The sequence below is a fragment of the Gossypium arboreum genome, chromosome 3 (assembly GCF_025698485.1).
Source record: "Gossypium arboreum isolate Shixiya-1 chromosome 3, ASM2569848v2, whole genome shotgun sequence".
Lineage (NCBI taxonomy): Eukaryota > Viridiplantae > Streptophyta > Magnoliopsida > Malvales > Malvaceae > Gossypium > Gossypium arboreum.
The window spans coordinates 96,540,687-96,612,775 of NC_069072.1; positions in this window are offsets into that span (position 1 = coordinate 96,540,687).

A 72,089-nucleotide genomic window follows, 5' to 3' on the forward strand; every position below is an offset into this window, starting at 1 on the left:
ACTTTATCCCCGTACGTAAGGATTTTTCAATGGACAAACTAGCCGAATTGTACGTTTCTCAGATTGTGAGATTACACGGGGTGCCTATTTCCATCGTGTCAGATAGAGATCCGAGATTTACCTCGCGATTTTGGAAGAAATTGCAAGAGGCTTTGGGTACCAAACTGCATTTTAGCACTGCTTTTCACCCCCAAACCGATAGTCAATCCGAACGGATAATTCAAATACTCGAGGATATGTTGAGATGTTGCATCCTTGAGTTTAGTGGTGCATGGGAACGGTATTTACCTTTGGTTGAATTCGCTTACAACAATAGCTTTCAATCAAGTATCAAGATGGCGCCTTACGAGGCTTTTTACGGTCGTAAATGCCGTACCCCATTATTCGGATGAACTTAGTGAAGGAAAAATCTTGAGGTTGATTTGGTTAAGGATGCCGAGCAAAAGTTCGAGTAATTCGTGAAAGTTTGAAAGTCGCCGGATCGCCAAAAGTCGTATGCGGACTTGAAAAGAAAAGATATTGAATATCAGGTTGGAGACAAGGTATTTCTCAAAGTCTCACCCTGGAAGAAAGTGCTTAGATTTGGCCGTAAGGGCAAATTGAGTCCGAGGTTCATCGGTCCGTATGAAGTATCTAAACGAGTTGGGCCGATGAGCGCATCGATTAATTTTACCCCGAGCTCGAAAAGATTCACAACGTTTTCCATGTTTCGATGCTTGACGATATAGGTCTGATCCATCGACGTAATCGCCTGCCCGAGATTGAGATTCAGCCTAATTTGAGCTATGAAGAGGAACCGGTTCGCATTATGATGCGTGAAGTAAAAGAGTTGCGCAATAAGAAAATCCCGTTAGTGAAGGTGTTGTGGCATAAACACGGAATTGAAGAAGCCACTTGGGAACTTGAGGACTCTATGAAAGAGCGATACCCGAGCCTATTTACCGGTAAGATTTTCGGGGACGAAAATTTCTTAAGTGGGGGAGAGTTGTGACAGCCCAAAATTGACCCTAGACGGGATGTGGTTTCGGGACCACAAAACCGAGGCATAAAAATAATTTAAAATTTATTGTGATGCCTATGATATGTGTTAAATTGTGTGTGACATTTTTGATGATTTGATTTAGTGTTATAAAGGTGAATTTCACTAGAAAGGATTTGTGTGAGAAAACTTAGAAATGAGATAGGCAAATGTTGAAGTGGCCTATTGATGCATACTAGGAAATGTTGTCCTTGCATGTCAAATTTCCCAAATTTGACTATAGTGGCCGGCCAAGGTGGGTGTTGATGGGCAAAGGAAACATGCTCCCAACATGTTTGGTTAGTGAGTGATGTATGAAACAATAAAATAATGTGCTAGCATTAAAGAAAATGTTGACAAAAAAAGGTGTGTGGATGCCCCATTGCCGTGACTAACCAAAGAAAGAAAAAAAAGGGAATTTGGTTATGCTTTGTTCTTCTTGCCGTGAACCAAAGGAAAGAAATGGGAGAGCTTTTCATTAAGCAAATTCGCAACCCTTCTTCTAGTTGGAGGTAAGCTTTGAGATGTTGGCTTTAACTTCTTGAGTTTGTTGAGCTAATTGTCATAATGCATTTTGGTAATGTCATGAAAATCAAACTTTCATGGGGATTTGAACATCAAGCCGTGTATCAAGAGGTTAGGAGAAGGGATTGTTTCATGTTGTATTGAACAAGTCGAGGTCGATATGAGGTTAAAATTTGTGAAAGTTTAGTTAGGAAATGTTTGGTACATTCGGCCATGAGGGTGAGGTTTTCGCTATGGTGATTAATAATGGTGATAGTTGTTGTTCATACTAAATCTAGATGAACAAGGGTAGTTGCTTACATCTTAATAATTATGAGGTTCTTTCTTGAATCTACCTTAAACCCATGAAGCATTCGCCATGGTTGATAGTGAAGAGGTTGATATATTTTCTTTATGTTAAATGAATAAGTGTGGATGGGTGAAGCTTGAATTAGTTAAATGTTCATATAGGTTGTTTGGATGCTAATGCCGTATATGAGGATGTTGAACTTGATTAAACAATATTCGCTAGCATGATAGGTATGAAATATTAAGTAAATGAAAATGCTAAATTGTGCTTATATATGTATTCGCCAAGGAAGTGTGGTATGAAGCTTCGTAAGTTTGAGAGATGAATGACCAAATGAGCTATGGGTCATGTATGATTAAATTTTATGCATATGTGTGTGTGGCATTAGTAGCTAATAGCATTCGCATTGTTTAACTAAAATTTGAAATGAATGCTTAAAAGTTAAATGGGTCGCCAAGTGACCGAATGTGTTAAAAACAATATATGGTTGCCGTATGTGTGTGTTTGATTGGGAAGTAAATTTGTTTGATTTAGCTCAAGAGCTCAAAGGATCAAGTTGGACAAGGAAAACAAAAGTAATTGAATAGCCGTTGAAGACGTGCGACAACGTCCGAGGTAAGTCATTAAGCACATATGTTTGATATTGCTTAAATGATTGTAAAATCTATGCAATTGTGTTTAATGGGATGCTATATATATAAATGAAATTGTATGTGTATGGAGTGATGACAATTGTTGAATGTAAAAGAAATAGTGAAATGTGTAGAAAGTTTGCTTTCGGCACTAAGTGTCTTGGGCAATACGTGTGTGCGGTGACGAGATTGGCACTAAGTGTGCGTGCTGGAAAAATATGGCACTAAGTGTGCATGCTGGAAATATATGGCACTAAGTGTGCGAGCTCGAAGGGCATGGCACTATGTGTGCGGGCTTAAATCGCATGGCACTAAGTGTGCGAAATCGAGTATTAAGCAATGTGTGTGCGTACTCTATATATATATATAAATATCTCCGATCGAACAATTATATGGAGGGTGTGTCTCCATCGAGTTGAGTGTGGACAGCGGATCGGGTAAGTACCTTGAGCTCATGACGAATAGGTAATATGTTCATGCTCGGGGTTGAGCTTGGTAAGCTTTAAATCTATGTGATGATTGCAATTGTATGATTGTGGTGAAAATGAGTTGGTGTGTAAAATGCCCCAAATATCTTATTGTATAGAATATGAAATGTGGATGTATGACTTGGTATGAGATTGAACCGAAGGTCCAAGGAACTATGATATAGTTCGATATGGATGGAGTACTTAGCCTCGTCCATTATTTCATGTTGTAATAATTTTGTTAATGGATGGTTGTGGAATGCTTATGACTTACTGAGTTGTAAACTCACTCGGTGTTTTCTTGTCACCCATTTTAGGTCTCTTGGACTCGTATTGTTGCGTGTTTCGAACCGTCGTTGAAGTCATCACACCGCTGAAACCTTGTGGTATTGTTTTGTTGTTGAAGAACATTTGGCATGTATAGGTTATTATATTTTGTCGAATTGTGGGTTGTAAACTTTAAGCCATGTGAAAATGGCCTATGTGGTCGCCGAGTGGGATGCTAGAACCTATAGCCACGAGTCTTAGAAACTCAAATTTTGATAAGGTGGCCATAATTTGTGTCATGTATGATGGATGATTAAGGCCAAGGAAAATTCATGAAATTGGCATAGTCTACTGCAGTAACTGTTGCGGACAGCAGCAGTGGGATGAGATTGAAAATCACTAAAAATAGTATAAGTAGAATTAAATAGTGAGTAAATTATGGAACTGAACCTTGATGAATCTATTTTATATGGACGAAACGGAACGACCATATGAGCTGTATACTGAGAAATATTAAAGTTCTCGTGAGACAGGGCCAGAACGGTTTCTGGGTCCCCTGTCGGGACTTTGAAAATTTACCATAAATTATCCAGAAAGAATTAGGAGTCATGCCTTATATGTACAGATTCCATTTTGAGTCTAGTTTCATTAGAAACAAACGGCACCAGTATTAAAGCCCTGTACAGAGAGATATTCAAGTTGTAACGCGCGAAGGTCAGAGCAGTAGATCCCTGTAACATGGGTGACTTTAACTAATAAACTGTACCAATTGGCCCAACCAAAAATTCTAAAAATAAATCCATGGATGGGTATATGAGTCTAAAAAAAAAAAAAAAAAAAAAAAAAAAAAAAAAAAAAAAAAAAAAAAAAAAAAAAAAAAAAAAAAAAAAAAAAAAAAAAAAAAAAAAAAAAAAAAAAAAAAAAAAAAAAAAAAAAAAAAAAAAAAAAAAAAAAAAAAAAAAAAAAAAAAAAAAAAAAAAAAAAAAAAAAAAAAAAAAAAAAAAAAAAAAAAAAAAAAAAAAAAAAAAAAAAAAAAAAAAAAAAAAAAAAAAAAAAAAAAAAAAAAAAAAAAAAAAAAAAAAAAAAAAAAAAAAAAAAAAAAAAAAAAAAAAAAAAAAAAAAAAAAAAAAAAAAAAAAAAAAAAAAAAAAAAAAAAAAAAAAAAAAAAAAAAAAAAAAAAAAAAAAAAAAAAAAAAAAAAAAAAAAAAAAAAAAAAAAAAAAAAAAAAAAAAAAAAAAAAAAAAAAAAAAAAAAAAAAAAAAAAAAAAAAAAAAAAAAAAAAAAAAAAAAAAAAAAAAAAAAAAAAAAAAAAAAAAAAAAAAAACCATGTGAAAATGGCCTATGTGGTCGCCGAGTGGGATGCTAGAACCTATAGCCACGAGTTTTAGAAACTCAAATTTTGATAAGGTGGCCATAATTTGTGTCATGTATGATGGATGATTAAGGCCAAGGGAAAATTCATGAAATTGGCATAGTCTACTGCAGTAACTGTTGCGGACAGCAGCAGTGGGATGAGATTGAAAAATCACTAAAAATAGTATAAGTAGAATTAAATAGTGAGTAAATTATGGAACTGAACCTTGATGAATCTATTTTTATATGGACGAAACAGAACGACCATATGAGCTGTATACTGAGAAATATTAAAGTTCTCGTGAGACAGGGCCAGAACGGTTTCTGGGTCCCCTGTCGGGACTTTGAAAATTTACCATAAATTATCCAGAAAGAATTAGGAGTCATGCCTTATATGTACAGATTCCATTTTGAGTCTAGTTTCATTAGAAACAAACGGCACCAGTATTAAAGCCCTGTACAGAGAGATATTCAAGTTGTAACGCGCGAAGGTCAGAGCAGTAGATCCCTGTAACATGGGTGACTTTAACTAATAAAATGTACCAATTGGCCCAACCAAAAATTCTAAAAATAAATCCATGGATGGGTATATGAGTCTAAATTCAGGGAAAATTTACGAAACCAGTTTCCGAGTTTTGAAACTCGAGATATGATTTTAAGGCGACGGTGACGCAGTTTTCCAGCCTGACTGGTAATGTCAAATTGGTTGGTATCTTGAGAGGATTTGGCGTTAACCCTCGTGTCCGACATCGGCGTCGGTCACGAGTTTGGGGTGTTACAATATAGTTACTTAATTAATAAATATCTTTTATAAATAGTAAATACCTATTAGTAATTAAATACAAGTATTACAAGTGTATGTATTTTTATTTACACACTTGTATCAAATCATCACCACACATTTGTCTTTATTTTATTTTTATTTATTTACTTTATTTAATTAATATAAAAGAATAATATAATAATAAAATAATATTTACTTAAATAATAAGTAAATACATACATGTATAACAAATGTATATACAATATTAATTACACATGTATTTTATTTTACCACATACTTGGCACTCATTTTGGCTTATTTGCTTATTTAGTCCCTTCAATTTTCTTTATTCTATAATTAAACTTTCACACTTTATTCAATTTAATACTTTTATCTAATTATCCTTAATTTAAGCTAATTCACTTTATTAAACTCTCATTAACCACCCACTTAACTTGGTAAATATTTTTAATAAATATTAACGAATCCATTTTTTAGGAACAGAGACCTGAAAATACACTTTTCCAATAATCGTAAAATTCGGGTCGTTACATGAACATCTATTCAAAAAATTTCTAAAGCATACCATAACTTGACAATGTTGAGGTCAATTCATCACCTATCATGTTGGCCACTTAAACATGCATTAACACATTATCGAAATAACACACATCAACAAGGCATCAAAAGTACCAAGTTTACATCAACCAAAATGACATATACATGCCAAACTCATCAATTACCATAAACCACAAGTCTACATACATGCCATTATAACCTTGATCAGGGCATCAAAATCTACCAATATAATCATTGGATAGTATGATAGATCTCTGATAATACTAGAAAGAACATACGTTTACTCCTTACTTATTGGTTAATTTTTACCCATTTAGTTATCTTTAGCAGATATTTTAGCATTTTTAGTTCAGTAAATTGCATTTTATAACTCAGTGGATCTTAGTCTAGTTATCCTTAATTTTTTCATGTTTTAGTACCAATGTAGCTACATGAGTATTTTGAATTTGCGCCCAAAATTTTTGTCACACCTGAAAGTTGTCCAGATAACAACAAAAAGGTGTGAGCTGTTCAGTCTGGTAAAACCAACTTGTACGTACAAAGGCAACATTATTGTAATGAAAAGACACGTGCTATTTGGATAACTACTAATATTGACGTAAAAAGGAGAGAGAAATGGGGTATTATCTTCTTCAATCTATCTTTTCAAGCTTTTCGACGATGGCAGCTTAAACCTCCTACAGGTGAACCAACGTGAAAAGGCTGCAGATTAGCTCTTGACGAGGAGTCCTGAGTGTGACACAAAGGGGAGCTAAGAGATCAAGTTGGGATTTTCTAAAAATAGTACTTTCCACTTGTTTCTTTTATATTTCTTTTCTAAATGATGGTGATTACTTTCTATCTCATGTCTGTACAGAAGTATACATGATTTCTGGGTTAAATGTTATTTTATTCAATCTTGCTTCTGCTGTTTAATCTTTGGGTTTGAATGTTTTTAACATGGAAGTGTTATTGCGGTCACTAACACTGGAAAGTGCAGCGACAGTTCAAGCTAACAAGCATGACAATGGAAGTTGCTTGAGGATTAGAGGAATTTAATCCACTTGTTCTTTATAGTGTTCCATTGCCATCATCGGAAGGTGTCGCTAATGTGCATGTATAAGTCTTAGATTAAATATAGAATTTAAGCTTGGTAAGATATTCATTCCAATTTAATGCATTGACAATCACTTATCCTTTTATACCTTGTGAGCACTTAGTATTCTGTTGAATATTCATGTTGGGGATCTTAGTTTATCATTATTATATATTATCTTATCATTTTCAAGATATTGCTTCGACAACTACTCTCACAATTTATCTTGTTTCTATCTATTTATTGCACTGACATTGATAGACAAAAGACAACCGTCCTCATGGGATCGATATCTGACAAACTCATATTTGTCTACTGTACTTGCATCGACAGTGTATGCTTGCACATTATTGGTATGACGTTAAACAGTCAATCAAATTTTGGTGCCGTTGTTGGGGATGGCATTTGTTTGATTTTTTTTTGTTTTGTTTTTATTTCATAATATTTAGTTGTTACTAACTTGTTTTCTTTTTGTCACGGTTTTCACATTTTATTTTCGAAGTTGTATGACCCAAAGCAATTCAGAGTTTATTGTTGATTTTGATCCAAAAATTGAAAGAACCGTTTAGAAGAGACTTCGAGAACAAAGGAATATGGCTTTACCAAAAAACTATGAAGTCATACCTCCGATGCTGAACCAAAATGCTAATGACCCACCATTTCCACAAGATGTTCAAATACAAAATAGGACTACACGAGATTTTGTAGTAACTGTCTTGGATGACTTACAATCAGGAGTTATTAGGGCAGCAATCCAAGCTGGAAATTTTGAACTGAAGTCAGTAATGTTTCAAATGTTGAATTCTAATGGGCAATATGTTGGACTGCCACATGAAGATACACGAGAACCATGAAGATACACGAGAACATCTTAAATTATTTTTATTGATTTGTGCTTCCATTAGTCAACAAGACACTATTGATGATGCTTTGAAGATGCAATTATTGCCTTATTCCTTACAACGAAGAGCTCGTACTTGGTTCCTGTGACAACCCGAATTAGGGCCTAATCAGAATAGTGGTTTCGTGACCACAAATTCGAGATAGAAATAATCGTTTTATAATTATTTTGGGGTTTATGATATGATGTTATGATTTCATGAAAATTTCGTGATGAAATTCTGTGCATTTCGCGCTTAAGTTGAGAATAGGGACTAAATCAAATAAATTGCAAAACTTGTGTTTTAGAAGTTTTTAGTATGAAATTGCTTTGGGATATTAATTAGGAGGTCTTAAATAGCAATTTGACCCATTCTTAAGTTATGGAAAAAAGTTGGACATGGAGGGAATTTTTTTGAAAGTTTAGTAGTAAGGGCATTTTGGTCATTTGTATATTAAATGAAATAAAATGGGAAACATAACACAAAATTGGTTATCATCCTCATTAGTTGCTGCCAAAAATTGCTCTCCTCCATAGCTAGGGTTTCTTCAACTTTCAAGCTTCATAGTAAGTGAATTCAAGCCCGCTTTTAATGTTCTTCATATTTTGAAATCCTCGTAGCTCGGTTTACTTATTTCTACCATTAGTTCGAGTTAGGGTTTATGTTTAAAATTTACCCATGAATGATAGGCATGTATTTTGTTGTTTTATGGTAGAATATGAATGTTTGAAGTTAGGGAACGATCTTTTCTAAGCGATTTTAACGAAAATGAACAAAAGCAGCATAATCAATAAAAATACCTATTGTTCATAACTATGTGTTAGAGTGAGAATTTGATGTTGCCATAGAAGAGAAAAATGATCAGAGGTCATTAAACATAAGAATAAGGGTTGAAATTAAATTTCGAGCCCAGGGTAAAATCGTAATTTTGTAAAAGTTAGGGGGCCAAAATGTAATTTTGTATAATGTGATTTTTGGATTAAAATAAATAGTTTGAGCGTTAAATAAGCTAAATATGTTGTTATAGATCAAGAAAGGCGTGGAATCGACCTCGAACTGGAAAAGGAGAAAGTTTTGGACTAAATTGCAAAATTCCCATATTTTGCACCGAGGTAAGTTTGTATGTAAATAATACATTAATTTCATTTACATTCTTATATTTCAGCCTATTATATGTATATACTAGCTGATGTTGAAGTATAAATCGACTATTGGAAGAATGGAAATAAATAATAGAGAGAGAGATCCCGGTTGAACATTCGGAAAAATAAAATAAAATAGAGGGAGCGTAGCTAGGTCACATGTATGATGCCGAGTGCACATCATGTGTACAAGAAAGCTACGAGATACTATGTAGTAGCTAGGTCACATGTGTGATACGGGATGTATCCCATGTATACAAGAGAGCTACGTGAGAGATAAATGTAGCTAGGTCGCATGCGTGATTCCAAGTGAAGGACACCATGTAGACAAGAGAGCTACGAGACAAATCGGCTAGGTCGCATGAGTGGTACTAAGTGTTCACCATGTGTACAAGAGAGCCAAATTAAATGAAATATGATGGTGGGGCTGTGTGCTGAAACCATCAAGTATCGATGATTAATCCGAATTGTTCAACGGGATGGTTTTGTGGAAACATTGTAGTCATGGACCTACACTTGTGATGTATGAAATGTGGTGAAAATGATTTGTGGTATATATATATATGTAAGTTAAAATGAGGTTAGTATAAAGAATGTGTGAAAGAATGAAATTAGCATTGAAACTGTTTTGGACAGTAGCAGTGACGTGATTTTGAAAATTCACCAAAAATAGAAGGAATTTAATTAGAGGATAAATAAGATGTAAAATTAAAGCTTAATGAGTCTATTTTCATATAAAATAAACAGAGCAAGCAAAGGAATTCTATATTTTGAGATATTTACAATTGTGTTAGACTTGCTCAGGATGACTATGTAATCCCCTGTTTCAACTTTGAAAAATCATACAAATTGTACAAAACAAATTAAGAAATATAGTTTATATACATAAATTCCTTATTGAGTCTAGTTTTAAATGAAACAGGTTTCATGGTTATTTGAATTTTATATTGAGAGAAAGTTAATTCGTAGTGAACAGGGGTTAGATCAGTTGAGCTGTAACAGGGAAACTTTAACTAATAAACTATACTAATTGGTTGAACTAAAATTCTAGAAAAAATTAGTAAGAATTTTATGAGTCTAGATTCAGGAAATTTTACGGATTTGAATTTTGAGTTTCAGTAACTCGAGTTATGATTTATTTAGTGATCATGATGCGGGAGGACAGACTTGATCAAATTGGAGTAAACAATTAAAATTAAAAATATGACATAATTGAGTTATGTTGTAAACATATTAGATTTCTTATTTGTTATTTATATACTTACTTACTAAGCTATAGGCTTACTTTCTTCTCTCTCATTTGTCTTATAGTGTCATTCAGCTAGCACAGGAGTCAGAGATCGTAGAAGATCCGCCCGCACTATCAATACTCTTGGTATCTGAACTCAACATTTAGAAATATGGCATGTATAGCAGACTTAGTTATTTGTTACGTGTGATAATTGTCTATGTTAAAATTACTACTTATAGTATCGACCTAATCATTTTATACGAAGCCTTTGAAGTTGATTTGTATTGTTAATGGCATATGTTATAATGATCAAATTGCATGCCATATTTTTGTTGGGTTTTATTTAATAGCATATACTATAATTTGTTAATACCTCGTACCCTATTTCGGGGACGGATACGGGTAAGGAGTGTTACATTTAGTGGTATCAGAGCCATGGTTTAGTAGGTTCTCGGACTAATAAAGTGTGTGTAAAAGTCTAGTTATACATGCCATAAAAATATTGTGATAGTGTGGTGACTTGATTATTCTAAAGCGTGTTTTGTTTTAATATAGTAATGGATCTGAAGGAACGGTGATGATGATGTTGCTAGTAATGCGCCGGCTCCCACAAGGGACCGCACCTGTGGAAAGTAGACCTAATACATTGAGACAGGGAGATGAGGCTCGGGATGCCTTTCTCCAAATGATGAACAATTGGTATACTGAATTTATTCGAGCAAATCTAAATGTTCAACCTCCTCCACCCCCTCCTATACCTCAGGCAATTCTTGTAGCTGTTCAAGGCATAGATTTAGTAAGAATGAACAAGCCTCCGGTTAACAAGATTTGAAAACAAAGGGCCGAAGAGTTTAGAGCAAAGGTCGATGATGATCCTGAGAAAGCGAAATTCTAGCTTGAAAATTCTACCCGTGTATTTGATGAGCTTTCATGTACACCCGAGGAGTGCTTAAAGTGTCAGATCACTTTTGAGGATTTACCTACCACTAGTGGAAGACTTTGGTAGCAGTGGTGCCAAAAGAAAGAGTTACTTGGGATTTCTTCCAGGAAGAATTTAGAAAGAAATACATAAGTCAGCGATTTAGTGATAAAAAACGGAAGGAGTTCCTTGAATTGAAGCAGGGCAAGATGTCTGTAGCAGAGTATGAACGCGAATTTGTAAGACTCAGCAAGTATGCCAGGAATGTGTGTCCACCGAGGCCATTATGTGTAGAAGGTTTGAAGATGGGCTAAATGAGGACATTAAAGTGCTTGTAGGAATTTTGGAGTTGAAAGAATTTGTAGTATTGGTTGATCGAGCTCTTAAAGCCAAAGAATTGAACAAAGAAAGAAGAAAAACTGCTATTGAGGCTCGAGATGTCAGAAAAAGGCCGATAAGCAAGCCATTTCAATCTCAATCAAAGAGGTCCAAAGAGACAAACCCTCAAATGACAGTTTCAATTGAGGATTCACACAGAGATCGTGGTAGAGCATATTCGGGGTCTAAAGCTCAAGCTACTTTGGTGGCAAGTGTGGGTAATATGAGACCTAGAAAGCCCGAGTTTCAGCAATGTGGCAGGCAACATTATGGTGAGTGTTGGGGAACCGAGCGAGCTTGTTTCAGGTGCGGTTATCGCGAGCATTTTATTAGAGATTGTTCGGAGAAAGTTAAAGAAGAAAGATTTCAGAGTGCTAGATGAATACCACCGCTAGTAGAGGTAGACCACCGAGAAATCTGGAGGTGGGACTAGCAAGAAAGCTGCGATGAAAGATTCAACGGCAGTATCAGAAGCTAGAGCACCTACTAGAGCTTATGCTATACGTGCTCGAGAAGATGCATCATCTCCCGATGTCATTACTGGTACATTTTCTCATTATGATACTATTTTTATTGCATTGATTGACCTCGGGTCCACTCATTCCTATATTTGCATGAATTTAGTATCTAATAAAAGTTGCTGTTGAGTTTATCGAGTTTACGATTAAAGTGTTGAACCCTTAGGCCAATATGTGCTAGTTGACAAGGTCTCGCAAGAATTGCCCATTAATGATTCAAGGTCACTGTTTTCCGCTAATTTGATGTGTTACCATTTGATGAGTTTGACGTTATCTTGGGAATGGAATGGTTGACATTGTATGATGCCAAGGTAGATTGTAAACAAAAACACTAGAGTTGAAATGTGAAAATGGAGAAATTCATGGGTTGAAACAGATGAATCAAATAAATTGCCTATGGTGATTTCGGACATGTTCGCATTGTAAATACATGAGAAAAGGGTGTGAAGCTTATCCGGCTTATGTAATGAATCTTGAGTTGCCTCAATGAAGTTTGAATCAAGCATCTGATAGTCTGTGAGTTTCGGATGTATTTCTAGAGGAATTGCTCGGGTTGCCTCAAGCAGAGAGATAGAGTTTGCCATTGACTTTTTGCCTGCATCGCACCGATCTCGATTGCTCCACATAGAATGGCTCCAACTGAATTAAAAGAATTGAAGGCTGGGCCAGTGAGTTAATGACAAGGGATTTGTGAGACCGAAGTTTCTCTCCCTGGGTGCTCTGTATTGTTCGTAAAGAAGAATGATGGTTCAATGAGACTTTGCATTGATTACCATCAGCTTAATAAGGTGACTATAAAGAACAAGTACCCATTGCCAAGGATTGATGATTTATTCGATCAGTTAAAGGGGGCCACAGTGTTTTCAAAGATTGATTTGAGGTCTGGTTACTACCAGCTGAGAGTTAAGGAGTCGGATGTGCCGAAAACCGCCTTTAGGACAAGGTATGGACATTATGAGTTTCTTGTGATGCCTTTCGCTTAACAAATGCTCCACTATATTTATTGACTTAATGAATCGATCTTCCGCCATATTTGGATAAGTTTGTAGTAGTGTTTATAGATGACATTCTAATTTATTCTCGGGATGAGTCTGAACATGCCGAACACTTGAGAACTATATTGCAGATCTTGAGAGAAAAGAAACTGTTTCCTAAGTTCAGTAAAAGTGAGTTCTGGCTTCGTGAAGTCATATTTTTGGGACATATAGTCTCAGGTGATAGTATTCAGGTGGATCCAAGCAAGATTTCTGCGATCGTTGATTGGAAACCGCCCAAGAATGTATCCGAGGTTAGAAGCTTTTTAGGCTTAGCCGGGTATTATAGACGTTTTGTTGAGGGATTTTCGATGATTGCTTCTCCTATGACTAAGTTGTTGCAAAAGAATGTTAAGTTTGAATGGACTGATAAATGTCAGCAGAGTTTTGAAAAGTTGAAAGCACGATTGACTGAAGCACCAATTTTAGTACAGCCCGAGCCAGGAAAGGAGTTCGTAATTTATAGTGATGCATCATTGACAGGCCTTGGATGTGTGTTGATGCAAGAGGGTAAAGTGGTAGCTTACGCTTCGAGATGGTTAAAACCGCATGAGAAGAACTATCCTACACATGATTTGGAATTGGCCGCTATTGTCTTTGCCTTGAAGATTTGGCGACATTATTTGTATGGTGAAAAATGCCGAATTTTTACTGATCACAAAAGTTTGAAGTATTTGATGAATCAAAAGGATTTGAATCATGATGAGGAGATGGCTTGAATTATTAAAGGATTATGATCTAGTGATTGATTATCATCCGGGAAAAGCAAATGTGGTTGCTGACGCCTTGAGTAGGAAATTTCTTTTTACTTTGAGAGCCATGAATACGGGGTTAGCATTGTCTGATGATGGGTCAATCTTAGCAGAGATGAGGGCTAAACCGTTATTTCTCCAGTTGATTTGTGATGCTCAAAAGAACGATAGTGAGTTGTGAACCAAGAGAACTCAATGTGAATCAGGTTACGACTCAGATTTTCGAGTTAGACCAGATGACTGTTTGATGTTTCGAGACAGGATTTGTGTACCGAAAAACGATGAATTGATTCAGAAAATATTACATGAGGCGCATAGTGGTTGTTTATCAGTTCACCCTGGTAGCACAAAAATGTATAATGATTTAAAGAAGTTGTATTGGTGGCCAGGTATGAAAAGGGACATTTCTAAATTTGTAACCAAGTGTTTGATCTGTCAACAAGTAAAAGCTGAACATCAAGTGCCTTCAGGATTACTTCAACCGGTAATGGTGCTTGAGTGGAAATGAGACAAGATTACCATGGATTTTGTAACCGGTTTGCCTTTAACTCCTAAAAAGAAGGATGTCATTCGGGTAGTGGTTGATAGATTAACAAAGTCAGCCCACTTTATACCAAGACGCACTCGATTCCTCACTTGATAAATTAGCCGAATTATATATTGCTGAAATTGTGAGGTTGCACGGAGTACCTATGTCTATAATATCAGATAGAGATCCGAGATTTACCTCGAGATTTTTGAAAAAGTTACAAGAAGCTTTGGGTACAAAATTGAACTTTAGTACCGCGTTTCATCCACAAACAGATGGTCAGTCGGAAAGAGTAATCCAGGTACTCGAGGATATGCTTAGATGCTGTGTCTTAGAATTTGGAGGTAGTTGGGAAAAATATTTATCTTTGATTGAATTTGCCTACAATAACAGTTATCAGTCAAGTATACAAATGGCACCGTACGAAGCCTTGTATGGTCGTAAGTGTCGGACTCCTTTATATTGGACCAAACTTAGTGAGAAACAGATTCACGGAGTTGATCTAGTTAAAGAAACCGAAGAGAAAATAAAAGTAATCCGGGATTGCTTGAAAGCTGCTTCAGATCAACAAAAGTCATATGCAGATTTAAAAAGAAAAGAGATTGAATTTCAGGTGGGTGATAAAGTGTTCTTGAAGGTGTCACCATGGAAAAAGATTCTGAGATTTAGCCGAAAAGGCAAGTTGAGTCCTAGTTTTATTGGGCCGTAGAGATTATTGAGAGGATTGGACCAGTGGCATATCAGTTGGCCTTACCGGCAAAGTTAGAAAGAATTCATAATGTGTTTCATGTATCAATGTTGCGACGTTATCGTTCTGATCCTTCACATGTGATTTCTCCAATGAAATTGAGATTCAACGGATATGACCTATGAGGAGGAACCAATAAAGATTTTGGCTCGAGAAATTAAACAGTTAAGAAATAAAAGTATAGCCTTAGTGAAAGTATTATGGCACGGACATGGGATAGAAGAGGCTACGTGGGAACTCGAGGAAGCTATGAGGAAACAAGACGAACCTCTTTATTTGTAAGATTTTCGGGACGAAAATCTCTAAAGGCGAGAATTGTGACAACCCGAATTAGGGCCTAATCAGAATAGTGGTTTCGTGACCACAAATCCGAGATAGAAATAATTGTTTTATAATTATTTTGGGGTTTATGATATGATTTTATGATTTCATGAAAATTTCGTGATGAAATTCTGTGCATTTCGCGCTTAAGTTGAGAATAGGGACTAAATCGAATAAATTGTAAAACTTGTGTTTTAGAAGTTTTTAGAATGAAATTGCTTTGGGATATTAATTAGGAGGTCTTAAATAGCAATTTGACCCATTCTTAAGTTATGGACAAAAGTTGGACATGGAGGGAATTTTTTTGAAAGTTTAGTAGTAAGGGCATTTTGGTCGTTTGTATATTAAATGAAATAAAATGGGAAAAATAGCACAAAATTGGTTATCATCCTCATTAGTTGCTGCCGAAAATTTCTCTCCTCCATAGCTAGGGTTTCTTCAACTTTCAAGCCCCATAGTAAGTGAATTCAAGCCCGCTTTTAATGTTCTTCATATTTTGAAATCCTCGTAGCTTCGGTTTACTTATTTCTACCATTAGTTCGAGTTAGGGTTTATGTTTAAAATTTACCCATGAATGATAGGCATGTATTTTTTGTTTGATGGTAGAATATGAATGTTTGAAGTTAGGGAACGATATTTTCTAAGCGATTTTTAACGAAAACGAACAAAAGCAAGCATAATCGATAAAAATACCTATTGTTCATAACTATGTGTTAGAGTGAGAATTTGATGTTGCCATAGAAGAGAAAAATGATCAGTAGGTCATTAAACATAAGAATAAGGGTTGAAATTAAATTTCCGAGCCCTGGGGTAAAATCATAATTTTGTAAAAGTTAGGGGGCAAAAATGTAATTTTGTATAATGTGATTTTTGGATTAAAATAAATAGTTTGAGTGTTAAATGAGCTAAATATGTTGTTATAGATCAAGAAAGGCATAGAATCGACCTCGAACGGGGAAAGGAGAAAGTTTTGGACTAAATTGCAAAATTCCCATATTTTGCACCGAGGTAAGTTTGTATGTAAATAATGCATTAATTTCATTTACATTCTTATATTTCAGCCTATTATATGTATATACTAGCTGATGTTGAAGTATAAATCGACTATTGGAATAATGGAAATAAATAATAGAGAGAGAGATCCCGGTTGAACATTCGGAAAAATCAAATAAAATAGAGGGAGCGTAGCTAGGTCACATGTATGATGCCGAGTACACATCATGTGTACAAGAAAGCTACGAGATACTGTGTAGTAGCTAGGTCACATGTGTGATACAGGATGTATCCCATGTAGACAAGAGAGCTACGTGAGAGATAAATGTAGCTAGGTCGCATGCGTGATTCCAAGTGAAGGACACCATGTAGACAAGAGAGCTACGAGACAAATCGGCTAGGTCGCATGAGTGGTACTAAGTGTTCACCATGTGTACAAGAGAGCCGAATTAAATGAAATATGATGGTGGGGCTGTGTGCTGAAACCATCAAGTATCGAGGATTAATCTGAATTGTTCAACGGGATGGTTTTGTGGAAACATTGTAGTCATGGACCTACACTTGTGATGTATGAAATGTGGTGAAAATTATTTGTGGTATATATATATATATGTAAGTTAAAATGAGGTTAGTATAAAGAATGTGTGAAAGAATGAAATTAGCATTGAAACTGTTTTGGACAGTAGCAGTGACGTGATTTTGAAAATTCACCAAAAAATAGAAGGAATTTAATTAGAGGTTAAATAAGATGTAAAATTAAAGCTTAATGAGTCTATTTTCATATAAAATTAACAGAGCAAGCAAAGGAATTCTATATTTTGAGATATTTACAATTGTGTTAGACTTGCTCAGGATGACTATGTAATCCCCTGTTTCAACTTTGAAAAATCATTACAAATTGTACAAAACAAATTAAGAAATATAGTTTATATACCTAAATTCCTTATTGAGTCTAGTTTTAAATGAAATAGGTTTCATGGTTATTTAAATTTTATACTGAGAGAAATTTAATTCGTAGTGAACAGGGGTCAGATCAGTTGAGCTGTGTAATAGGGGAAACTTTAACTAATAAACTATACTAATTGGATGAACTAAAAATTCTAGAAAAAAATTAGTAAGAATTTTTATGAGTCTAGATTCAGGGAAATTTTACAGATTTGAATTTTGAGTTTCGTAACTCGAGTTATGATTTATTTAGTGATCATGATGCAGGAGGGACAGCTTTATCAAATTGGAGAAAACAATTAAAATTAAAAATATGACATAATTGAGTTATGTTGTAAACATATTAGATTTCTTATTTGTTATTTATATACTTACTTACTAAGCTATAAGCTTACTTTCTTCTCTCTCCTTTGTCTTATAGTGTCATTCGGCTAGCACAGGAGTCAGAGATTGTAGAAGATCCGCCCGCACTATCAATACTCTTGGTATCTGAACTCAACTTTTGAAAATATGGCATGTATAGCAGACTTAGTTATTTGTTACGTGTCATAATTGTCTAGGTTCAAATTACTACTTATAGTATCAATCTAATCATTTTGTACGAATCCTTTGAAGTTGATTTGTATTGTTAATGGCATATGTTATAATGATCAAATTGCACGCCATATTTTTGTTGGGTTTTATTTAATAGCATATACTATAATTTGTTAATACCTCGTACCCTGTTCTGGCGACGAATATGGGTAAGGGGTGTTACAGTTCCTTGAACTACCTGCTAGATCAATTGCTTTTTGGAATGCACTAGCAACACAATTTGTTTTGCAATTTAACCCGCCGAAAATATATGCTCATCTCTGAACTGATATTACAACTTATCATCAGTTGGATGATGAGAATCTTCACAACATATGAGAACGTTATAAATCTTTGCTTCGACATTGTCCCATCCACGGCATTCAATAGGAAACACAAATTGAGATTTTTTATAATGGGTTGAATTCACAGACTAGGAATCTTGTCGACACATCAGCCAATGGTCCTTTGTTGGATTGTACTTCTTATGATGCTATTGGAATTCTTGAGAGAATTACTCAGAATGATTATCAATATCCTATGTCTAGAGCTGCATGAGTAAAAGCTACTCTATGAGTTATTGAATTGGACACAATATCTGCACTTAGTGCTCAAGTTTATTCTTTTGCAAATAGGATAAAAATATGCAAGGGACTAGTGACGTTGCACCTATAAAAGTCACTCAACAAGTTGATGTTCCTACTTTTTGTTGTGAGATTTGTAGTGACAATCGTAGCTATGAAGATTATCCACAACATACAGAGAATGCCTTTTATATCAGTAACATTCATAACAATTCTTATGGCAACTCTTATAATAAATTTACACACAATCAACAATCTTGGGGAAATCAGAATGCTGGACAAAATGCTACAACATTCCGATATGGGAATATATCTACTCAAGGTAATTATAATTCAAGACAAGGTCATTACAATCAACAACAGCAGAACTACAATCAGCATGCTCAAATGCATCCACTCATCTTAAATATGTCTTTCTTGGTGATAACAATACTCTCCCAGTTATTGTCTCTGCAACACTGGATGTAACTCAAGAAAAGAAATTGGCCCATATTTTTAAGCAACATAAACGAGCTATTGCTTAGACTATTACCGATATTCGAGGCATTAGTCCATCTTTTTGCATGCACAAGATCAAGTTGGAAGATTAAGGCAAGTAACTGATTGAGCAATAAAGAAGGTTAAACAAGAAGATGAAGAAAGTTGTTAAGAAAAAAAATTATGAAATGGCTTGATGCTAGAATATTTACCCTATTTCTGATAGCAATTGGGTAGGTCAAGTGCAATGCGCTCCTAAAAAGAGTGGCATCACTGTGGTTAGCAACGACAAAGACGGATTAATTCCTACACCCATTTCTATGGGATAGGGAGTCTATATGGATTATCACAAACTTAATGCTGCCACAAGGAAGGACCACTTCCCACTTCCTTTCATTGACCAAATGTTGGACATGCTTGATGGGAAAGCCTATTACTGTTTCTTAGACGGCTATTCTGGGTACAATCAAATTGCTATTGCACTAGAAGATCAAGAGAAAACAATTTTCACCTGTCCATTTAGTACTTTTGCTTTTCGCCAAATTCCTTTCGGTCTCTGCAATGCACCAGCCACATTTCAAAGGTGCATGATGGCAATATTCTCGATTATGATTGAAGATTCTTTAGAGGTTTTTGTAGATGACTTATCAGTTTATGGGAATGATTTTGATCATTGTGCTGACAATTTGGATAAAGTATTGCAGCGATGTGAAGACACACATCTTGTTCTAAATTGGGAAAAATGTCATTTCATGGCAACTGAAGGCATTGTGTTAGGCCATCGCATCTCCAGTCAAGGCATTGAAGTAGACAAAGTTAAAGTGGAAATCATTGAGAAATTACCTTCACTAACAAATGTGAAAGGTATTCGTAGTTTTCTTAGGGATGTAGGGTTTTACCTAAGATTTATTAAAGATTTCTCGAAAATTGCAAAGCCCTTATGCTCGTTACTGAGCAGAAAAAAAATTCTTCTTTGACAATGCATATTTTATGCATTCACTCAATTAAAGATGCAGTTAGTAAATGCACCCATTGTCATTGCACCAGATTGGTCTCAAACATTTGAAGTTATGTGCAATGCAAGCGACTTTGCTGTCGATGTTGTTCTAGGACAATGCAAGGGAAAATATTTCTCGCCATGTGTTATGCTAGGAAAACTATTACAGACTCAAATCAATTATACCACTATAGAGAAAGAATTATTGGTTGTAGTTTTTGTTTTTGACAAGTTTCATTCTTATCTTGTTGGCGCAAAGGTTACCTTATTTACTAATCACTCAGTGTTAAGATATCTTTTTGTGAAGAAGGATGCAAAACCAAGACTGATATGTTGGATCTTACTATTGCAAGAATTTGACATCGAGATAAAAGACCGCAAAGGTTCAAAAAATTAGGTTGTAGACCATCTGTCTCGATTGGAAGTGGGCAGCAAAGATGGAAACATACTTCAAATTGTCAACACATTCCCAAATGAGAAGTTATTTGTTGTAGATGCATCACCTTGGTAAGCGGATTTGGTTAATTATCTAGTGTGTGTGGAAAACTCGCATTGGGTTTCATAGGCCATCAAAAAGATATTTCTTCGTGAAACAGTAAAGTACCATTGGAATGAGTAGTTTTATTCAAGGTATGCAATAACAACATTATTTGGCATTGTGTTCCGGAAGAGGAGATGCTTTAAATCCTGAAGCATTGTCATGATGCTCCTTATGGAGGTCATTCCAATGGCATATGAACTGCTGCTAAAGTTCTCTAATCAGGATTCTACTGGCCTTCATTATTCAAAGACACTCACAATTTTGTGACTTATTATGATAAATGTCAGTGCACTGGCTCTACATCCCGACGCAATGAAATGTTGCAACAACCAATTATGGAGGTTGAATTATTCGATGTTTGGGGCATGGATTTTATGGACCATTTCCAAGTTCATTTGGGAATCTTTATATATTAGTAGTTGTTGACTATGTCTCGAAGTGGGTTAAGCTGTTGCAATCCTAAAGGATGATACAAAGGCAGTGCTTAAATTTTTTCACAAGCATATACTTACTCACTTTGGCACACCAAAGGCATTGATTAATGATCAGGGTACACACTTTCATTGCAACCAAGTGGTAGCTGCACTGAAGAGGTATGGAGTTAATCATAGAATGGCTACTACTTATCATCTGAAAACTGATGGACAAGTCGAAGTATCAAATCGAAAAATTAAAAACATTCTTGAGAAGGTTGTGAACCCTTTAAGGAAAGATTGGTCCTCCAGACTAGATAACGCTTTATGGGCATTGCGGACATCATACAAAACTCCATTAGGGATGTCACTGTATCAATTGGTTTTTGGGAACGCATGTCACTTGCCAGATGAATAGGAGCACAAAGCAATGTGGGCAATTAAGTAAGTGAACATGGACTATTAAGTTACAAGAAAGAAAAGGTTGTTGGATATCACTGAACTGGAGGAGATTAGGCGAAATGCCTATGAAATCATTGCAATTTACAAGGAAAAAGACCAAACAATGGCATGAAAAAATTATTTTGCAGTGAAAATTTATCACGGGTCAACAAGTTTTATTATTCAATTCTAGACTGAAATTGCACCCTGGTAAATTGTGTTCTCATTAGTCTAGACCTTTCGAAGTTGTCGAAGTATTTCCTCGTGGCGTGGTCATAATCAGAGATTTACATGATGGACACCAGTTCAAAGTGAATGGTCAACGATTGAAACATTATCTTGGAATATTGATCAAAAGTAGGTAGAGACCATTAGATTGGTTAAAAAATTTTAGTTCTTATGAAATTTAGTATGTAATTTTATTTTATTTTTGTTCCTGTTCAAGTTTGTTTTACTTTTTTTATTTTTATTTTTACTGAATAATTAGGTACCGTTGTTGACACACTTAGGCTTTATTGTCAACGTAGTTCATACTATTGTACTATCACGTATGACTCACCATGAATAAAGGGTAGATCGGAATTTTCAAATCCCACCATTTGATCAAAAGTGACCTAGCCGTCTGATTTGTCTGAACGGGCGCAATTACCATTAGACACATTACTGATAGAAGTTGCAGAGGTAACTAGTGAGAAACACAACAACTCATTGTCGATAGTGGTCTATACCAGACCACTCAAGGTGACCCCACCTACACAAGAAGCAACCGGTAATGCCGAGGTAGTGTGGGAAAATGAAAAGTGATTCAAGGACCTTGTGAAGCCCAAAGAAAAGAAGAGAAAGCGCAAGAAGGAGGATAAAAAAAGGAGGAAGAAGAAACATCGTGCAACCACATTGATGGCCGAGGAAAACTGAGTTAGTTTATTTTAAGTTTTAGCTGTAATATTCATGCATTGCGTATAGCTGTAATTTTCATTTTGTTAGTGAACATTGTCATTGCATTTTTATTTTCATTGCATTTTAATGTTAGTACATTAGGGACAATGCAAACTTTATGTTTGGGGGAATGCATATGAGTTTTGGAAATCCACCCAGATTTAAAAAAAAAAGAATAGTTTTTAATGAAACATGCAAGGTTTATTTTTGGTTAATACAAATGTGTTTGAAAATTTTTGTTATATTGGATGCTTAATTCTTAAATCATGTGAACTATCAATGAATGAGTTGGATAAATTGACTTAATGTTGTATCTTCAATTCTTTGTTGAATGATTTAGGTTGCATTAGTAATGGATGACTAGTAGCATTCCTTGAATCTTGAATGAATCTGCCTTTTACAACTGCTTATATGTATATATAGTTATGAATACGAGACACTCCAAAGTGGGTGTATTGTGAAATTTTAAAGAGGGAACACTCCAGTGCAAGAGTTAGAAAAATGAATCTGGCCAAAGGCTATCGCTGCATGAGTGTGTGTTGGCGCAAGTACATTCTCCCTAGGGGTTTGTTGCACTCCATCATTACTTCTCAAGAACAAGGGTATAGGAAGGCAACAATATCCTTTATTCATAAAAAAAAGAGACATATATTGTATAATAAATGTTGTATTGGTAGATAGAATTTAGGGTTTAAAGCATGATACTGGTTTTGATGAAGTTACAATCATATTCATTCAAACTTAAGTATTATCGATGCAATATTCTGTCATCTAAATATGACTCATTCATTGGGATTTTAGGTGATTCAAGTTACTAGAATGATCATTTGCCTTAGTTAACTTTTGTGTATCCTTACTAGTTTTTTTTTTACTTGAGGACAAGTAAAAACTCAAGTTTAGGGGTGTGATAATACTAGAAAGAACATATGTTTTCTCACTACTTATGAGTTAATTTGTACCAGTTTAGTTATCTTTAGCACATATATTAGCATTTTCAGTTCAATAAATTGCATTTTATAACACATTGGATCTTAGCCTATTTATCCTTAATTTTGTCATGTTTTGGTACCAATGTCGTTGCATGAGTATTTTCAGATTGCGTCCAGAATTGTCATCGCACCTGACAACTGTCCAAATAATAACAAAAAGGTGTGAGTTGTCCAGTCTGGTACAACCAACTTGTATGTACAGAGGCAACATGATTCTGATGAAAGGACACCTATGCTATTTGGATAACAATTAATATTGACATGAAAAGGAGAGAGAAAGGGGGTATTATCTTCTTCAACCTATCTTCTGAAGCATTTTAGCAATGGCAGCTTAAACCTCCTACGGGTGAATCGATGTGAAAGGGATGTAGCTTAGTTCTTGATAAGGAGCCCTAAGTGCAACACAAGAGGGAGTTGAGAGATCAAGTCAAGATTTTCTAGGAATAGTACTCTCCACTTGTTTCTTTTATAAGCGATGGTGATTACTTTCTATTTCATGTCTATACGGAAGTATACATGATTTTTGGGTTAAATGTTTTTTTATTCAATCTTGCTTCTACTATTTAATCTTTGTGTTTGAATGTTCTTAGCATGGAAGTGTTATTACAGTCACTGACACTGGAAAGTGCAGCGACAGTTTAAACTGACAAGCATGACAATGGAAGTTGCTTGAGGATTAGAGGAATTTAATCCATTTTTTCTTAATAGTGTTCCATTGCTATCATTGAAAGGTATGGCTAATGTGCATGTTTAAGTCTTAGATTAAATATAGAATTTAAGCTTGGTTAGATATTCATTCCAATTTAATGCATTGACAATCACCTATTCTTTTATACCTTGTGAGCACTTAGTATTCTCTTGAATATTCATGTTGGGGATCTCAATTTATCATTATCATATTTTATCTTATTGTTTTTAAGTTATTGTTTCAACAACTACTCTCACAATTTATCTCGTTTCTATCTACTTATTCACTGACATTGATAGACAAAAGACTACCATCCTCGTAGGATCGATATCCAACAAACTCATATCTGTCTACTATACTTGCATCGATAGTGTACGCTTGGACATTATTGCTATGACGTTAAATAAACGATCAATCTCCAATAAGCTTCCAACCCAATAGAGCTTCTGATAATCTATAAAGTAAGAGAAGATGACTACATAAGCAATGCATGCTTAGTAAGTTCGTACAAACTTGAAACATAACTTATCACTTCAACTATCATACATAGATTAAGGTCTTATAGATTGACTTACATAATTAACAAGCTTTCCTTAAAATGATGAATCATTTCATTTACTTAATTACCATTTCATTCACTTAGCATTAACTTAGATAACATCATCAATTCGCTAATTATTAAATTTGTTTATGAATTAGGTAACTTCATCCATTACTTACGTAAGTTTCTCGTATAAGTACATCATTGAACTCATCTATCCCTTTTTCATCATAGTACAATTCAACTATGAACTTACCATTTCATTACCTTTCCTCACCTGTTTCATATGCATAACATACAAGACATAAACATAACATTAACCATAGTCACAAACTAGTGCATTTAAGCATAACTCTTTTAGAATCAACTACACAATAAACTATTTCATGAGAATTACATATTTTTCACATCCACATCATTGTTGCTGCCAGCATCTATTTTTAGGGTAGACTTTATCTAACACATAGTTTCTATGACTCAACTAACCCTCTTGCATATATAGTCCAAAATATAATCAAGATGAACCATTCTAATGGCTGATCGTTGCCAAACATTTCCATGCCTCTTAATGAGCATATACATATCGAATGATTATAACATTATGCTCAAAACATTTATAAGCCATTTTCGCATGGCTAACTAAAATTATACAAATCCAAAGGGTCCATGACCCACAACAAAAGGGGTAGTCCTATACATTGACCAAAATATCCTCTCACTACTAGTCTATTCCATACATGCCATAAGATATTCCAAAACGTAGCAGTACCAAACGGTGGGTAGTGATAGTGTGACTAGTTGCTGACGATCCCCGAGCCTGTAGCTTCCAATGAGATCTATAAAACAGAGGAAACAAAGTAAACAGAGTAAGCATTACAATGCTTAGTAAGTTTTAAGCAGTGTCAACAGATAACAACCAAATCATAACATAGTTGTTCGTATTTTTATTTCACTCTTCCTTCGGGCATACTATCCCCTTTTCCAAATATGCACATCTCATCATATACAATAGGCAGATAAACTCTCACATAAAAGTGAGCTCATGTGACATAGATATATCGTATGATTTCACATAACCTCTCACACTAAACCGATGTCACATAATCATAGGAATAGTCCCATAGATTGCTCTCGTGTGCATCATATATAAACTTGGAGTACATACCTGTTTAACCTTTCGCATTGCGTATATTTATAAGCAATTCTTATTACTTAAGTCTTACCGGACATAATCTCCACACGTAGTCATTGGGTCTTACCCGGACATAATCTCCACACGTAGTCATCGGGTCTCACCCGGAACATATTTCCAAGTTTCATGTACATTTAATCACATGTTACAACATTCACATTAGCCATTCGGCTTTACCACACATACACATCACACATATATTTCACATTAGCCATTCGGCTTTACCACATATACATATCACACATATGTTTCACATTCATCACATCGGCCATTAGGCCTTATCACATATATATACACCTTCACATTCATCACATCGGCCATTAGGCCTTATCACATATATACTCTTTCACATTCATCACATTGGCCATTAGGCCTTATCACATATATATACACTTTCACATTCATCACATTGGCCATTAGGCCTTATCACATATATATACACCTTCACATTCATCACATCGGCCATTAGGCCTTATCACATCTATACTCTTTCACATTCATCACATTGGCCATTAGGCCTTATCACATATATACATCTCCTACATATTTCATATTTTTCTTGTACATCAATTACAGCAATAGCTCATAGGCAACTCAAATAATTTCATCAAAGTTTACAACAAAATCACCTATTCACTACAAGCAGTTTTCTTTTCCTGAGCAACAGTCGCTAAATTGTTTATAACTGGAGCTACAAAACTCAAAATCAATTGCCGTTAATTTTCCCGAATGTAGACTCATGTATCTTTCATCCATAAAATTTTCAGAATTTTAGGTTTGGCCAAGAAATACCAGATTTTTCTTAAAGTTTCCCTGTTTCACTGTTTGACCAATCTGACCACTCTTCACTACGAATTACATTTTCATTGTACAGAATTCATAATGTGTTTTATTTGATTCCATTTGAAACTAGACTCATTAAGGAGTCTAAGCATATAAATCTTATCTCATAACCATTTTTTACAAATTATAATGATTTTCCAAAAACAGAACAGGGATTTTGAGTCATTCCGACACCTGTCCCACACAACTTTAAATATCTCTTTATAGGAAATTCCTTTGCTTCCACGGTCTCTTTTATAAGCAACTAGACCAACTAAGATTTGATTACATGTTTTATTCAGCCTATAATTCCACACCAACAATTTATAGTGATTTTCTAAAATCACATTACTGCTGCTGTCCAAGCAATTTATTACAATTTGCTCTTAACTTTCCAAGTCCAAACACTTATGAACTTACCATTTGGGCTTAAGACATATCATGGCCACATCATATCTTATCAAATCAACTCATTATGTCCTATTATGATTGAATTTACTCAACGATTAGTCGCTAAAACTTACCTCGGATGTGGTCGAATGATTTCGCGGCTATTCGATCACTTCTTCCTTCCCTTATCCAACTTGATCCTCTAGGCTCTTGAGCTTAATTAAACAAACAAATTGACTTAATCATTTGAGCATCAAAAGAGGAATACAAGATACTTAGCCAATATATATACTCATTAGGCATCAAAGTCGCATATGTGCGAAATCATGAATCGAACTCAACACATTAGTTAATATTCCTCTTAGCGAATTTTCTAAGCCAAGAATAGGCATCAATATGCTTGCCTCTAACCGAATGCATGCACACCAATTTCCCTCATGTGGCGAATATACATGTCCATGTTGAGGCCAATTATACACTTAATACCACACAAAACAGCATACATTTTACTACTAACGCATTACATATCGTAGCTCAATACACCTTTCTCATTTACTTCATAACCAAACATCATCACAAGCAAATATACACTTGAAATAGTATATATGTCATACCAATACATCATGTGCAAACATATATTCATGTAGGTGCAAGGGCCGAATTCTCAAGTGGCTTATATCCAAATATATACACATATCCAAAGCTTAAATCTTACTTACCATGCAACATGCATGAATCATACTTATGGATATACCATGGCGAATACCACAACACCATAATTTTGGTCATGATTAAACAAAGAACTTAGTATCTCCTTCAAAAATGCTAAAAGAAAATCTAAGAGTCCTCAATCCCCCATCACATGTTTCATTATCAAGCTTGATATTTAGCATGCAATGGCATTAACACCACATTCACTTTGGCGAATTTCATTCCCATGACATAGCAAAGATTTGAACCATGGGCTAACAAGAACATCAAGCTAGCAACTAAAACATGCATGAATCTCATGGCACAACCTCAAACATACCTTAATCTTGATGCAAGTATAGCCAACCTCTTCCTAATCCTCTTCAAAACCAAACATGAAGCAAAATTCCTTCCTTCCTCTAGTATTTTCGGTCAAGGGAGAAAAATGGATGAACAAATTTTTTTCTTCTCTTTCCTCAATACACTGCAAGGGGGTTCACTCACACACATTTTTTTTTCATTCTTTATTACCCATACTTATTTGTTTATTGTTTCTTCCTAATGCACCAACAAAACATGTTTCATGACATGTTTTGCCCATGATTCCTTGTCATGGCCGGCCACTAGAACTTAGGGGGGGAATTTGACATGCAAGTCCTCCCCTTTGACTACATGCACTATTAGGTCCTTATAGATTAGCCTTTCACTTTTCAAAAGTGTCACACAAGTCCTACTAATTGAATTCACATGCAATCGGCTAAATCGGAACTTGAAATTTTCACACATTCATAATTACATATTCTAGACAATAAATATTACATTCAAACATTTCGGTGACTCGGTTTAGCGGTCCCGAAACAACTTCCCGATTAGGGTCAATTTTAGGCTGTCACAGACACACTGTCTGCTCCATGGGCGTGTAGTCCAGCCGTGTGTCCCTGCACGTAAAAAGTTCAAGTCAGTATGCATGGTAATAAATACACGGGCAGAGACACGGCCGTATGTCTCAGCCATGTGAAGGGCACGGTCCAGCATACGGGCGTGTGACTTGGCCATGTGACATCTTGAGCATGCTGACGCTAGAAATAGAATGTCCATGCTTTTGCACACGGGCGTGTCGTGGCCATGTGAGGGACACGGGCCATTGGCACAGGCGTGCCTGGCCGTGTGAAAGCCCCTGTAGGTGTTAATTAGAAATTAATTCTACACGGGTGTGGGACACAGGCATGTCCCAGAGTGCTTAGGTCTTGTGAGCCATATGGGCCATCAACACGACCACGTTGATATGGTCACACGGGCGTGTTATCCTTCCACAGGGGGATCTGCCCTATTATAAAAGCAATTTCTTAAGGTTGGTTTAAGGACCCAGAATGGTTCCGAATCGTTATCAACGATCGATTTGGGAGTCGTAGGCCCATAATAAGAAGATTAAAGTAGAAATTGAAAAAGTTTTAATGTGGACCGAGTCTCGATAATTTGAGATTGGTTGTATGCATGAGATCAAGTTAGGTAATGCCTTGTACTCCGGCCCGACGTGGGTTACGGGTATATGGTGTTACAAAATGTCAACTGTGACAGCCCTAAATTGACCCTAGTCGGAAAGTGGTTTCGGGACCGCTAAACCGAGTCACCGAAGTATTTGAGTATAATATTTATTGTCTAAAATATGTGAATATGAGTGTGTGAAAGTTTTAAGCTTCGATTTAGTCAATTGCATGTGAATTTAGTTAATAGGACTTATGTGTGACACTTTTGAAATGTGATAGGTTAATCTATAAGGATCTATTAGTGCATGTTATGAAAATAATGGGTTTGCATGTCAAATTTCCACCTATGACAAGTAGTGGCCAGCCATGATGGGTTATATACATGCAATATGTATTAATTATTAGTTAGTAGCTTTATATTTTATAACATAAATAAATAAAAAAGGAAAAAGTAATTGAACTAAGGAAATGAAGGGTGATGAAAACAAAGCTTGAGTTTCTTTCTTCTTGGCCGAATGTAAAGAGGAAGATGGGAGAAAGGCATTCGGTCATCTTAAGTTAGCATTAAGGTAAGAAGTTATGTTAATTCTTGAAATTTTGGTTAATCTTGAATGAGGTATCAAGTTATTTTAGTAACCCATGTTGAATTTTTATTGTGGGAATGAGTAGGGCTTTGGCTATGGTAATTAATAAGGGTGATGGTTGTTGTTTTATGATAAATTTAGATGAACAATGGTAGATGAGTGTTTGAACTATACAAATGAGCATATGTGAGCATTGGGTGCTAAGGGAAAAGAATCGGCTACCTTATTATGTACCAAGAACGAATATGAATTTGATTATGTTTGAGTAATTTATGTACTTAAAATTGATGTAGTATAAGTTACCATGTTCTTGCCGAATATGTAATTGATAAAGGAGGAGTTTGTTATTGAACGTTAGGCTAAGTCCCTAGTGGATGGATGAATTGATAATAATTGTGTATAAAGATTTGCTTTACTATGTCTTTGTTAACAAGATGAGAAATGAGTTAAGATGGTCTTAGTGTACCGATTAGGACCTAAGGAGTTGAGCTTATTGATAGTATAGATTTCTAATGCACCTATGGTAATGGCCGAACATGTAGTTGTTTAATGTTTGAACAAGTGTCGTTTAGGTGTTCTAAATTGTCTAAATTAGATGTTAATCATCTAAGGGTTCGGCATTGTGCATTCTTGTTATGAGTTTGATTTGAAATCATGAGGTTTTGTTGACTTGTGTTTAAATGGCATTCGGACATGGTCTATGAGTGTTTGCAAATCCGGTTTAAGTGCATAGGTGCTAAATACTTTGTATTGGAAATTTTGATGTATAAGTAGTAAATTGATTCAAATGAATTGGTTCTAAAATGTATATGAATGCCGTATGATTGTGTTTGATTGGGGAGTAAATTGTTTGATTTAGCTCAAGAGCTTAGAGGATCAAAGTTGGATAAGGGAAAGGAAAAAGTGATTGAATAGCCGTTGAAATCGTTCGACAACATCCGAGGTAAGTTTTCGAGTAATGAAACTTAGTTTATGATTTGATTAAGTCATGACATATAAGCATAACAAATAAACGGTGATATAATGATTCTACTTGAATTGTATATTGAGGTGATTAGTTTATACCTATGACAGGTAGCCGAATGTGTATAGAGATCATGTTATAAAGCAAATCAAAATCATGCTCTTTGTATGTGGCTATTGAGCCGAAAATGGTAATGGTTGATAAGCGTCTTGTGTTTGAATTCTAGTTATGATAATGAAATATGGATGTGTCATGATTTATTGGTATATGTGCTTGATTATTCGGATGATATCCGGCTAAGTCCGAAGGCATTTGTGCAAGTTACTATATCCGGCTAAGTCCCAAGGCATTTGTGCGAGTAGTTGCTATACCCGGGCTAACTCCTGAAGGCATTCATGCTAGTGACTATATCCGGGCTAAGACCCGAAGGCATTTGTGCGATTTGCTATATCCGGCTAAATCCCAAAGATACTTGGGTTTGGAAGCGACCGATCTTGCTGTAATAATTTCAATTAATAAGCTCATAAAATACAAACGATAAGGTATGTTTCGTATATGCATCGGAAAGGTTGATTCCTTTCAAATAGCACTCGCTCAATTGATTAACAAGCTTCCGGCCTCTAGTTAGGTTTGATACACTGTGTATGAATATATTGGTTGAAGCGTGAAGAAATTATGATTTTGAGAATGTGCATATATGAAATTATTCATTTAGTCATATGAACGCTATACTTTAGTCGTAAATAATTTCGTTACTCAAAACTTACTAAGCATTAAATGCTTATTCCGTTTCTTTAATTCTCTATTTTATAGATTTTTGTTCGTCAGCTATCGGACTCGGGATTGTCGAAGTCAAAGTCGTCCACACTATCTAAGCCCTTTTGGTACTCTTTTAGTTAAACGTTGATAATGGCATGTATAGGACTAGCCTTTGTTGTTTATCAAGTACCTTTGGTAATGTGTATATATTCGGATAGCCATGTGAAAATGGCTTAAATATTTTGAGCATAGTATTAAAATCATTTTGTATATATATGGTTATTGAGAGGTGTGGAAATGCTTGGCAATGATTAGCCATTGAAATGGTTAATCACGATCATATTTGGTGCTATGTATGTCAAATGGCTAGTTGAATCATGGAAACTATGAAATAGGTGAAATTTACCTTAAAATAGATGCTGACAGCAGCAATGATGTGAGTTTGAAAATTCATTAAAACTAGTAGGAATGTAATTAAATAATGAATAAATTATGTAATCGAACCTTGATGAGTCTATTTTCATATGGAAGAAGCGAAACTACCATATGAGCCGTATTTTATGAGATGTTTAAGTTTTCATGAAACAGGGACAGAACGGTTACTGGATCCCCTATTATGACTTTGGAAATTTATCATAAATTAACCAGAAATAATTAGACGTTATGCTTTATATTTACAGATTCCTTTTTGAGTCTAGTTTCATTAGAAACAAACGGCATATGTATTGAAGCCCTGTACAGGGAGATATCTAGGTCGTAATGCATGAAGGTCAGAGTAGTCGAACCCTGAAACAGGGGAGAATTTAACTAATAAACTGTACTAATTGGACCGATCAAAAATTCTAGAAAACAATATGTAGATGTATATATGAGTCTAGTTTCAGGTAAAATTTACGGAATCAGTTTTCGAGTTTTGGAACTCGAGATATGATCAGTTAGCCAGCTTGTCTGGAAATTTTAAAATGAACTGTGTAAATAAATGAATTAAGTTCGTTAACACCTCGTGTTTGACTCCGGCAACGGTCTCGGGTGCGGGGTGTTACAATTTTATTGGTATTAGAGCTACGGTTTAGTCGATTCTAGGACTACCGTAATACGTTTGGGTCTAGCTATACATGCCATTGTGTGTCTATTTGATAGTGTGGTGATTTCTGACAGTTAAAAATGTGTCAGAAATAGAATGTCCAAGTTTTTGCACACGGGCTAGGACATGGGTGTGTCATGGCCGTGTGAAGGACACAGGCCATGGACACGGGCATATGCCAAGCTGTGTGAAAACCCTTGTAGGTGTGCATTTGGAATTAATTCCACACTGGTATCAGACATGGGCATGTCCCTGTATTGTTTAGACCGTGTGAGCTACACGGGTCAACCGCACGGCCATGTCAAAATTCATCACACGGGCGCGTGCCCCTATGTCAAGTGTCTTTTTTCTAAAGTTAACTAAAGAACCTGAGTTCTTTTCGAATGATTTTCGATGGGTATTTTGGGTCTCGTAGGCCCATATTAAGGACGTGTTGATAAGCTTGAGAAAGTTTTAAATTTGTCCAAGTCTTGGAGACTCGAAATTGGTAGTAAGCACGAGTTTAAGTTAGGTAACGCCTTGTACTCCGTCCTAGCGTAGGATACGGGTAAGGGGTGTTACATTTAGTGGTATCAGAGCTATGGTTTAGTTGGTTCTAAGACTAACCTAGCAAGAGTACGGGTCTAGCTATACATGCCATAACTGTATATTGATAGTGTGACTACTTCTGACGATTATAAATTGTATTTTCTATATAGTAAATGGATCTTGATTGAGCTAGAGCAGATAACATGGAAAGTAGCGCGCTGGCTCCCACGGAAGGGACCACGCCTGTTGAGAGTGACTCGTGACTATGGGCCATGACAAAAGGGCTAGAGAAGCCTATCTTTGAATGGACGCTTGGTACATGGAGTTTGTTTGTGCGAATCCGAACACTCCATCTCCCCCACTTCCTCCGATTCCTCAGTATGCCCCAATAGCTCCAAAAGGCGTGGACTTGATTAGAAGAGAGAAGCCTCCGGTACATAAGATTAGGAAGCAAGGGGCTGAGGAATTCTGAGCTAACATAGATGACGACCCGGAGAAAGTAGAGTTTTGGCTAAAAAATACCGTCAGGGTATTTGATGAACTGTCGTGCACGCCTGAGGAGTGCATGAAGTGTGTAATATCACTTTTGAGAGATTCGGCCTACCAGTGGTGGAACACTCTCGTGTCTGTGGTACCTAGAGAAAAACTTGAGAATTTTTCCAGGAAGAGTTCCAGAAAAAGTATATTAGCCAAAGGTTCATAGATCAAAAGAGGAAGGAATTTCTAAAGCTAAAGTAAGGCCGAATGTCGGTGACAGAATATTAACATGAATTTGTGAGGCTTAGTAAGTATGCATGGGAATACATGTCTTCATAAGCCACTATGTGTAAGAGGTTCGAGGATGGTCTTAATGAAGATATCCGAGTATTTGTTGGCATCCTAGAACTAAGAGAATTTGTAGTGCTTGTTGAGAGAGCATGCAAGGCAGAGAAGCTGGTAAAAGAGAGGAGGAAAGCATCTTTTGAATTGCGAGATTCAAAGAAGAGATAGATGGGAAAGTCACATCAGTCCTCATCCAAGAGATTGAAGGAATTCACTACTCGATCGAATGCTTCAGTAGGGTTTTCGAATAGAAACAAGAATCTCCAGAACACAACTTCTAGAGCTCAGACCACTTCTGTCGCGAGCGTCGGTAGTGTTCGGCCAATGTAACAGCCCTAAATTGACCCTAGTCGGAAAGTGGGTTCGGGACCACTAAACCGAGTCATAAAAATAATTAACTGTCATAGTTGATGCTCATTATATGTACATATGCCTGTGTGAAAATTTCATGTTTGAATTTTGTTAATTATAAGTGAATTTTGTCAAATAGGACTTATGTGAGAAAATTTAGAAATGTGCTAGGCAAATGTAGGGTGGCCTATAAGTGCATGTTGTGAAAAAAAGGTGGGTTTGCATGTCAATTTACCCAAATTTAAGCATGATGGCCGGCCATGCTATGGGTGGAAGCATGTTGCAAACATGTTTAGTTAGTGGGTATGTAGAAAAAAATAAAATAAGAAACATGGGTAATAAAGAAAAAAAAAGAAAAGAGAATGGTGTGGGTGTACTCCCCATTGCCGTGAGTTGATGGAGGGAAGAAAGAAAAAAATGTTCATCATTTTCTTTCACTTCTTGTGGCATGAAAATGAGAGAGTTTGAATGCTTAATAAGGAGGGAAGAAGGAGTGCTCATGTTTTCTTTCTTTTGCAATTGTCGTAACTAGAGGAAGAAGAGGAAGCAAGATTCGGCCAAGGTGGTCCTTTAGATCAAGGTATGACCAATAAAATTGTAATGCCCCGTACCCGAGTCCGCTGCCGGAATCGGACACGAGGGGCTAACGGCTTAAACCATTCACTTTTACAGTCCATTTTAAAATTTTTCCAGGCAGTCGGCTAACTGCGTCACTGACACTTTAAAAATCATAACTTGAGTTCTACAACTCGAAAATCAGTTTCGTAATTTTTCCCTGAAACTAGACTCATATATGCATCTACAAATTTTTTTCTAGAATTTTTGGTCGGGCCAATTAGTACATTTTATTAGTTAAAGTCTCCACTGTTACAGGGTGCGACTACACTGACCTTCATGCATTACGACCTGGATATCTCCCTGTACAGGGATTCAATACTGATGCCGTTTGTTTATATAGAAACTAGACCCAAATTGGAATCTATAAATATATAGCATGACTCCTAATTATCTCTGGTTAATTCACAATGAATTTCCAAACTCAGAACAGGGAATCCAGAAACCATTCTGGCCCTATTGCACGAAAACCTAATTATCTCGTAACATACAACTCACATGACCATTTCGTTTCTTCCATATGAAAGTAGATTCATTAAGGTTTATTTACATAATTTATTCACTATTTAATTCCATTCCTTCTGTTTTTAGTGATTTTTCACATCCACCTCACTGCAGCTGTCAACCTCTGTCATTAAGGTAGATTTTACCTACTTCATAATTTCCTTGATTCAACTAGCCCTTTTAACATACATGGCACAAAAGATAATCGCGATTAACCATTCCAAGGGCTAATCGATTCCAAACATTACCACATCTCTTAATGAACAACATACAAAATGATCATGATACCATGCCAAGGTGCATACAAGCCATTTTCGCATGGCTAAAAGTTTACATACCAAATTTTCAACAAAACATATTAGCCTATACATGCCAAAATGCTCTCCTAGACCCACTAAGAAGAAAGTACCAAAAGTTGTTAGCCGGTGTGATGACTTTGACGACGGTCTCGAGCACACCAAAATGGATCAAGGACCTAGGTAAGCAACAAACAAGCACACCAAATGAGTACATAACTCAGTAAGTCATAAGCACTACTCTACCATCCAACATTAATAATCATTTTTTGCTTCTTTCAAATCATAACAACTATGCTACGTTTCTTAAATTCTTGGTTCGATCTCATGCCAAGTCCTTCAATTAATTCAATGCCAAGTCAGCCCAATCAATGTAGACCCATTTCCTCAAGTTTGGAACAACGATGCACTAGATAAATCTATGCATACACCGCACAACCTCAAATTCGATATTTAGTTAATAGCTCAATCACTTACCACATTCATCACAATTTATACCAACAACCAAACGTTGCACACATAGTGCTTATTATGTTCACACACATAGTGCCATAGTAAATCGCACACATAGTGCTATAGTAAATCGCACACATAGTGCCATAGTAAATCGCACACATAGTGCATTTGAGATTCCTCATGCTTCAACCTCCCAATCGGCACACATAGTGCCACTTAATTTTGCACACATTGTGCCCTATGTCAATTCATCATGGTAAAGCAATTTGCTAAATTCAAATTGTACATATGGTCATATTAACAAGTAGCCTATCTTACAAGGAACACCGAATTCACATAACATATCATTTCACCGGCATTATAGCTGCTAGGCTCAAAGGTCGAATATAATACCAAAGACTAGGCTCATGGATTTAACTCGGATATAATACCAAAGACGAAGCTCATGGGATTTAACCCGAATATATTACCAGATGAAGCCTACAGATTTAACCGGATATAATACCAAAGACGAAGCTCGTGGGATTTAACCGGACATATTACCAAAGACGAAGCTCGTGGGATTCAACCGGATATAATACCAAAGACGAAGCTCATGGATTTAACCGGATATACATCAAATATCATGCATATTTAATCATATTTTAACATCTCTCATTCAACATATCACATTAGTAGTCATTTGCTACATTCGGATATAAGCTCCATATGAACACCATCATTTACATTTCGGTTCAAAAGTCATACGAAAATATCACATATCCATTTCATCATTCAAACTTAACCCATCGTGACCATTCGAATATAAGTCATATGCATAAATTATTTATCGCACAACTTAATTCAGATAGAACCAAAAGGTCACAATTCATCTAATATGTACATATTGCTCACTGATTCGTACACAACCTTTCAAATTAGCAATTATAAGATGGTTCCGCACATAGCCCATCCTTATCGATAATTTACGATGGTTTTACCCTTACTCACATATAGGCATTTTTACCTATGCTTCTCAATTCACATTTGTGATTCAATTCGAATCGATTTAACATGCATAAGTACATATCACATACCTGACCAACTTAATGTATTTGAACGAATTCGATTGTCGATTTAACACAAGGTCTCATAGTTGAACATAAACATGAAACCATTTCTTATACGTTCGATTCACATCAATCATCAAATTTATTTACTTCACATGTACTTAATTAGGTTGTTCGTACCTGAATAATTGACTATACGGAACGAATCCACATATCGTATTAGCCCATAGTCTTATAGCACCACGCTTTTAATAGTTTACCTAAGCAATTTGCTCGCTAGATAATAACTCGATTTCATCACCGCCATGAGCCCGCTAGACCTTTAAGTCCGATGTCATTTCACCGGCATTACGTCGCTAGGTTTGAAACCGAATATATATTATAATGCATAACTTATATCATCGATCACTAACAGTTACCTCATTGAAGTTCACATTTAATCACTTTAGTACCAAGCCACCTTCGGCTACCACAACGGACTAAATATAATAATTGTATATACATCATGGCTTCCTTTAGATATTCAATAATCACAAATTGTGATATCTCCCCCAGCACATATACGGCATAGTTTATTCATTGTAACACTCATTTAGTGCATCAAATTTCCAAATCCAATTCAACTTAGGCATAATAGGCATAATCGACTTATAGCCTTAAATCATTACATATTGGCACATTAACTACATAAAATTTAGATTCCCTTTACCATATTAATTTAACTCTTAGGCATATAAAAAGGAATCAAGCTTAAACACTTAAGAACTTACCTTGAATGTTGTCGAATGAATACAACGGCTATTCGATTACTTTCTCTTTTCCCTTATCTGAATTTTGCCCCTCTATGCTCTTGAGCTTCAATTCAAATATTTTAAACTAGTCATTATTCGACAATTCGAGTATCACTTTCAAAATATAATATATATATATATATATATTCAACTTTCACACCTACTGATCATAGCAAGCTTATAAGAAATCAATAAGCAACTCATTAACAAATTTCTATCAATGTTTACCACATAATCATAATTTCACTGCAAGCTATCTTCCTGAGCAATATTCACTAAATCATTTATAACTGGAGCTACAAAACTCCAAATCAAGTACCGTTAATTTTCCCTGAAAATATACTCATATATATTCCATCCATAAAATTTTCAGAATTTTTGGTTTGTCAAATCAATACCAGATTTTTCTTAAATTTTATCCTGTTTCACTGTTTGACTAATCTGACCACTCCTCACTACGAATCAAATTTCTCATTGTACAGAATTCAAAACATGTTATCGTTTATTTAATTTTAAACTAGACACATTAAGGAGTCTAAAAATATAAATTTAATCTTATGAACATTTTTTTACAATTTATAATGATTTTATAAATACAGAATAGAGGATCTAGAAGTCATTCTGACCCTGACCCACATCACTTCAAATATCTCATTATCAGAAATTCTTTTGCTTACATGGTTTCTTTTATAAGAAACTAGATTCATTAAGATTTAATTACATAATTTATTCAGCTTCTAACTCATCTCCCACAATTTATGGTGATTTTTCAAAGTCACGTTACTGCTGCTGTCCCAAGCAGATTTATTACCATATCACTCTTTCACCCATACCTTGCATGCATGTTATTTAAACATGTATATCACCAATCAATCATCACATATCTATGATTTTACTTAAGCATAATCTCCATTTCATCATTTTAAAGCACAATCATTACATAATACACACAACATGTTAGCCGATTTTTTTCCCCTTAGCATTTAAGGCACATGCATGCTCATTTGTTTGGCTCAACTTCACCTATCTTCCATTATTCATCAAAAGAACATGAAACAACAACCATTTCTCTCATTTCCATTCATGACCGAATGCACACAACACAACCAAAAAAAATCATAATATGCCTCATGGGTTAAGGTAGAATCAAGAAGAACCCATGAACATCGAAAGAGAAGCAAAATACCAAGAACTTACCTTCAATTTTTCTCCTCCTAGTGACCGAATATTCAAGGGTTTCCTCCCTTATTTGCTCTCTCAAATTCGGTTATGAAGAACAAAGAATGAACAAAAACTTCCTTTACTTCCTTTTGTTATTCTTATCACCCAACATTTTATGACACAAAAACACAAATAATATTTGTGCCATACTCATGCCATAACTCAAATAAAAAAAAATTTGCACTTGTTGTCTACCACCAACATGATGGCTGGCCACTATGCATTAAAATGGGAGGTTTGACATGCAAATTCTCCTATTTTGCACTCCTATTTATTTGGCCACTACAAATTAGCCTATTGCATTTTCAAAAATTTTCACATAAGTCCTATTTCATAATTTCACTTACAAATGGCAAAAATCAAAGCATGAAATTTTCACACATGCACTTTCACATGTAATAATCACAGAATATAACATTTAATTATTTTTTTGGCTCGGTTTTGTGATCCCGAAACCACTTTCCGACTAGGTCCAAGTTAGGGCTGTCACAGAAAAAGCAAGAAACGAAAAAAAATAGTACTCCTTTGTGGGGTAGATCACAAAAGAACCCCGAAAGCGGGGCTGTTAGCAGAGGTGCACCAAGAGATACTGCAGTGAGGCCCGAGGACAGAGCACCTGCAAAGACTTACACTATTTGTGCTCGTGAAGAGGCAGAGTCTCCTAACGTGATCACGGGTACCTTTTCTATTCATGAAATATCTATTGTTGCTTTAATTGACCCGGGGTCTACCCACTCTTATATTTGTATGGAATTGATACTTCATATGAGCATGATAGTAGAGTCCACTGAATTTGTAATAAAAGTGTCTAACCCTTTAGGCAGACATGTGCTAGTGGACCAACTATGTAGAAATTGTCCTTTGACAATTAGAGGTCATTCTTTTCCGGCTCACTTGATGTTATTGCCATTTAATGAATTTGATGTAATCATTGGGATGGATTGGGATGAAAAGTTATTGAGTTGAAATGTGAAGATGGGAATATTCTTCAGGTTAGACCAGATGAGTCGAATAATTTACCCTTGATAATATCGTCTTTGACTGTTGAGAAATATTTGAGGAAAGGATATGAGGCTTCTTTAACTTTTGTACTTAATACTCAAGTGTTTGAATTGAAGATAGAATCAGTACCAGTGGTTTGTGAGTTTATAGAAGTGTTTCCAGAGGAATTACCTGGATTACCTCTAGAAAGGGAAATTGAGTTTGGAATCGAGTTAGTCCTCGGTACGATATCCATATCGATTGCTCCATATAGAATGGCTCCTATGGAGTTGAAGGAGTTGAAAGCTCAACTACAAGAGTTAACTAACAAGGGCTTTGCAAGACCGAGCTTTTCCCCGTGGGGAGCTCCGGTGCTCTTTATAAAAAGATGGGTCGATGATGTTATGTATTGACTATAAACAACTTAATAAGGTAACAATGAAGAACAAGTATCCTTTGCCAAGATTGATGACTTGTTTGATCAGTTAAAGGGAGCTACTGTATTTTTCAAGATTGACTTGAGGTCAGGATACTACCAGCTAAGGGTGAAAGAACAAGATGTACCGAAGACCGTGTGTCAAACAAGATACGGGCATTATGAATTCCTTGTCATGCCCTTTGGTTTGACTAATACTCCGGCTGTATTTATGGATTTGATGAACCGCATTTTTTAGCAGTACTTGGATAAGTTCGTGGTGGTTTTTATCGACGGCATATTGATTTATTCGCGTGATGAGAGTGAGCGCGTGAAGCATTTGAAAACTATATTACAGACCCTAAGAGACAAACAATTGTACACCAAGTTCAGTAAGAGTGAATTTTGGCTTACGGATAGGACACATGTGTCGAGTGACGGGATTAGAGTTGACCCAAGCAAAGTATCGGCTATTGTTGAATGGAAACCGCCAAAGAATGAGATAGAGGTCCGAAGCTTTTTGGGTTTGGCTGGATACTATAGGCGGTTTGTAAATAGATTCTCTATGATAGCTACCCCGATGAGAAGACTGTTGCAAAAAGATGTCAAGTTCGAATGGAAAAAAAAGTACCAACAGAGCTTTGAGCAATTAAAGGCTTTATTGACCAAAGCCCCTATGTTAGTGCAACCGGAGTCGGGCAAGGAGTCCTTGATTTTTAGCGATGCCTTCTTGAATGGTTTGGGGTGCGTGTTTATGCAAGAAGGCAAGGTTATAGCCTATGCCTCAAGACAGCTAAAGCCACATGAGAAAAATTATCAAACGCACGATCTAGAGTTGGCAGCCATCGTGTTCACATTGAAGATTTGGAGACACCATTTGTATGGAGAGAAATGCTGAGTATTCACTGACCAGAAAATTCTTAAGTATTTGATGACTTAGAAGGAATTGAATCTACAACAACGAAGGTGGCTAGAGCTGATAAAAGATTATGAGTTGATAATTGACTATCATCCGAGAAAGGCAAATGTAGTCACTGACGCTTTGAGTAGAAAGTCATTGTTTTCCTTGAAGGCCATGAATACTCAATTGACCATGTTTAACGATGGTTCGGTACTAGTAGAGATGAGAGCTAGGCTAATATTCTTACAAGAGATCCATGAAGCTCAGAAAGATGATAAAGAGTTGCAAGCTAAGATGGAACAGTACGAGACGAAAAATGAATCCAAATTTCGTACTGATACCGATGGATTTATAATGTTCAAATATAGAGTTTGTGTACCCAAGGACAATGAGCTTATATAGAAGATTCTATGTTAGGCACATAGCGGGTGTTTGTCCATCCACCCGGGTAGTGTGAAAATGTTTAACGACATGAAGAAAATGTATTAGTGGTCGGGGATGAAAAGAGACATTTTAGAGTTCATTTCCAAGTGTCTTGTGTGTTAGCAAGTGAAGGTTGAACACCAAGTACCTTCGGGTCTACTTTAGCCTATCATGGTCCCCGAATAGAAGTAGGATAGGATCACTATGGATTTTGTGACGGGTTTGCCGGTAACCCCAAAGAAGAAGGATATTGTTTGGGTTGCTATGGATAGGCTAACAAAGTCGGTACATTTTATACTAGTGCGCACTGACTACTCCCTTGAGAGATAGGTTGAACTATACATTTTCGAGATTGTGAGACTACACGGAGTGCCCTTGTCTATTGTTTCAGATAGGGACCCGAGATTTAGCTTAGGTTTTGGAAAAAGTTACAAGAGGCATTGGGGACAGAGTTGAGTTTTAGTACAGCATTCCATCCGTAAATCGACAGTCAATTGGAGAGAGTGATTCAGATTTTAGAAGACATGTTGCGGTGTTGTGTTCTTGAGTTTCTAGGAAATTGGGAAAGGTACTTGCCATTGGTTGAATTTGCCTACAACAACAGTTATCAGTCAAGTTTGAAGATCATGCCTTATAAGGTTTTGTATGGGCGAAGGTGTCGAGCGACCTTATATTGGACTGAGCTCAGAGAGAGCCAGATTCACAGGGTTGATTTAATCAAAGAGATTGAAGAGAAAGTTAAAGTAATTCGTGACTGCTTGAAGACCGCCTCGGATAGATAGAAATCCTACACAGATTTAGAGCGAAATGAAATTAAATATCAAGTCAGCAATAAGGTTTTGTTTTAAAGTATCCCGGTTGAGGAAAGTCCTTAGATTTGGTAGAAAAGGCAAGTTGAGTCCTCGTTTCATAGGACCTTATGAGGTTATCGAGAGAATAGGACCGGTTGCCTATCGATTGGCTTTGCCACCAGAGTTGGAAAAGATTCACAACGTATTTCAAGTATCTATGCTACACCAGTATAGATCAGACCCTTCGCATGTGATTACGCCAACAGAGGTTGAGATGCTTCCGGACATGACTTATGCCAAAGATCCGGTTAACATATTGGCTCAAGAAGTCAAACAGTTAAGAAATAAGAGTATTGCACTCGTGAAAGTTTTTTGGCATAGACACGAAGTCGAGGAAGCCACATAGGAACCCGAGAAGGCTATGAGAGATCAGTACCCGAACTTATTTGTCGGTAAGATTTTTGAGGACGAAAATCCCTAAGGGGAGAGAAATGTAACAGCCCGATATAGGGCCTAGTCAGAATAGTGGTCTCGATACCACAAATCTAAAATTGAATAAATTATTTTATTATTATTTTTGAGTCATTGCATGTTTATATTAGTACATGAAAATTTTGGTGAAGTAATTTTTACGTTTGTGAGCCTAATTGCGAGAAAGGACTAAATCGAATAAAATTCAAGAGTCCTATTTTGATGGTTAAAAGTGTAAAATAGCTAAAGAATAAAAATTTGAGGTCTTTAAAGGGCAATTAGAGCCTATTGTGATAGCTTGGCCGGCCATGGGAGGTAAAAATGTTGAAAAGTCAACAATAGGTAAGTTAATGACATAATGCATGATGATATAATAATGCCCTAAGCCTAGCTATCATTTTTTTTCTTTCATTCTTCCTTCATAATCAAAATTTTCATTAGAGAATAGGGTTTTAAGAGCTTGAAATTTCAACAACTTTAAGCCTTCACAAGTAAGTGACTTTTGTGGCCTTTCTTGAACATTTTTGTATTTTTGAGACCCTTGAAGCATGAGCTTTCAAATGAAGGTACAATTTTGAAAAATTATTAAGAGTTTAGGTTTTTTCCATGAAAGGATTTGTAATGTTTTATGAGCTTTTATGGAAGAAAATGAGTCTTGGATGTCTTATAACCAACTTTTGTGAAAGGTGTTAGCATGAAAACACCTAAAAGGACTGTTTTGCATAAGTTGTAAAATAGATGATAAGTATGTGAAATAGTGGGAATTTTGACTTGCTCTAAGAGTAGAAAGGGTTTGACTAGGCTTAATAAGTGAAGAAATTCGATAAAAATCGATTTTCGGACCTAGGGATAAAATGGCCATTTTGTAAAATTTTAGGGGCAAAATGGTCATTTTGCCCAAATATAGGTTATTGAATACCTAGATCGATAAAGTGATTAAATTTGTGAATTTTTTTTATTATAGATCAAGAAATACCGAATTCGAACTTAGACTGGAGGAAAGCCAAGGAAATCGACTAAATCGACTAGTCGCCACATTTTGAAATCCAAGGTAAGTTGTATGCAAATAGTACAACTACAATATTAATGTATGTGTTGAATTATACTTGAACTTAATATAGCATGAATTGCTTGGATGTGGAATTGAGAATGCAAGATGAAAGTAGAGATAGTAGAGTTCCTGTTTGAACCTAGGAAATAAATCAGATATTCATGCCATAGCATATGGGCTATTGTGAGCTAGTGTAAGACATGTCTGGGACATGCATCGGCCACATTGTGAGAGCCAGTGTAAGACCATGTCTAGGACATGGCATTAGCATTGAGACGAGTGCTAGTGTAAGACATGTCTGGGACATGCATCGGCTTCGAGACATAAATTAGTGTAAGACATGTCTGGGACATGCATCAGCTACGAGATGTGTCAGTGTAAGACCATGTCTGGGACATGGCATCGGTATCTCACCTCATGTTTAAGGCTTAATGAATACCTGATAGTGTTCCAAATGGTTCAACGGTGGAAGTTATGATTTCAAGTTAACTAAGAAAGTATAACTGTGTTGTGAGTGGTACAGGTACCTATATGGTATGTATGAAATGTGAACTCAATATAGGCTATATGAGGTGTAATGAATATTGATGAGTAAATTATGCTTATGCGACTTGTGTATTATGATACTTGTTGATGAATGGTAATGATATGTGGTATATTTATTTATGTGCAACTTACTAAGCTTTATGCTTACTCCTTCTCCTTTTCCATTTCTTATAGTGCCGCCTATGTAGCTCAAGGACCAACGGAAGTCAGAGATATCGATCACACTATCAATCGAAGCTTTCGGTATAGTTTGATTTATATTTTTTAGTATGACATTTATAGGGAATTAGACTTGTATTTTGTGTCATTGAGAGTAGGTCAAATGTATTTGGCTTGGATTGGAAACCCTTCATTTTGTATTAAGCCTTGAATGATGGCTATTATTCATTTTGATTTATAGGCAAAGATGTTTTTTTCATGGATGAGCAAAATGCACTAATGGAATGTTGTTCATTGTGATTGATTTTGATGCATGAGATAGCCTTGTATTGGTTCTAGTTGTTCATGTGCAGGTTGTGTGTATAAAGGTGACAAAGAGGCTTGGTAAATAGTCCTATATTGTTCATTTGGGTAGACACACGGGCATATGTAACACACGGTCTGGCCTATGGGCATGTGGTTCGGCCGTGTGTCCCCTACACGTAAAAATTTCAAGTCAGTATGCATGATAGTAAACACATGGACAGAGACACGGCCGTGTGTCTTAGCCGTGTGAAGGGCACGACCTAGCACACGGGCATGTTCCTTGGCCATGTAACCCTTAAGAAATGCTGACGTTAGAAACATAATGTCCAAATTTTTGCACACGGGCTAGAACACGGGCCATGGACATGGGCATGTGCCAAGCTGTGTGAAAACCCCTATAAGTGTGCATTTGGAATTAATTCCTCACAGGTGTCAAACATGGGCATGTCCCTATATTGCCTAGGCTGTGTGAGCCACACGGGCCAACCGCACGACCATGTCAAAATTGATCACAGGGGCGTGTGCCCCTGTGTCAAGTGTCATTTTTCTAAAGTTGACTAAACAACTTGAGTTGTTTTCGAATGATTTTCGATGGGTATCTTGGGTCTCGTAGGCCCATATTAAGGACATGTTGATAAGCTTGAGAAAGTTTTAAACTTGTCCAAGTCTTGGAGACTCAGAATTGGTAGTAAGCACGAGTTTAAGTTAGGTAACGCCTTATACTCTATCCCGGCGTAGTATACGGGTATGGGGTGTTACACAGCACCTTATGGAGGCCACTTTGAGGGCATGCGAACTATTGCAAAAGTTCTCCAGTCTTGTTTTTATCGCCCGACGATGTTTAAAGACACTCATGAATTCTGTAAGGCCTATGATCGCTTTCAAAGAACTTGAAATCTATCTAGGAGATATTAAATGCCCTTGTAAAATATTTTAAAAATGGAACTATTTGACGTAACATCCTGATTTTGGGCTTAGTCGGAACAGTGGTTTTGGGACCACAAATTCGATGATGAAAATTTCATTTTTATTATATTTTTATGGTCTACGATTTCACGAAATGATTTGGTGAAAATTTCGTTTGAAAATTTCGACATTTGGGCACTCAATTTAGTAAAAAGAACTATATTGTAAAAAGTGCAAAAGTTGAGTTCTACATGTTAGAGGTATCAAATTATTATGAAATTTTAAATGGGAGGTCATTAAATGATAATTAAACCATTGTATAACTTTTTGGACAAAAATGGCCTTGATTGGGTAAAATTTGAAAGAATAGTAAAAAGGGCATTTTGGTCATTTAGGGGTAAAATGAATTAAAAGACAAATTTCAAACTCCAAATGTGTCCCTTTTTTCTTGCTACAGCAGAATGTACCAAGAGCAGCCATGGTTAGGGTTTGGCCAAGCTTCCAAGCTTAATAATCAAGGAAATCGAGATTTGGGCTTAAATCGGGAAAATACAAGGTTATGGACTATAATGGTAAATTGCAATTTCTAGATCCGAGGTAAGTTTATATGTAAATAATTTATCGATTCTTTTTATTTTATTATATTTTGTTATCATATGAAATGTGGTTGCCTATAGAATGATTATTTGTTATAAATTGCAAATTGAAAAAGGACTATGAATAAATTGTAACATGTTGGAAAGTGAAGAATTTCTCGGTTGCGCCTTCGGAATAGAAACAATACGAATGATCTATTGTCAGGTCACGTGTGTAGTACTAAGTGCAAGCTACTACGTGTATCGGATAATTGGTCGCGTGTGCAGTACTAAGTGCAGGCTACTATGCGTACCCGATAACTTCGATCACGTGTGTAGTACTCAGTGCAGGCTACTACATGCACCGGATAATTGGTCGCATGTGTAGTACTAAGTGCAGGCTACTATGCGTACCAGATAGCTTTGGCTACAAGTGTGAAAATATGTGCAGGCAACTGAGTATGAGTTATTATTCCTAAGAGTTCAAAGGGAAAATAGATTAAGTAAAAATACATGTGAACATGATTATATGATGAATAAGTGCAAGTATATGTTTAAGAAAATTTTGAGCAATATGCTCGATATTTGAGTGAACTTCGATAAGACAAAATGGATTAAGTGAAATTACAGAAGAGTGAATTTTAGTAGTAAAACAGTGTTGGACAAAGCAGTTGTGTGACTTTAAAAATTCATCAAAAATTGTGTAAGTTGAATTAAATTTCAAATAAATTATTTAATTAAATCTTAATGAGTCTATTTTCATATAAAAGAAACAGGGGAGCAAAAGAGTTGTATATTATGTGATATTCTAATTCTTGTGAGACAGTGTCAGAATGAATTTGAGATCCCCTGTTCTAACTTGGAAAAATTGCTAAACATTGTAGAAAAATAATTATGGGTTATAATTTATATGCTTAGAATTTTGATGAGTCTACTTTTAATAGACACAAACGGGAACATTATTTGAGTATCGTACTATGAGATAAATAAATTTTTGAGAAGAAAGGTCGAAGCTGTCAAACAGCGAAATAGGAGATACTTTGAATAATAAAATGTACTTATTGGATGGACCAAAAATTGTTAAATTTTATGGTGGAAAGATATATGAGTCTAGTTTTTGGGAAATTTACGGATCTTAATTTGGAATTCCGTAACTCCAGATATAAATGATTTAGTGACTGTGACTCAAGAAAGCAGCTTAACCAGAACATGTGTAAATGTACAATTGGGTTAGTTTTACTATGGAAAGCATGTTAGTAAATTGCTTATTATTATTGCATGCGAGCTTACTAAGCGTAAAACTTACCTCCTCCTTTCCATTTCTTTTAGTGTTGTCAGGTTAGCTCAGGGTTGGAGATCGTCGGAGGCAGCATTACATTATCAAGCCAACACATTGACAATATAAACACATATGCTAGAATTATCAAGTGAGTGGCATGTATAGGGACCTAGTTTTATAACATGTTTTATTATAATTTGGCCAAATATATTGGTCTTTAGTGAGCTAATGATTCTGACTTATAAATCTAGCTATTTATGTTATGTTTGATATTGGTGATGTGCATATGCTTGTTTGCCATGCATGGTTGGTAATATGTTAAGTGTTGTTGTGAATGTTTAAGTCCGTTAACTCCTCGAACCCTGTCTCGACGTTGGATACGGGTGAGGGGTGTTACATTTGGTGGTATCAGAGCTATGGTTTAGTAGGTTCTCGGACTAACCTAGCATGTGTAGAAGTCCAACTATACATGCCACCAATACGTGATAGTGTGATGTCTCCAGACGCGTATGAGAGCCAGTTTGTGTAGACGAAGGTACTCTCCAACAGAGCTACACCAACAATGTTGAATGTGATGCTAAAATATTAGAGTAAAGTATAGTCATGATGAACTGAAACTTGGAAAGGTACGGATGTGGATTCATGAAATGTGTACATGGTGAAATGAGCTTATGTATGATTAATAGATAATTCCATGATGTATATGATTGATTTATTTAAACAAATGCATGTGTTTGAGTAACTTATCAAAAATATTGATAAGATGAATATTCATGTATATTGGTTAGGATGATTATGATTGGTAAGCTTGTATACTTGAGTAAATGTATTAAATTGCTTGGACTGATATATATGATTGTAATGATATGTATATGATGATGTGTAAGATGAAAGTTTAGACTGTGATATACTTATCCATGTTTGTTTGGCCCTTATATGATATTATGTGCTTGACTTGTCTGATTTAATGAATAGACAAGTAATATTATCTAGGAAACATTGAACTACATGTATAAGTACACTTGTTTAAATGAGATAACTAGAAAGTGAATGTAAAATCAATATGAATGTTAGTTACTCGAAATGAATGACAAGATTGAAATATGATTGCTATGATGAAAACTATGTTACATGTATATGAGAGTTGAGTCAGAGGCCCTACGACCCCCTCCCCCTTACCAAAGTGGTGTTTTATAAGGGAGATTCTTGAGATTTATGTTGAATGAGTTTCCAGGTGAGAAACCAAAAAGTTCAATGATGGAATGGTTATAAGCATGATTAGAGATTGAGAATGGGTTGATAAATACAGACACGAGCTAGAAATATATCGGATTGACGGAAAGATTGTTTAATTTTCGCAACATCGCAGTTAGCGAAAAAGGTTAATTTTGGTAAAACGATCTATCCTGGTATGATGTCGAGAAATGTATTGATTGAAATTCCCTCATGAATTGGTTTTCTTGGTAAAGGGAATATTATGGAATTTTGGACGACAGAAATAGTTAAAGGAATAATGTTCGAAATATGAAATGTTCAAGCATGGTAATTATAGTGAACAGTTTGTGACTGTCTCTATTGAGATATTGTATGAGATTACCTGATACTGGAAATATTATTGGTGCTATCTAATCCCTGATGAATTATTATATTATGAAAATGTTCCTTGATCTTAACGTTAGACGAATATATTGTCAATCTAATTGGATTATGATCTGCATGGTTCTATTTTTCTCTGGCATTTTGTTATATTCTGCCTATTGAGAATTGATGAGAAATTGTGTATGATGGATTTCCTTTCTCAAGAAAGTTAATCAGAGTTAATGTATTCAGTTGAGGTATCAGTATTACTTATGCTAATGCATTTGTTAAGGTATTCGATTGGTATGATGAGTGAATTTGGAATGATGCATGTTTAATCGTTCTGTTGACTAGAAGAGAGAATTTCTTGAAATATCAATTACGGATGAATAAGGTTGACTTGATTGTTCGATCTGTATGGAATATATGTCTAGAATTTAATGAGATGTGCATACTTGAGAATAAGATTTTATTTCTTCACGGGTAAAAAGACGAATAGTCTAATTAAGAAGTGTATGTTTCCTAGAAGAATCGTATACAATAAGAAGATCTGATATTGATAATGTGAAGATAATTTGGGCATTAAAAAAATGCTGAAACGATCATTGTTTATCTTTGAGTATAAATTCTTGAAATGTTGAAAGTTTAAAGATGTATAGCAATAATCATCAGATTATTTTTGTCGTTTCGGAATTAGAATGGAAATAGAAAAGGTTAATATGGATTTTCTTGTCTGGATCATTCCTGTCCTTGAAAGAGGAAAGTGATATGTAGCGTTATTAAACGTTATGAGATGTGTAAATTATGTTGGTATACCCAAATGTCTGCTCACCAAATTTATAGAATTTCGTGTCTCTATGAATTTTGGATATCATGGAATTTTAATCTCCACTAATAGGATTAAGATCCGAGTTTCATATCATGATTTCTTTGGAAAGCCAAAAGAGGCTTGAAATAAAAAGTAGCTGAGGGTTGAATTGACAAATAATTGGACTGTGTGAAATTATAAAGATTTTGAGGTTGAGATGAACTGACTAGTTTTACTATTCGAATCCGAAAGGATTCGGGTGCGAATGTATATGTTACATGATGGTATGGATCGAACTTTTGAGTACATGAGCTTTTTAGTAGAGATTAAGTTTCAGTAAAAGTATTGAAAAGTGAATACCACTTATGATTTTTGTATGTAAAATTTAAAGAGACAAGTAGTAAAAGTTTAGCCTGAGTGAAAGTTCTTTGACATCGATTATAGAATTGAGGAATCCAAGTGAAAAACCAAAACCACTTTTATGGTAAGATTTTCGGGGACGAAAATCCCTAAAGGGGGGAGAAATGTAACATCCTGATTTTTGGCTTAGTCAGAATAGTGGTTTTGGGACCACAAATCGATGAGAAAATTTTCATTTTTATTATATTTTTATGGTCTACGATTTCACGAAATGATTTCGTGAAAATTTTGTTCAAAAATTTCGACGTTTGGGCACTCAATTTAGTAAAAAGGACTAAATTGTAAAAAGTGCAAAAGTTGAGTTCTACATGTTAGAGGTATCAAATTGTTATGAAATTTTAAATGGGAGGTCCTTAAATGATAATTAAACCATTGTATGACTTCTTGGACAAAAATGGCCTTGATTGGGTAAAATTTGAAAGAATAGTAAAAAGGGCATTTTGGTCATTTAGGGGTAAAATGAATTAAAAGACAAATTTTAAATTCCAAATGTGTCCCTTTCTTCTTGCTACAGCAGAATGTACCAAGAGCAGCCATGGTTAGGGTTTGGCCAAGCTTCCAAGCTTAATAATCAAGGAAATCGAGATTTGAGCTTAAATCGGGAAAATACAATGTTATGGACTAGAATGGTAAATTGCCATTTCTGGATCCGAGGTAAGTTTGTACGTAAATAATTTATCAATTCTTTTTATTTTATTATATTTTGTAATCATATGAAATGTGGCTGCCTATAGAATGATTATTTGTTGTAAATTGCAAATTGAAAAAGGACTATGAATAAATTGCAACATGTTGGAAAGTGAGGAATTTCCCGATTAAGCCTTCGGAATAGAAACGATACGAATGATCTATTGTGAGGTCACGTGTGTAGTACTAAGTGCAGGCTACTACGTGTAGCGGATAATTGGTCGCCTGTGTAGTACTAAATGCATGCTACTATGCGTACCCGATAACCTCGATCACGTGTGTAGTACTAAATGCAGGCTACTACGTGTACCGAATAATTGGTCACATGTGTAGTACTAAGTGCAGGCTACTATGCGTACCAGATAGCTTTGGCTACAAGTGTGAAAATATGTGCAGGCAACTGAGTATCAATTATTATTCCAAAGAGTTCAACGGGAAAATCGATTAAGTAAAAATACATGTGAACATGATTATATGATGAATAAGTGTAGGTATATGTTTAAGAAAATTTTAAGCAATATGTTCGATATTTGAGTGAACTTCGATAAGACAAAATGGATTAAGTGAAATTCTGTAAGAGTGAATTTTAGTAGTAAAACAGTGTTGGACAGCAGCAGTTGTGTGACTTTGAAAATTCATAAAAAATTGTGTAAGTTGAGTTAAATTTCAAATAAATATTGAATTAAATATTAATGAGTCTATTTTCATATAAAAGAAACAGAGGGAGCAAAAGAGTTGTATATTATGTGATATTATAATTTTTGTGAGACAATGTCAAAATGAATTCGAGATCCCCTGTTCTGACTTGGAAAAATTATTACAAATTGGAGAAAAACAATTATGGGTTATAATTTATATGTTTGTAATCTTTTATTAGTCTAATTTTAATACAAACAAATGAGAATATTATTTGAGTCTCGTACTATGAGATAAATAAATTTTATTGAAGAAAGGTCAAAGCTGTCAAATAGGAAAATAAGGAAGACTTTGAATAATAAACTGTACTTAATGGCTGGAAAAAAATTCTTAAAATTTTTTGGTAAAAATATATATGAGTCTAGTTTCTGGGAAAATTTACAGATCTTAATTTGGAGTTCCTTAACTTCAGATATAAATGATTTAGTGACTATGACTCAAGAAAGCAGCTTAACTAGAACATGTGTAAATGTACAATTGGGTTAGTTTTACTATGGAAAGCATGTTAGTAAATTGCTTATTATTATTTCATGCGAGCTTACTAAGCATAAAGCTTACCCCCTCCTTTCCATTTCTTTTAGTGTTGTCAGGTTAGCTCAGGGTTGGAGATCGTCGGAGGCAGCATCACACTATCAAGCCGACACCATGAAAGTATAAACACATATGCTAGAATTATCAAGTGAGTGGCATGTATAGGGACCTAGTTTTATAACATGTGTTATTATAATTTGGCCAAATATATTGTTCTTTAGTGAGCTAATGATTCTAACTTATAAATCTAGCTATTTATTTTATGTTTGATATTGATGATGTGCATATGCTTGTTTACCATGCATGGTTGGTAATATGTTATGTGTTGTTGTGAATGTTTAAGTCCATTAACGCCTCGAACCCTGTCCCGACGTTGGATATAGGTGAGGGGTGTTACATTTGATGTTTAGGGAATTGAGTTTTTGGAGCCATTTCCACCCACTTGGGGCAATATCTATACACTAGTCACTGTTGATTACGTCTCCAAGTGGGTTGAAGCTTCTACTCTACCAACAAATGATGCCAAATCGATACTGAAATTTCTTCATAAAAATATTTTTATGCGGTTTGGTACCCTTTGTACTCTAATCAATGATGAAGGTTCACACTTTAATTTCAAGTTAGTTGCTAAAGATCTTAACAGATATGGCATGTGACATAAAATTCCCACGGCATATCATCCCCAGATTAATGGACAAGCAGAAATCTCTAATAGAGAGATTAAACAAATTCTAGATAAGGTAGTCAATCCCAACCGAAAACATTGGTTAGCAAAATTGGATGAAGCTTTGTGGGCATATCACACAACTTTCAAGACACCATTGGCTATGTCACATTTCAAGCTTGTTGGAAATCTGTTGGAAATAATCGCTTACTAGAGCTAAATCAAATGGACAAATTTTAAGCTCAAGCCTATGAAATCGCCAAGCTGCACAAAGAAAGGACCAAATGATGGCATGAAAATAAGATTTTGCCACGACAATTTGTTCCTGGACAACAAGTCTTGCTTTTCAACTCCAGGCTTAAATTGTTTCCTAGAAAATTAAAGTCTCAGTGGTTGGGTCCTTTCAACGTTGTTTAGGTATATCCTCATGGAACGATAGACGTCAAAGATGAAAAAATGGGTCTTCTTTCAAAGTCAATGACCAGTGGTTAAAGCATTACTTTGGAGCTCCTATGTTTCGTGATAAAACTTCCATCATTTTTCCAAACTGATTAGTATTTCTCTCCTACACTGTTTGTTCAATCATTTTATTTTTAATCTCTTTATTTCATTTGTTTCGATAAATTTCATTAACTTTTATTTTCTTTTTGTTGCAGATACGTTGTGACCTAGGTTTGTAGGCCTTAACCCGCTCATTCTATTAGCCACATTTTAGTTTAATAAATTTACTTAGTATTTCATCTTTTTCCTACTTAAATATTTACTGTTACTTATGTCAGATAATGAATAAGGCCCAATCTTATCACCCACATCACAGATTCTTTCCTCTCACACATTTTTACCCTAGCCGATTCAGTTTCCTCTTCGTTGTTACCTTCACTTTATTTCTCTATTATTTTTCTCTCTGTTTTCATCCCAAACTTTTAAAAGTCTCACCTCTTTCACTCTTACAGTTACATCTTCTTTGTAATGGCTCATCAAACACTATCTACTTCTATTGGTACACAGCCATGTACATTCTTCAATAAGACAACAAAAACAAAATACCACTAAAACATCTCAAAACTCCCTCTGTGCATTGAAAAATGAATCCTTTTTCAAGATGCCCCTTTTATAGGCTATGCTGAAGCCATTTCCTTAGTCATGGAGCAACTTGGATGACAAGTTTTTTGTCTCCATATTGACGATGTTTTCTCTAAAGTAATAAAGGAGTTCTACACTCACCTTACCTCCCCTAAAAATGCCTTTATATATGTCCGGAGTGCTTTAGTACTATTTGCTGCTGACTTAATAAATGCACAATATGGGTCTGATGGTCGTGATGAACAAGCTGATTTTGTCAAGATAGTGACAGCAAAAAGATTAAAGCACATGCTTACTGATGTCCGTATTGAGTGCACAAAATGGACTATCTCAATGAATGATTGTTACACCATTGATAGGGTAACTTTGAAGCCCTACTGTAGGGTTTGGTATCATTTCCTAAAAAATTGTCTCATTCTATCCATCCACAATTCTACAATCTCAAAGGACTGTCTGTTGCTACTCCATTTGATAATGGTGGGATGAAATATAAATGTTGGGAACATTATCTTGCAAGAGATCAACTATTGTGCTCAATGCTAGTAACTTGAACTTTCCATCGCTTATCATTGCGCTCTGTTAGAAAGTCAACATTCCTATTCAATTCAATAAAGACCGAACCCCTAACAAAGGTGCTATCACTAAGCACATTGCTCTAAAATTTTCTAGCGAGTAACTACCACAACATTCAGGTCCTTTCCTGACATCTTCTCCACCCAGGCCCAATGATGTTGTTCCATCAACCTCTAAGAATACATTTGAGCAAAAGGTGGTCAAGACTCTAGAGGTCTTGTAGCATCAATTTCAGAAGATAGAAAAGAAAAAACATCTTATGGCCATTGATCATGGCAATGCTCAAGAGGAAATGGCATATTCTATGCCTATGTTAGAAGAAGGGACAAAGCTATTAAGAAGTCCCTTAAAAAAAAATTTACCCGTTCAATAACCGCATTTCTTATTTTTCCAAATAAATTATTGTTAGATCCAGATGATGAAGAACCTACCATAGCAGAAAAAAGAAGGAGAAGAGTGACTAAATCTGTACATATCGAGTTTGACAAAGAGGAAGATGAGCAACAACATATTTCTGCACCTCCTACTATAAAATCAAAATTATATAGGGATTTCTATATGTTTTTACCACCATTTCACTTAATTTTTATGTTTATCTCGAGTAATTATTATTGAAATAAGTGAATTTTAGACCTGAATTTGGAAAGTGTGTGAAATTATGCTTAATTACATGATTTTCATGCATATTTAATATTAATTCATGTCAATTTATTAATGTATGTATTTTTCACTATGTAGATAGGCTTTTGGAGACATGATTTAAATATATAAAAGATGGCCATGCACAAATTATCCATGTGGACGGCAAGACAATGCAATTTTGGGCATGGGGATGACTACTTGACCTAATAAAAAAGGTGATAAAAGATGGACATGTCTGCTAAGTTATTGGACTGAAAAAACTATTCAACAAGGGGAATTAAAAGCCCAATTTTGGCACTTGATGTTGGCTACCCGAAACGTGTTTTGGGATATTTAATGGAAGGTCCCTGTAGTTGGAAAATAACCAGAATTTAGCCTAACAACTTCCCTATTGAAACCGTCGATTCTATAGGTATTTTTAGCTTGAAAATTGAATTCAAATTAAGAAGACTTGGTCATCCCTTTTCCTTGAAGCATGAAAGGCCACATGAGAGAGAGAAGGAAGGAAATTGTAACACCCCTAACCCGTATTCATCACCGGAGTAGGGTTACGAGGTATTACCAATTAATTCACAATGTATAGCATACATTTATCAAAAATAAATCATTCAATCTCATAAATCATTCAACACAATCTCATTGTCCCTTATAATGGCCTATAAGGCCTTACACATGCTTTAGAAGTGGTTCAGGACTAAACTGATAACATATGAAAATTTTGGAAACTTAGAAAAAATTCAACCATACAGGGGTCACATGCCTAAGTGAAAAGGCCGTGTGCCTCACACGGCTCCAGACACGCCCATGTCTCAGGCCGTGTGTAGCACCCCTTACCCATGTCCGATGCCAGAATAGGGTATGAGGCATTACCGAACTTAAACATACACATTCATGCAAAAATCGGGCCACAAAATCTCTTTTAATTCAAAACCTTTCAAACAAATGCATGTCATCCCTTATTTGGGTCTACGAATCCCAAAACATTCATCGGAATCGATTTGGGACTAAACCGAGAACTTTAAGAAGTTTCAGGAAAACTTAGAAAATTTTCTCATGAAATAGGGTCACACACCTGTGTGGACATAGGGACACACCCGTGTGCCATTGGCATGCCCGTGTCCTCAGGCCGTGTAACTCTCTGTTTATGACGTCAGCATGCACATCGAACCACACAGTTGGGCCACACGCCTGTGTCTCCAGGCCGTGTCCCTCATACGGTTGAGACACACGGCCGTGTCTCAGCCCATGTGGCCAACACTTAGGCTATTTTCCAAGCCTTCATGTTACCCATAATCTTTTACAACCTTATTCACATCAAAATCACAAATCATGACATCATTTTAGTGATTAAAAACTCTTTATTAAGACATATCCTTAACATTAACATGTCCTCTTACAAGTAATACATCTACTCATTTAATACCAAGTCTAGACTCCTTATTTCACATTCATAAGACTTGTCATTTTGATGACCACTTTTATCATTATATTGTGGTTACCAACTTATTCATCAAGCACTCATGCTCAATCAAATAGATCCCTATACATGCCACTCACTTGAAATTTTTAATGTATGCGTTATTATTCCAAAGATAGCGACTTGATAGTCTGATGCTGCCTCCGACGATCTCCAACACCGAGCTAACCTAAAAACACTAAAGGAAAGGAGGGAAGGGTAAGACCATAGGAAAATAATAAGCAATTTACCAACTTGCTTCTCATGGTAATACAACCCTATTTGCATTTTCACTCATGTCTAGTCAAGCTATTTTCTCAAGTCACAGTCACTAAATTATTTATATCTGGAGCTACGGAACTCCAAATTAAGATCTGCTAATTTTTCCTGAAACTAGACTCATATACCTTCTTACCATAAAAATTTAATAATTTTTGGTTTAGCCAATTAGAACAATTTATTCTATAAAATCACCCCTAATTCGCTGCCTAACAGCTTCAACCAGTCTTTACTAAAAATTAATTATCTCATCATATGAAATTCGAATGATGTTCCCATTTATTTCTCTCAAAATTAGACTCATTAAGGAGTCTATTCATATCAATTATAACCCATAATTATTTGTGTACAATTTTTGATGATTTTCCTAAATCAAAATAGGGGATTTCAAAATCATTATGACTATGTCTCACACAATTTCAAATATCTCATAATATGAAATTCTTTTCCTTACATAGTTTCTTGTATCTGCTACTAGACTCAATAAGCTTCAATTTCATAGTTTATTTAGTCTCTTATTCACATTTTTCTATTTTTGGTGTATTTTCAAATTCAGACTACTGCTGCTAACCAAAGCCTTTTTATTACTATATTTCACTCTTTTATGATCATTTTTAAATGGGCATTTATGCCAATCCATTTCTCCTTTCATGTTCATTAGGCCACCAAGTAAAGGAATATAGATTTCATGTCTCAATTTTATGTGGCCTCAAAGTCTCACACATAATCATCAATCACATTTCAACCATCATGATAAGAATACATATATGTACATCATAAACATAAAACCTGTAACACCCCTTACCCATATCCGAGGCCAGGCTAAGGTACGAGGCGTTACCAGACAAACATACAAACATTAAACTAAAATACGAGCCATAAAATTTTATTCATATTTCAAAGCATTCATTCTCTTACACATAGTCCCTTATTTGAGTCTACGGAGCCCAAAACATACTTTAGAAAGGGTTTGGGACTAAACCGAGAACTTATTGAAACATTTCTTAAATCTAGACCTAACTTCGGAGCTTACAAGTACCCATTCCGCAATGGAAATTTCATGCTTTAAGGCTACACACGCCCGTGTCCCAAAGTCGTGTTCCATACACTGCTGAGACACATGGTCGTATCTCTGCCTGTGTGGAATATACCTAGGCTATTTTCCAAGCTTTGGTCAACCTTGATCTCTTACACACTTATACAAAATCAAAAGCATATAACATGGTATTCATTTAATGATTAAACATCCTCAATTAAACCACAAACATAGCATTTGTATGTCATCATACATGTGCCTCTCGTACTCATTTTACCTTGTTTATTATAGTACCACTTATACATTTATACCAAGATTATCATCTTACCAAATATCTTCAGCTTAATCATCAAGCATTCATATTTAAAGCTAGATCATATCTTTATAAAATACCACGATTCAGATCATGAGAATAACATGTTTGCTCGAAACATTTCAATTCAATTCCATACCCAACAAGCATTACATTGAGACTAGTCATATATATATATATACATGTCATGATACATAACATTCTCTTTTTGTTTTCTTATAAACACATATCATTTATTTCATTATATCAATATTTCATATACCATAGTTTCCATGTATTCCACATATATTTATTTTGTGACGTCCCTAATTTGACCCTAGTCGGAAGTGGTGTCGGGACCGTTAAACCAAGTCTTATAAGTAATTAGAAGTTATATTCTATGTTTATGATGTTAGCAAATGCATGTGTGAAAGTTGCATGCATTAATTTGATCATTTCCATGTGAATTTATTTAGATGGACTTATATGAAACATTGTTGAAAGGTGATAGGCCAATCTTCAAAGGTCTAATAGTACATGCATGCAAAAGAATGGTTTTGCATGTCAATTTACCCAAAGAGAGGGAAGTGGCCGGCCATGGTGATGAATATGGGCAAAAGAAAACATGTCTTAAACATGTTTTGCTAGTGGTGGATGTTAGAAATAATAAAATAAGAGTATGGAACAAAAAAAATTGTCCATCTTTCTCCATAGCCCTTGGCCGAATATCCTAAAGAAAGAAAAGAAAAAATTTGTTCATCTATTTTCACTTCTTGGCCGAAAATACTAAGGAAAAGGGGAGGATTTTTGCTTCATGCTTGGTTTAGAAGAGATCTAGAAGGAGATTTGGCTAAATTAGCATCAAGATTAAGGTATGTATGAGGTTGTGTTAGGAGTTTCATGCATGTTTTGGTTGCTAACTTGATGTGCATGTTAGCCATGGCTCAAATCTTTGTTATGCCATGGAAATGGTATTTGGCCAAAGTTGTTATGGTGATAAAGCCATTGCATGCTAAGTGTGAAGCTTGATGATGATGCATGCAATGATGGATTGTCTACTCTTGAGTAAGATTTTGAGTTTTCTTTTGTTCAACCATGATTGAAGTTAAAAGGGCATGATTGTCATATTCGGCCATGATGCATTCATGAGCATGATTCATGCTTCTTGCATGTTAGTTAAAATTTGTGTTTTGGATGGCTATGGACACCTTGAAATTGGCCATGCTCATATATGTATATATATGTTTGCACATGATGTTTTGGTTATGAAGGAAGTGATGAATATGTTTGTTTAAAGAAGAAGATGTTGAAGAATAATTGTGAAATTGCAAGCACATTGACCTAGCACACATATGAGTGCTTGATGCTATATTATAAGTTTTGAGCTACAATATGCAAAGCATTAACTAGTAAAATGCATGCTGTTTTTGTGAGGTATTAAGTGCATAATTGGCCTCAACATGTACATGAATATTCGCCTTGGGTAGCCTATTGAAGGCCTTAGCTTTTCCTTGATGCTCGAATGAATTGTATTAAATTGCTTGATGTAGTATAAAATGTGCATGACCATTGTGTATTCAAGCTAAAGAGTGGCCATATGACCATTTAAACTCCTTGTCATATTTGGCCATAAGCTAGCACAATGAGGTTTTAATAAATTGAATTTGTTTGAATTAGCTCAAGAGTTAAGAGGGCCACAATTGGACAAGGGGAAGGAAAAAGTGATCGAATAGCCGTAAAAGCCGTTCGACAACATCCGAGGTAAGTCCTCAAGAAGTGACCCTACTTGAATTATGTGAAATGATGTATGGATGTGTATTGATTATTGATTATGTGTGTATGAGTATTTGAATGATACCCGGGCTAAGTCCCAAGGCGATTATGCTAGTGATCATAATTGTGTTTGAGCCTTAGTAACGAAAATGAAATATGTATGTCCAATGATTATTGATGTATGTGCGCATGAGAAATTGAATGATATCCGGCTAAGCCCGAAGATGTTAATGCTGGAAATTATATCCGGTTAAGACCGAAGGCAATTGTGCTAGTGGCTACATCCGGCTAAGACCAAGGCATTCGTATGAAGTCATTCTATCCGGCTAAGACCGAAGGCATTTGTGCACGTGGTTATATCCGGTTATATTCAAGAATCTTGGGCTGGAGGTGAGTGTTGGTTGCTGTAATGAATTCAATTAGTACGCTCGAAAAGCCCAACGAATAAGGTACGTTTATATGTGCATTGGAAAGTCGACATGTTTGAGCAACATTCGCTCAATCGTCTAACGAATTTCAGCTATTGAATTGATTGATACTATGTGAAAGTATATAATGATGAAGTGTGAAGTAAGAATGACTATGTGAATGTGTATTAATGGAATGATGCATTTGGTTATGTGAATGTATTGCTTTAATTAAAGCTGATTATATTCCTTGAGACTTACTAAGCATAAAAATGCTTACCCCGTTGCTTTGGCTCTCTGTTTTATAGATTTCGCTCGATAGCAATCGGATTCGGGATCAATAAAGTCAAGTCATCCACACTATCAACGCCTCTATTTTGGTATAAATTTTGGTTGAACTTTGAAATGGCATGTATAGGACTACCCCTTGTTGGTTTAAAAATGTGGTGATGTATATGTATACGGCCATGCGAAAATGGCTCGTAAAAGGAAGCATGAACTTAGACTATTTGTGGTTTGTATGTATATATATGGTGTCATGATGTGATTATGGATTGGAAATGGGAGTGTTGGTCACATGATCAGCCATTGGTATGGTTAAAATGATCATATATGAACCTATGTATGGCAAGACTAGTTGGTTCATGGAGACTACAAAATAGGTAAGACCTACCTTAAAAACAGAAGCTGCCAGCTGCAGTGACGTGAATGTGAAAAATCACCAAAATTTGTAGGAATGGTATTAAATAGTGAATAAGCTATGTAAATGAACCTTGATGAGTCTATTTTCATATGGAAGAAACGAAATGGTCATAGGAGTTACAGGTTAAGAGATATGAAAGCTATTGTGAGACAGGGCCAGAACGGTTTCTGGGTCCCCTGTCGCAACTTTAAAAATTTACTATAAATTATCCAGAAAGAATTAGGAGTCATTCCTTATATGTACAGATTCCATTTTGAGTCTAGTTTCATTAGAAACAAACGAAACCAGTATTAAAGCCCTGTACAGAGAGATATTCAAGTTATAGTGCGCGAAGGTCAGAGAAGTCGATCCCTGTAACATGGACGACTTTAACTAATAAACTGTACCAATTTGCCCAACCAAAAATTCTAGAAATAAATCCATGGATGGATATATGAGTATAAATTCAGGGAAAATTTACGAAACCAGTTTCTGAGTTTTGAAACTCGAGATATGATTTTTAAGGCGACGGTGACGCAGTTTTCCAGCCTGACTGGAAATGTCAAATTGGTGGCAAAACATGTGAACTTGGCTTGTTAACCCCTCGTGTCCGACACCGGCGATGGTCTCGGGTTCGGGGTGTTACATATTTTCCTCCTCCTCCTCTCCATTCCACATCATTAATGTATATAGCATTCTTGTAAGTACGATTTCACAATTTACTAATAAATGTTCACATCAAACTGTCTACACGAGTCATAGTCACTTAATTATTTATAATTCGAGCTACAGAGCTCCAGATTAAGATCTGTAAATTTCCCCTGAAACTAGACTCACATATCGTTCCACCATAAAATGTTCATAATTTTTGGTTTAGCCAATTAGTACAGTTTATTCATTAAAATTTACCCTGTTTCACTTTCTGACAGTTCTGACCTCTCTTCACTAAAAAATAATTATCTCATAGTACAGAACTCGGATAATGTTCTTGTTGATTTATATTGAAAATAGAGATTTATATTGAAAATAGACTCATTATGGATTTTAAAAATATAAATTTTAGCCTCTAAGTATTTTTCTCCCAATTTTTTTGATTTTCCAAAGTCAGAACAGGGGATCACGTAATCATTCTGAATCAGTCTCACAAAAACATAAATATCTCAGAATATAGAACTCCTTTGCTTTCTATGTTTCTTTTATATGAAAATAGACTCATTAAGCTTTAATTTTATATCTCATTCAGTCTCTGATTCAATTTATATTATTATTGGTGATTTTTCAAAGTCACATCACTGCTACTGTCAAAAACAGTTTTATTGCTAATTCACTCTTTCACACTTTCTTTGTATTAACCTCATTTTAACATACATATCACAAATCATTTTCACCACATTTCATACATCACAAGTATAGGCCCATGATCACAAGGTCACCATAAAATCATCCTCATGTATAACTTACTTGTTTATAACCTTACCACATCCTGGTCACTTAATGAACACATCATTCACATAACCAAGTTCTGCACATATTCATCACAAAACTCACAAAGCAATACATAGAGAGTCTCCGTTGAACACTTGAATCAATCCTCGATACTTGGTGGTTTCAGCACATATCTCCACCCATCATATAGTTCGGCTCTCTTGTACACATGGTGAACACTTAGTACCACCCATGTGACCTAGCAGCTTATCTCGTAGCTCTCTTGTCTACATGGTGTCCTTCACTTGGAACCACGCATGCACCTAGCTACATATATCCCGTAGCTCTCTTGTCTACATGGTGTACACATAGTATCACCCATGGACCTAGCTACATCATAATGTCTTGTAGCTCTCTTGTACACATGATGTGCACTCAGACTATACATGTGACCTAGCTACATACCATCTGTATCATCCAATCTTTCCAAAGGTTCAACCGGATTTCTCTCTTTTCCAACAATTTCACCAATCATGTAATTATCCACAAACATATTTCCAATATTTTATAAAATATCACAATACAAGTAATAGTGATGTATTACTTACATATAAACTTACATCTCATTTAATATCAACGCAATAACATTAAATTACACATTGTCTTATTAAAATCATATGAACTTACAATTTCCCATAATATCCATAATCATAGAAATCACATTTATGTATGATAATTCAATGCACTTCATGTACCATAGACATATTTTTAAATCAATTCATAAACTTGGCACCATAATCATTTAATTTAACATAATTCAATTAATTCACTAAATTTAACTTTCAAATATAAATTACAAGATTATTGTTGTATTATTATCATACCAACTTACATACTTTTAACACCTCGGAGATCATAGTAAATATATCAATTTTACATTGAAACATGCATAAATTAATGCTTATTATACATATGAACTTACCTTGATATTAAAACTACCATTTTACCAACTTTCCCAATTTTCGATTTTTCTCTCATTCTAGGTTCAAATCTCATTTTCGGGATCTAAAACATCATATTTTACTTATTTAATTAATGTACTATTCAAAAAGTCCTTAACTCAAACTTTGGAAAAATTACAATTTTGCCCTAAACTTTTGCATATTTACACTTTTGCCCCTAGGCTCGGGAATTAAACTTCATCCCTTATTCTTATGTTTTATGACATGATGATCACTTTTCCTTTCTATGTCAACATCAAATTCTCACTCTAACATATACTTATGACTATTAGGTATTTTTATCGATTAAGCCATTTTGCTCGTTTTCACTTAAAACCGAGTAGCACAAGCTGTCTAACATAATTTAAAACCTCATATTGTATCATAAAACACCAGAATACACAAATTTTACCTATGGGTATTTTTCCAAATATGAACCCTAGGTTGAATTATTGCTAGCATAAGTTAAATCAAGTTACCGGGACTCCAAAAACGTAAAGAACTTGAAAAACGGGGTTAGAACGGACTTACAATTGAGCTTGGGAAGCTTGAAAACCCTAGCCATGGAGTCTCCCTTGGTATACACGTCCATGGTGAAGAAGATGAGCAAAATTGGCTTTTAATTTTGTATTTTAATTCATTTTACCCCTAAATGACCAAAATACCCTTACTACTAAACTTTCCAAAAATTCCATCCATGTCCAATTTTTGTCCATAACTTAGAAATTGGTCAAATTTCTATTTAATACCTCCTAATTAATATTTCAAATCAATTTCATACTAAAAACTTCTAGAATGCAAGTTTTGCAACTTATTCAATTTAGTCCCTAACTTCGAATTAAGCACTTTATGCATAGAATTTCTTCACGAAATTTTCACACAACCATGCAATCATATCATAGACCTCAAAATAATCATAAAATAATTATTTATATCTCAGATTTTGTGGTCTTGAAACCTCTGTTCCAACTAGACCCAATTTTGGACTATTACAAAACCATAATCAGAAGGCCCCCACAATTTCATTTTCATAGGCATAACTTACTTATTTGTATCCTTACCAAAGGTGCATTTTTTCATATTTGCAATAGAATTTATGCTTCGAATACATACTTGTACCTTTTCAGTAGGCTCATATATTTACCTTCTCGCTTTCATCGCAAGCTTTGAACTATCCGTTGAACAACTTAGAATACCAGAGGATAATCGGGAAATCTTACACATATCGATGCCGATGTCATATCCTAGTTATGGTCTTATACTGGCTCTCATATATCCATGCCGATGCATGTCTCAGACATGTCTTACACTGGCTTACATCTCGAGGCCGATGCATGTCCCAGACATGTCTTACACTAGCCCTCGTCTCAATGCTGATGCATGTCCCAGATATGTCTTACACTAGCTCTCGTCTCAATGCCGATGCATGTCTCAAGCATGTCTCACACTAGCATTTCATAATGTGGCCGATGCATGTCCTAGACATTTCTTACACTAGCTCACATAACAGCAGTGTCTCGATGCCCATATCCTAGGTATTTCCAAAGGTCCAACCGGGATTTCTCAAGGGTCACATCGTAGGCAAGCTTGTTCGAAGAATTGATCATACAGTTCACAAGGTTCGTTACCATAAGAACTTTCAGTTCATTTCATCATTCTATATTTTACTCATCTCAACAAGATATCATATTTCATCAATTTCCAATATTTCATAACTACACAAAGTGAAATCAACATATTAAGCTTTCGATTATTTCATAGGGTATAATATTTTCTCATACACCCTAGCACTAACACATAATTCAATACAATAATAACAAGGAGATTTTCAAGTAAAACAATAATAACATTAATAACATGCTTATTAAATCACATGGACTTACCTCAAATGAAATTTCGGCTAATTATTCTCTTTTTGCCTTTAACCATGCACTTTCTCGATTTAAGCCCAAATCTCGATTTTCTTGATCTAACATGATGAAATTCACTCATTTAATTAATGTACTAATCATTTCGGACCTAAAACATATTTTGGCAAAATTCACATTTTTGCCCCTAAACTTTTGCATAATTATGAATTTACCCCAAGGCTCGAAAATTGAAATTTTTTAGATTTCTATAAGGTTTAAGACATGTTGAACATTTTTCTCTTCTATGGCAACCTCAAATTCTCACTATTTCATGCTTTTATAAACATTAACAACTTTTACTAATTAAACTATTTTAACCATTTTCAACGAAAATCACTTAACAAAAATAGTTCTCCTAACCTCAAGGATCTTTATTCTACCATTAAACATCAAAATGCACAATTATCTAGCATGGGTCAATTTTTTAAACTTCATTTTTCATGAAAATAAATGGTAGATATAGAAAGGTTAAGCTTTTAGGATCTCAAAAATACGAAGAACATTAAAAACGGGGCTCAAATGCACTTACAATTGAGCTTTGAAAAGCTTGAAACCCTAGCCATGGAGTCATGTAAATTTCGGCAGCCATATGAAGAAGATGAGCAGATTTTTGGGCTTTTATTTTGTCTTCTATGCCTTAAAACACCTAAATTGTGACATCCCTAAATCGACCCTAGTCGGAAAGTGGTTTCGGGACCACCAAACCGAGTCATAATAATAATTAACCATCATAATTGATGCTCATTATATGTATATATGCATGTGTGAAAATTTCGTGTTTGGATTTTGTTAATAGTAAGTGAATTTTTATCAAATAGGACTTATGTGAGAAAATTTAGAAATGTGCTAGGCAATTGTAAGGTGGCCTATTAATACATGTGGGAAAATAGTTGTCCTTGCATGTCAAATAACCCACTTCCTAAGGTGAGTGGCCGGCCATGACAAGAATATGGGCAAGGGAACATGTTTCCAACATGTTTAGTTAGTGGATTATGTAGAAAAAATAAAGAAATGAAAAAAATGAGCATGGATGCCCCCCTTTGTTGCCGTGAGTAGAGGAAAAGAAAGGAAAAAATTTGTTCATCCATTCTCAAATCTTGGCTGAAAATACTAAGGAAAAGGAAGGATTTTTGCTTCATGCTTGGTTTAGAAGAGAACTAGAAGGAGATTTGGTCATACTTGTGTCAAGATTAAGGTATGTTTGAGGTTGTGTCATGAGATTCATGCATGTTTTAGTTGCTAACTTGATGTTCATGTTAGCCCATGGTTCAAATCCTTGTTATGCCATAGAAATGGTATTTGGCCAAGGTTGATATTGTGTTAAAGCCATTGCATGCTAAATGTGAAGCTTGTTGATGATACATGTAATGATGGATTGACTACTCTTGAAATTTCTTTTAGCATTCTTGAGTAAGACATGGAGTTTTCTTTGTTTAACCATGACCAAAAATTGAAAGGGGATGGTGTGGGATGTATTCGCCATGGCATGCTCATAAGTGCGATTTATGCTTGTTGCATGATAGGTAAAATTTGTGTTTTGATATATGTGTATATGTGTTTGTACATGATGTTACAAATGGATGTGAAAATATATGCTAGATTGGGAAAATTTGATTAAATGTTCATGAGATGAAATTAGGTGATTAAAAGATGTTAGTTGACATTGTACATATATATATATATTCGGCCATTAAAGTGAGTATGTAGGTAATGTTGAATCAAGTTTTGGTGCATATTCGGTTAGGTGTATAATCGACCAAATGGGCGATTAGTAAGAATGGTTGCCGAATATACAAGCATACATATGCATGTGTAGTTGAATTATGAATGTTTAGCAAGATGGTTAAACTAGTGATTTATTGATTAAGCTCAAGGAGTTAAAGAAGGAGAATCAAGCAAGGGAAAGACGAAGGTCATCGAGTAGCCGACTTGGAACTATTTTACCCAACACGAGGTAAGTCATTAACACGTATTTGATATTGCTTAAATGATTGTAAAATTTATGCAATTGTGTTTAATGGGATGATATATATATATAAATGAAAATGTATGTGTATGGAGTGATGACATTTGTTGAATGTAAAAGAAATAGTGAAATGTGTAGAAAGTTTGCTTTCGGCACTAAGTGTGCGGGTAATACGTGTGTACGGTGTGAGATCGGCACTAAGTGTGCGTGCTGGAAATATATGGCACTAAGTGTGCAAGCTGAAAAATACGACCTTTGGGTGTGCGAGCTCGGAGGGTATGGCATCTTGTGTGTGCGGGCTTAAATTACGTGGCACTAAGTGTGCGAAATCAAGTAATAAGCACTGTGTGTGCGTACTCTATATATATGGAGGGTGTGTCTCCATCGAATTGGGTATGGACAGCGGATCGGGTAAGTACCTCGAGCTCATGACGAATAGAGAATACGTTCATGCTTGGGGTTGAATTTGGTAAGCCTTAAATCTATGTGATGATTGAAATTGTATGGTTGTGCTGGAAAATGAAGTAATGTGTAAAAATGCTTCGATTATCTTGTTGTGTAGAATATGAAATGTGGATGTATGAATTGGTACGAGATTGGACCGAAAGGTCCGAGGTATTATGGTATAGATTCGATATGGACGAGTACCTAGCCTCATTTGTTGTACATGTAGTAGTAACTTTATCGATTGGATTGACGAATGCTTATGACTTACTGAGTTGTAAACTCACTCGGTGTTTTCTTGTCACCCATTTTAGGTCTCTTGGACTCGTATTGTTGCGTGCTCGGAACCGTCGTTGAAGTCATCACACCGGCTGAAATCTTGTGGTATTGTTTTTGTTGTTGAAGAACATTTGGCATGTATAGGCTATTATATTTTGTCGAATTGTGGGTTGTAAACTTTAAGCCATGTGAAAATGGCCTATGTGGTCGTCGAGTGGGATGCTAGAACCTATAGCCACGAGTCTTAGAAACTCAAATTTTGTTAAGGTGGCCATAATTTGTGTCATGTATGATGGATGATTAAGGCCAAGGAAAATTCATGAAATTGGCATAGTCTACTGCAGTAACTGTTGCGGACAGCAGCAGTGAGATGAGATTGAAAATCACTAAAAATAGTAGAAGTAGAATTAAATAGTGAGTAAATTATGGAACTGAACCTTGATGAATCTATTTTTATATGGACGAAACGAAACGACCATATGAGCAGTATACTGGGAAATATTAAAGTTCTCGTGAGACAGGGCCAGAATGGTTTCTGGGTCCCCTGTCGCGACTTTGAAAATTTACCATAAATTATCCAGAAAGAATTAGGAGTCATACCTTATATGTACAGATTCCATTTTGAGTCTAGTTTCATTAGAAACAAACGGCACCAGTATTAAAGCCCTGTACAGAAAGATATTCAAGTTGTAACGCGCGGAGGTCAGAGCAGTCGATCCCTGTAACATGGGTGACTTTAACTAATAAACTGTACCAATTGGCCCAACCAAAAATTCTAAAAATAAATCCATGGATGGGTATATGAGTCTAAATTCAGGGAAAATTTACGAAACCAGTTTCCGAGTTTTGAAACTCGAGATATGATTTTTAAGGCGACGGTGATGCAGTTTTCCAGCCTGTCCAGAAATGCCAAATTGGTCGGTACTTTAAGAGGATTTGTCTCGTTAACCCCTCGTGTCCGACACCGGCGTCGGTCACGAGTTAGGGGTGTTACATAAATGACCAAAATGCCATTTTTACTAACCCTTCAATTTTTACCCTTCTATGTCTAGTTTTGTCCATACCAAAATATGATGGTCTATTTGACATTTAAAGATCTCTAGTTTAAACCCCCATTTCAAAGAAGTACTTATATTCTAGAACTCATATTTTGCAATTAATGCTATTTAATACCATTAATAAATTAGGCACTTTATCAATAAAATTTACTTAGAAAAATTTGCACACAATCACTCAAACATATAAAATAAATATTTCTACTTCAGATTTGTGGTCTCGTAACCACTGTTCCGACTAGGCCCTATTTCAGGCTGTTACACTGTGTGGAAACAGGGCATACATACTGACCTGTATCACACGGTCGAAGACACACCCGTATGCCATGCCGTGTGAAAACTGGAGGGTATACTGACTTATGCAACACGACCAAGTCACATGCCCGTGTGCTAGGCCATGTGCCAATTAGGGTGTATACTGACTTGTACCACACGGCCAGTCACACGCCCATGTGTGAGACCGTGTGGAGCATACTGAATTCAATTCAATTTCAAGACCAGGGGACACACGGCCGTGTAACATGACCATCTATCACACACGGCTGAGACACACTGTGACAGTCTTAATCAGACCCTAGTCGGAATGTGGTTTCGGGACCACAAAACCGAGTCACAAAAATTTATTTTAATTTTAATTGCATATATTAAATGTGGTAGTGTATGTGTGGAAATAATAAAGGTTTAAAATTAGCCTTAGGAATGTGAATTTTCATGAAAGGACTTAGTTGAGAAATTTAGAAAAGATGATAGATAAATTGAAAGGATTAAATAATAACAAGGTGAGAAAGTATGGATTTGCATGTCAAAATGCCCTTAATTCATGAAGTGGCCGGCCATGTGATGATGATCCTCCATTAAGTCAAGTTAAATACAATTTTATAATGGTAAATGATAAAATAATCTAAATAGAAAAAATAAATTAATAAGAAATTGAAGGTGGGAGAGTGTCATCTTCTCCTTGCAAAACCGAACATAAAGGAAGAAGGAAAGAAAATGGTTAAAAGCATTCGGTCAACTTAAGGGATTAATCAAGCTCAAGAATCCAAAGGAGGGGAATCAAGCAAAGGCAAAGCAAAGAATATTGAGTAGTTGATTGGGAATCACTTCATCCGACCTAAGGTAAGTCCTTAAGCATTTTTGTAAGGTTGATTAGCTTGTATATAAATAATATTAGTGAATCATAAAAGAATTCCTTTTGTTAGGTATTCTTTTGGAGTGATTTTCCTATTTATTAATGTAACCATATGTGCTATTTGAATTAAGTAAATTGCCTTATCATAATGAGTTGACATATGGCACTATGTGTGCGGAATTAAGTGGCACTAGGTGTGCCGATTTGGATGTTGAAGCATGAGAGAAAATCCAATGCACTATGTGTGCGGTTTACTATGGCACTATGTGTGCAGTGTAATTAGCACTATGTGTGCAAATACTGTTGATAATATAAAAGGTGCATGAAAGAACTAAGTGATAGAACTGTTAACTAAAATATCGAATTTGAGACATGTGATGTGTATGTATAAATTTACCTAGTGCATCATTGTTCCATCTTTGTGAGGAAATGAATCTAAATCAATTGGGTTGTTTTGGTATTTGATTTGATTGTAGGACTTGGCATGAGATTGAACCGAAAATCTAAGAAATTATAGCATAGTTCGGTATGGATGGAGTAATTGATCTTGCATTATTTGTTTTCTCTATGATCTTTTATTAATGGACGGTAGTGTAATGCTTATGACTTACTGAGTTATATACTCATTTGGTGTGTTTACTTGTTACTTATTTAGGTTTCTTTGACCCATTTTGTGTGCTCGGGACCATCATCGAAGTCATCACACCAGCTTGCAACTTTTTGGTACCTTCTTCTTAGTTGGTCTAAGAGAACATTTCAGCATGTATAGGCTATTATGTTTTGTTTGAACTTTGATATGTATACTTTTAGCCATGCGAATATGGCTTAAATGTTAAGTTTGGATTTGGTCTTATGGGTGCTTAGTTATAAGGTTTAGTAAGTTTGGTCTTGATAATTTGGTTATGATTGATAGTGGTTTAAATTCGTTTTAGTTAAAGTGATCAGTACTACGAATGGATGATGTTTGTGTTAAGCATTTCATGCATTGAAAATGACTTTAATCTTAGGTTCAAATTCGGTTTTGGTGCAGTAATAGTCTAAGTCTATTTGATTATTATGCCGTATGTCATGGCTGATCATTTTTGGTGTTACACTAATGATATGGTTATTGAGTAGTATGGAAACGTTGGGTAATGATTAGCCATTGGAATGGCTAATCATGATCATATTTGGTGTTATGTATGTCAAATTAGTAGTTAATCCATGGAAACCATGAAATAGGTAAAATTTACCAAAAAAATAGATTCAGACAGCAGTAGTGATGTGAATTTGAAAAATCACTAAAAATAGTAGAAATGGAATTAAATAATGAATAAAATCGA